Source organism: Pan troglodytes, chromosome 14 (genome assembly GCF_028858775.2).
Source record: "Pan troglodytes isolate AG18354 chromosome 14, NHGRI_mPanTro3-v2.0_pri, whole genome shotgun sequence".
NCBI lineage: Eukaryota > Metazoa > Chordata > Mammalia > Primates > Hominidae > Pan > Pan troglodytes.
This window is the reverse complement of record NC_072412.2, coordinates 4,188,391-4,260,479: the sequence shown is the minus strand read 5'-3', so window position 1 is coordinate 4,260,479 and position 72,089 is coordinate 4,188,391. Positions and strand designations below refer to the sequence as shown.

Here is a 72,089-nt window from a genome sequence, read left to right as displayed (position 1 = left end):
TGTGTGCCTGTGTGTGTGTGTGTGTGTGTATGTGTGTGTTTGTCTTGCTTCTCTGGACAGGCCTAGCTTCTCCACTCATGGGTGCACCCAGGTCCTCATCACTGTCACCTTAGAGCATTAGAGCCTCTATAGGTGCTCCCCAATCTCTGCCCACCCCACCCATGGTGGTCCTGGGGATGCAGACAGAGGAGGGGCACTGCATAATGCTGAGAGGGCTGGCACCCTCTCTAGGTGGAACACAGGTCATTTGTAAAGTTGTAGGTCTGCCAAGCAGTATTGGATTCAACACATCTTCTCACCTTCTCTTTCCAGCCACCCTCCAGGGTGCCCTGACTCACTTTCCCTGCAGATGGAGGCAAGGAGGCTCCACAGACAACCCCCCTGCCTGAGGTCACATAGTGGCCAGCAGGCTAGGTACTGACCAACTGCCCCTGACCAGGTTCCCAGTGATGAGTGATGAGGCCCCTAATGACCACTCCTCCATTGACCAGGTCCCACTGATCAAGTCCCCACTGACCATGTCTTCCTAACCAGGCCCACACTTAATAGGCCTCATGGGCCAGACCCCACTGACCAATTTTCCACTGACCTGGTCCCCATTGACAAGACCGGGTTCCCACTGACAAGACCACAATTTACCAGGTTGCTGCCCACCCGACCCCCCACTGAACAATTCTCCATGAACGAGTACCCAGCTGACCGAGCCCTCTCTGACCAGGCCCTCACTGACCAGGCTCCAAGCCACTAAGGCCCCACACTGACCAGGCCTGTGATATATTGTGTATGCCCCACCAACCAGTTTTTCATTGTTTATGTTCCAACAGATCCGACCCCACTAAAAAAGCCACCACTGACTAGGTCCCCCCACTGACTAGGCTTCCAATGACTAGGTCACCAGGTCCCCACTGATGAGGCCTTTACTGAGGAGGCCGCCACTAACCAGGCCCCTGCCGATCAGGTCCCAAATGACTAGGTCCTGATGACCAGGTCATCTCTGACCATGGTCCACTGACCAGGCCCCGGAGCAACGGGGTTCAAAGTCTCATTACAATGTCCCCCTCAGCTCATAGACCCTCCCTCCCTGCATGTGTGCCCAGAGGTCAGGCCCTGGGTTTTTTTTTTTTGGGACATGGCCTTTCCTCCAAGATACAGGGAGAGACAGTTGGTCTCAGGCTCCAGGTTCCCAGCTCCACACTCACCCCAAAGGCCCTCTGGGCCCGTCTCAAAGGAGAAAGTGAGGTGGCCTGACACTGCCTGGACACACCATCTACCCTCTTCCTGAGTGTCAGAGTGTGAAGAAGGGAGGGACATTTGGCAGATAAGACACGCTGTGCTGTTGGGTCTCTCAGGGCCCTTCCCACAGAGCCCCGATCTAAAGACACAACACAGAGGCTACAGGAAGACTAATCCAGAACCTCTGAGACAGCCAGGGTCCACATGAGGACTCTCCCCAGACAGCCAGAAGGCCCTTTGCTAGTTTCTTGGTACCTCAGTGGATGTGGCAGTGGTTCTTCTGTTGGGGACCAGTGAGTACACACTGGGGAGGGCTCACCTGTGCTTCCTCAGTGGCTCCACCTCTGCTTCTAAAAAAAATTACTCATTCCAGAGCTGGCGCAGAGAAAATACAAGCTGAGCTTAGAACATCTTCTGCCAGAAAGTAAAAAAGTACCGACAGAGTAATGGAGACAAATCAAAGAGACATAAAGTCAGCTTGGAATGTCTACTACTGGCCTAATCTTGGGGAATTGGAGCATCAGAATCATGAGCTTTCCTTCTCCCTTATTTATTGGTTTTATTTCTCCATGTAGAACAAAGAAGAGAATAAGAAAATAATCATCTGGTAACCATCATAGTAATAATTGTTCAAACACAAGTCATCCATGAAATGCTAAATCTAGTGGGTTCTCAGGAGTAACCAGATATTTACAGAGCCTCAAAGTATCTCCATACAAAATACAGTTGAACTACAGAAAGAAAATTGTAACATTAGCATGGACAAACCTGGCAGGTACTCCTTAACTCTCCTAAGTAATAAAAACTGTAAAATGCAAATAAGCCTTCGATGACCTTTACTAACCTTTACTAAAGTATCAATGATGACTCGGTTGTTTAAACAGCTGACATTTGGGCAATTTGAGTATGTCAAACTCAATAATACTGGTTTTCATTTGCAAGATCCACTTAAAACTTAAGGAGGCCAAAAAACATCATTTAAAATACCCTATAAATTATAATCATACATATGATACAAAAATATCCTACTTCAGTAAATATTGGAATGTTATATATTTTATGAGAAACAATTAAAATGTGTAAATAGCCCAGTAATAAAATTTTATAATCTTTTAAATCATCATACAATTTTTCCTTAAGACTTTATGGTTAAATATTCTCTTCATTAGATGTGGCTTACCCGTGGATTCTAGAGAAGAAAGTAGATGGGAGCAAGTGTCCAATACAGCAACAGCTGGAAAGAAAAATAAAGAATTTTGTTCTTTACCTAAAACACTTCAGTTAACTAAGTGTGAGTTTAAAAACTAAAGACTTGAGAACTTTATCAGAGTTAATAAGAATGAGAAATATGTATGTACATTTACAATACAAAATTACTATTTAATAATTTACACATGGCATTAATTCTAATTGTGTTTAAATATCAGAGCTTTTTCAGTCTTCATTCATGTAATCAACAGCCACATGCTAAGGTACTAGAACCAGCACTGGAATTACAAGATGAAGATGGCATGGTCCACCTCTCAACAGTCATAAGCTATAACCTAAAAAACAGACAGGCAGGCAATGTCCATATAGAGTCATAGATACCATGACAGGTATACAGCAGGGCACTAGTGGAACACAGAGAAGGGACATCTACCCACTTTTATGTCAATATCATGGGCTTTCTGGTGGAGGAGATAACATAGGTTGATACCTGAAGGACAAGGAAAAGCTTCCCAGATAGAGGAAAGAGGCAAAGGCAAAGAGCCTGAGGTGAGGAAGAGCCCTGCAGAGTTCCACTCCATCCAGTTTGGTGCTAGAGCAAAGGGCAGAGTGCAGTAAGTGGTGAGAAACAAGGCTGAGTAACTTGACAAGAATTACATTGACATGGGTGTTTTTATTTCATGGTGAAAAATTTGGAACTTTTCCTGAGAACAAGTGTAAGCCAATGACACAGTAAATTAGAGGAGATTTAAAATGTCACCTGTCAAGTGACTGCTTATGAAGGGTTATTGCTCAGCTAAGTATTTCTGAATGAGTCTTAGGTCTGTTGGCCTTCAATCTCTACCAAAACCCTGAGAACTTGATGATGCCTTTGTTTTCTGAGAATCGTTTCAGTGTGCTGGCTGACAGTTCCATGAGGATGGCAAAACTTAAGAAAGTGTAGAGCCAGTGAAAAAGAGATGCACAGACTTCTTGGGAACTGTTTAAGCTTTGGAACATGATGAATTTATGGTGCATAAGTACAGTCTTCTCTGTGAAAGTTTCTGTTTTCACATCTTTCATTAGATGTGTGTAAGAAAAAAAAATATTGATGTAGTATCTACTAACCCAAGAATGAAAAGGAATGCCATTTGCTATTTACACTTTATTTCTAAAATAAACCTAAATTTAATTAATAAATTTTGTCAACGTACTTCTCTTTGTTTCTCTAATTATTTATTCTACACAGTCCGGCCCCATCTAAAATAAGTAAAAATAATAATAATGTCTAAATTAAACAAGAAACATTATCATGAAAATCATGTATCACTTACAAAATGTGGCCTTTAGTATTTTTAGTGACTAGACATAATTTGCAGTTTGCTTAAATAGAAAAATAATCACATAAATAAAATAAAATTTCTACTCATTTTAAGTTTAGATAACAGAGGATGTATATATGTAATGCTGTTTAGAGTAATCTGAAAAAAATGCAGTTAATATTGATCTATTGCATATACATGATTTTAGAAAGGTAGTATTTTATTAGTACAAAGGTTAAACAATGGCCAGGCATGGTGGCTCATACCTGTAATCCCAGCACTTGGGGAGGCCAAAGCAAGCAGATCACAAGGTCAGGAGATCGTGACCATCCTGGCCAACATGGGGAAACCCCGTCTCTACTAAAAATACAAAAATTAGCTGGGCGTGGTGATGCGCACCTGTAGTCCCAGCTACTTGGGATACTAAGGCAGGAGAATTGCTTGAAGCCAGGAGGTGGAGGTTGCAGTGAGCCAAGACTGCACCACTGCACTCCAGCCTGGTGACAGAGTGAGACCCTGTCTCACACACACAAAAAAAGATTAAGTAATTAAAGCCATCTTTTGCAATGAATGCATTGCTTTGAAATTCTTAGAAAACTCTGCCCTTTATAAAAGTTTAATCCATTTTTTACTTCAATAAATTTTATCTTAAAAAGAAATTTCTGTTCTCTACTTATAGTAAACTTTTCTTTTTTTTTTTTCTAGTTTGTATTCTAAATTAACGTGGTACCTCTGTAAGTTTCTTCCAAAGGCATATTGAGGGATACCGAGGTTTGCAGTACAATTGAACTCATCACACAGGTTGTGAGCATAGGACCCATGAAGTAGTTTTTCAACCCTGGCCCACTCTGTCCCTCCCCGTTCTTATTTCCCAGTGTCTATTATTCCCATCTTTATGACAATGTGCACCCAATATGTAGCTCCCACATGAGTGAAAACATGAGATATTTGGTTTCTGTTTCTGCGTTGGTTTGCTTAGGAGAGTGGATTCCAGCTGTATTCATGTTGCTGCAAATGACATGATTTTGTTCTTTTCATGGCTGCATAGTATTCCATGGTATATATGGAATTTTCCAATCTACCTTGGATTTTCAATCTACCTTGGATGTACCTGGATTGACTCCACGTCTTTGCTATTGTAAATAGTGCTGCAATGAACATACATGTGTATACATCTTTTTGTTACAATGATTTATTGTCCTTTTGGTATACCCCTAGTATAGTAATGGGGTTGCTGCATCCAACAGTTATTCTTAATTCTTAATTTCCAAACTGCTGTCCATAGTAGCTGAATTAATTTACATTGCCACAAACGGTTTGTGTTCCCTTTTCTCCACAGCCTCCCCAACATCCTTTTTTAAGTTTCTATTTATTATTTGTTTTTAACAAAAGTCATTGTGACTGGTGTGAAATGGTATCTCATTGATGTTTTGTTTGGCATTTTTCTGATGATTAGCAATGGTAAGCATTTGTTAATGTTTGTTGGCCACTTACGTGTGTTATTTTGAGAACTGTCTGTTCATGTCCTTTGCCCATTTTTAATGGTCTTATTTATTTTTTGCTTGTTGATTTGTTTAGGTCTCTATGGATTCTGGATAATAGGCGTTTGCTATATCCATACTTTGTGAATATTTTCTTCCATTCTTTTAGGCTGTCTGTTTAATCCCGTGATAGTTTCTCATGCTGTGCAGAAGCTATTTAGCTAAATTAGATCACACTTGTCAATTTTTGTTATTCTTGCAATTGCTTTTGAGGACTTAGCCATAAATTAATTGACAAATATGATATCCAGAAGAGTGTTTCCTAGGTTTTCTTCCAGGATTTTTATAGTCAGATGATGTACTCTTATGTAAGGAAATCACAAACCTTTTTTTTTTGTTTTGTTTTCAGACAGAGTCTCCATCACCAGGGCTATAGTGCAGTGGTATGATCTTGGCTTACTGCAACCTCTGTCTCCTGGGTTCAAGTGATTCTCCTGCCTCAGCCTCCTTAGTATCTGAGATTACACATGCCTGCCAACATGCCTTGCTAATTTTTGTATTTTTACTAGAGACAGGTTTCATCATGTTGGCCAGGCTGGTCTCAAACTCCTGACCTCAGGTGATGCACATGCCTCGGCCTCCCCAAATTTTGGGGTTACAAGTGTGAGCCACCATGCCTGGCCAAGCACAAAGCTTTTAACATAAAAATGGAAATGAACATTTTAGTGTTTTGTTTAATTCATAAAATGCAATTATTTTGGATTCTACTAAATAATAAACATCCACATGTGGCAAAGTGTTTGGATGCCAATCATTCAGTTGTGATTATGGGTGGGAAGAATTGAGATGGTGCAAATAAACTTTTTTAATTTTTTTTTTATTTTCAAGATGGAGTCTTGCCCTGTCACCCAGGCTGGAGTGCAGTGGTGCAATCTCAGCTCCTGCAACCTCTGTCTCCCAGGTTCAAGCAATTCTCTGCCTCAGCCTTCCTAGTAGCTGGGATTACAGGTGCCCACCAAAACACCAGGCTAATTTTTTTTTCGTACTTTTAGTAGAGATGGGGTTTCACCATCTTGGCCGGGCTGGTCTTGAACTCCTGACCTCGTGATACACCTGCCTCAGCCTCCCAAAGTGCTGGGATTACAGGCATGAGCCACCACACCTGGCTGGTGCAAAGAAACTTTAAAAGTGGCATAGGCTGGGTGCGGTGGCTCATGCCTGTAATCCCAGCACTTTGAGAGGCTCAGGCAGGCAGATCACAAGGTCAGGAGTTCAAGAAGAGCCTGGCCAATATGGTGAAACCCTGTCTCTACTAAAAATGCAAACATTAGCTGGGTGTAATGGTGGGTGCTTGTAGTCTCAGCTACTCAGGAGGCTGAGGCAGGAGAATCACTTGAACCCGGGAGGTGGAGGTTGCAGTGAGTGGAGATTGCACCAAGACACTCCAGCCTGGGTGACAGAGTGAGACACTGCCTCAAAAAATAGAACAAAAAATGTGGTATGAACCACAGCTAAACTACAATCAATTAGAGAGTAAGCCAAAGCATCTCAAAGTATATCATCAGTTATCAGGCAATAACATGCAATTTCTAAAACCTAACTTAAATGCAGCTTTTAAAGACATTTCAAATGTGTCAGTTTAGTCACATTTATTGAATAAAGTTAGCAAATGGATATCTCTTGAAAATGAGAGCTCCAGGGAATTAAAAAATGTAAAGTTCCCATTTCCTTTCTGTGTTAACACAGCTAATTATGATCTTTACTTCACATGCAAAAGTCAACAGAACAACTCAGTATTTCACCAAATTATAAACAAGAATTACGCTAGAGAAATTAAACCCTAAAGAGAAACGGTCATATAACTAACCTCAGTCAAGTAGTTCTGGCAGTTATTTGAAGTCTGAGGTTTGAAGTAGGAATTCTTATGGGCATTTGGGGAATATATTTTCTGTTGAGTCCTATACTAGTAAGATTTTCAACAAAAGGTGACTCTCGACCTCGCCTTGTGGGAAGAGTGCTGAGAAAATATTTCACCTGCTCTTTCTCCATAAAGAGCTGATACTGATCATTGCTATTTTCTTATTCGATCTGTAAAGATAGCAAAGACAAATGCTTAATATTTCATTTTTCCTTAAATGATTCTTAATGACTTGCAGTTTTTAAAACCTTACCCTGAGAGTAAACCAAATTACCCACTAAATAGTGTTTTCACACAGAAGATGTGTAAGAGCATACCTGTTGTAAGGAATTATAATTTTAAAATCGTTCTAAAGAAGCACCATTGTTTCTAAGGTGATTTCTACTGAACAAGCAGTTCAAACAAAGTAGACAGGGAAGAGAAATGGCTATCAGTGATGTATGGCTCAACAGGTAAAACTTCCTGCCTTCTAAAATGGCTCTACTTGTAAGATTCTGAAGATTCCATTAGAAATACTTGTATTTAAAGGGTAATAATGTGGGAAAATGAATATGTTGATTTGCTTGATTATAAGAACCACTTCACTAGAAATAATTATATCAAAACATCATGTTGTACTCCTTAATGTAGGTTAAGAAAACTAAAATGAACGAAAAAAAATCTAGGAATACTTGTGTTTAGTAAACCAGTTTTAGATTTCACTCTTGTACATTTCACCCATTATCTAGGACCAATTAAACATTTGGCACTGAGGAATAATTCAGAGCAACAACTCCTAGGGGAGAACTAGATTGTCTGGTTGGTGATCAAAAAGAACAAAAGCATCTCTGAAGGCAATTAGCCCCCAACACTGTGACCAAGGCCCTGGAGGTGGGGCATGTTCTTTCTGCCTTCCACACACCGCTTCAGGCTGAACAAGGTGTTATTTTTTAACCGCTTTATGAATTACACTTCTTTAAATTCCTGTGATAATTATTCCCTATTTCACAAGGGTGCCTTTCTGTAACATATTGAATATGTTACACAAATAGTCTTTCTTGAGGCACCCTTTGGTGATAATACTAAAGATCACAATCAAAAACAATTGTGCCCAGAGTAGCAGTACCACTTTGCATTTAGGTTGTGATCCACTGAAAAGTAAATTAAACACATTAATATTTCTATTTAGGGAAATTCTGAGAAGTAATTTTATAACAAGATCACTTCATTAATTATAAAGCTTCAAAAATACTTAGTGAAAAAAACTAACAGATCAGGTTAATTACATGAGACTTTTCAGGAAAAAAAGCCATACAAAAGCAAAAAAAAAAAAAATGAGAGGAGAGACAAAAACTATCTTTGACTAACATTTTAAAGGTAAAATTATTTACTAACATTATTTTTCAAAATTACATTGTCAAATTAGCATTCACTTCCTTCTAATATCCTGAAGCCATCTCACTAAAAATTATGCTTTTGAAACAAATTAATGAGCTTAATTCATTTTCTATGAGTGTATGTTTTGACTTACTTAGTTAATTTTTTTGACATGGAACTGTTAGCTTTCAACGCTGCTGCAAAGGCTTCCTTATATTCTTCTAACTCAGTTGTAACCTCTTCATAAGCAGTTTTCATTTTGTAGAATTTACATTCCACATCTTTAAGTGTGAGTTCCTTCTTATTTAGTGAAGCTGTATTATATCCTTGTTTAACTGCTCGAATTGTTTTTTATATTGTGCTTGTTCCTAAAACAGAGGAAAAGAATACACTTTTAAAACAATTATAACCTAATTATTATGTTTGTTGGCTTTCATTTTGAGTCAGTGATTCAAAGAGTATTTTCGAATATGTTAAAAAAGAGGATGAAGTTTAAAATATTTCAGCAATATCAAAACTAATAACTGAATTCAGAATTAAGTCTGATTTGTAAAAATTTGAAATCATAATTATGCTAGTATTAATGTAATCTGGTCATATAAAAAGTAATAGAATCTATTCATAATTTTAAAAAGGAATCAATGAACACTGTAGCTTAAGACCAATTCATAATAATCACATAATTTCTAAATCACAATTTTTTCCTATGCCAACTGGTCTTAATCATCAAATGACTCCATAATGAGAATCATTACTCTGAAAGATTGATTTTGTTATAATAATAATGGAAATTTAAATATTTAAAAGAAAAAACAGATACCATTTTTTTCTAGAACTCTACAAAGCAGATTGCTACAAGAGAGGCAGAGGAAACAATATATATATATATATATATATATATAAAATCTCCAAAATATAATTTGCAGTGAAATAAATGAAAGCACATTAAAAGTAAACTTACCTGATTTAAACAACTCACCTGTAAATGGATTTCTTCTAATTTTTCTACTGCCTGCATTGCCCTTTCATCTAGCTCTGATTTATATTCTTGTAGTTTACTAAGTTCTACCATACTGTTTTCCATATGTGTCTTAGGATTTAATATTTCTTCTTCTAACATCTTTTGATCCTCCTCAAGTTTTTCACATTCCTGTTGTACTTTTTTCATAGATAATAACTCCTGTTGAAAAACTTGATTCTCTTTAGCCAAATTGACACATTTTGAAGATACAGCTTCCTTCTCCGCCATAAGATCATCAAGCTGCATGAATAAAATAGTATAGCTTGATAATGAAGTAGGCTGAGAATAATCTAATACAAAACCAATAGCAAATTTTGAAATGCATTTACTTGCAATAAAATGTTATCTGTAATGCAGCAGATTCTTCAAATGTGAACCCTTAAATTACTCAGAATTTTAAGAACAAAGTTAAAGCTACCATGAGTCATAAAAATATATTCTTTACTATCATCATCTTTGCCACAGAATTTTTGTACTTCATTTTACTTTTATTTTTCTGATAATTCATTTTTGTTCCCCCTTAAATGGCACAAAGTTATCTCCTAGTAAAAAGTGTCTAACCCCCTTCCTTCATTATCATTCCCCACAGTATGTCAAAAAAAGTTTCAGAGATATCATATTGAGTTATTTAGGCCAAAGTCAATAAATGGGTCTAGGAATAAGACTTTGAAAATGATATTACACTCTATATTAGGCATGGTGGCTCATGCCTGTAATCCTAGCACTTTAAAAAGCTGTGGCAGAAAGATCACTTGAGGCCAGGAATTTGAGATCAGCCAGAGCAACATAGTGAGACCCCCATCTCTACAAAAAAAATTTTTTCTAAATTACCCGGGCATGGTGGCTCATGCTTGTAGACCCAGCTAGTTGGGATACTGAGGCAAAAGGATGGCTTGTATCCAGAGTTCAGGGCTGCAGTGAATTATTATCACTGCACTTCTGCCTGGATGACAGACAAAGACCCTATCTCAAAAAAAAAAACAAAATAATGAAATCTATGATTAAGGATTCTGATGCTATAAGCCTTTCCTTAAACTGCAAATGTTTCATGCTAATTTGAATTGCATTTTAAGAAGTAATGATTCTTGGGGTAAAGACCATAGAATACAGCACCTAGAAATAAATCCACATATTTCCAGCCAACTGATTTTGGACGAACATGCCAAGAACATACGCTGGGGAAAGGACAGCCTCTTCAAATGAATGACACTGGGAAAACTAAATATCCATATGGAGAAGAATGATATTAGCTTCCTATGTAACACCATATAACAACATAAACTCAGAATCAATTGAAGACTGAAATATAAGGCCCAAAATTATCAAACTACTCTAAGTAAATATAGGGAAAATGCTTGAGGACATTAGTCTGCACAAAGATTTTTATGGGTAAGACATCAGAAGCATAGGCAAACAACAAATCGTAGACAAAAGACACTACATTAAGCTAAAGAGCTTCTGTCCAGCAAACAACTGAGCGAAGAGAAAACCTGTAGAATAGGAGAAAATATTGTCAAGCTATTCACCTAATAAGGGACTAATATACAAAATATACAAAAAAACTCAAACAACTTCACAGTAAAAAAAAATCTGAGTTTAAAATTGGGTAAAATATCTAACTATACTTTTTTTTAGAAAAAGAAATACAAATATCCAATAAATAAATTTTAAAATGCTCAGTATCACTAATCCTCAGGGAAATACAAATCAAATCTACAATGTGATGTAATCTTGCTTCAATTTGAATAAATTGCTGTCATTGAAAAGACAAAAAAAAAAAAAAACAAATGCTGGTGAGGCTCCAGAGAACAGTAAACTCTTACATGCTGTTGGTGGGAAGGTAAATTAGTGCAGCCACAATAGAGAACAACAGGAGGTTTTCTCAAAAAAACTAATAATGGGACTGCCGAGGGATCCAGCAACCCCACTACCGGATATTCAGGCAATAGAAAAGAAAAAAATAGATCAAAAGGATATCTGTCCTCATATGTTTACTGTAGCTCTATCCACAACAGCTTGTGTATGGAATCAACCAACATGTCCATCACCAAATGAATGGACGAAAAACTGTGGCACACAAACACAGTGGAATACTATTCACCGTATAAAGGAATTAAATCCTGTTATTCGTGGCCACATGGATCAGTCTGACGGATGTTATGTTAAGTGCAGACACAGAAAGATAAATACTGCACATTCTTACTCATGTAAGGGAGCTAAAGGAAAATTGAAGGCTGGGCAATATGGCTGATGCCTGTAATTTCCTAGCTCTTTGTAAGACCAAGGCAAGAGAATCATTTGAGGCCAAAAGTTCCAGAGCTCCCTGGGCAACATAGGGAGATATCTCTACAAAGTCAAAAATCAGACATGTGCAATGGTGCATGCCCATAATGCCAGCTGCTTAGGAGGCTGAGGTGTGAGGATCAGATGGGCCCAAGAGTTTGAAGCTGCAGTGAACTATGATCAAACCACTGTCTCCAGTCTGGGTGACTACAGTTGCCCAGAGCCCAGACTACACTAGCAAGACCCTGTCTCTTAACAAAAAAAAAAGCTCACAGAAGTAGGGGAGGGGAGGCTGGTTAATGGATACAGAATTACAGTTAGATAAGAGGAGTGAGTTCTGGTGTTCTGTGGCATTTTAGGGTGAATATGGTTAACTATGACTTATTGTATATTTTTAAAAAGCCAGAAAATTTTGAATGTTCACAATTCAAATAAATGAAAAATGGTTGAAGTAGTAAATGTGCTAGTTAGCTTGATCATTACACACTATAAACGTGTATAAAAATATCACTCTATAGCCCATAATTATGTATATATGTGTCAATTAAAACAAAAGAGAAGCTACATTCATCCCATTTAAAAAACAGAATATGGGCCAGCCTTACTGACTTCCTTCTAATGAGTAGAATGTAGTGAAAGGGATACCATGTGTCTTCCCTATCTCAGACTGTTTTCCCTTGGAACCCAGCCCCAATTGTGAGAGCCATCAGGCCACAAAGAGAGCCTGAAAGTGCCTGTGTCAGTGTTCATGCTGCCTGTCCCAACCAAGTTTACAGCCGATGGCCAGCGTCAACCATCAAACAAGTGGGTGACCAAAGCTTCAGAGGATTCCATTTCCCCAACTGATCAGCTGTTCCTAGGGAAGCTGAAGGGAGCAGAGACAAGCTGTCCTGGCCAAGTTTTTCCCAAACCACAGGTTCATGAGCAAAATAAATGTTTTTCTTTCAAGCCACAAGACTCTGGGTAATTGTTAGGAAAATAAGTTTTAAAAAGAGACAACAGGAAACATAACTTATGCAGCAGAAAAGAGTCTCCTTTAAAGCAGGATCTAATAAATGTTGATATTTATTTATTGATGTCAAACATTATTGAGAAGCAGTAGATAACCAGGAGAGAGACATAAGCTGCTGAGGAGGAATTTTCCTAAAACTCCTTCAATTATGAACTCTGATAACAAGGCAAGGGTGTCTTCTTACAATTTCCCCTCAAGTTAGGAAGTAAGACTAGGAAGCAAGAAGATGTATGATTTGAAAAACACCTAGAAATACTGGGTGACATAGGCAAAATCAGACATTTACCTGATTTCAATTAACTAAAATTCTAAAAGAAGAAGTTTTGAGTATTTATTAATCTACCTAGTATTCAATTTTCATTTTCTTTTCTAAATGAGGAAATAAGGAGAATATTATGGAATGATTTTTATTCTTCACAGAAGTAAAATAAGCATAGTGTGTTTTTGAGTGTTAAGACACAAATGCAATTTCTCCTTTACCTTACTCCAAGCTTGTTTGTATGGAGAAGTTAAGACCATCCCATCTCTATGCTATGCCACAATGCTTCTCTATAGCACACAATTTGGCTCTGAAATTTTGAAAGTCAAAATACTAATCTACTATGTGTCTCTGATAAATTGCCTGAACGTTATCTGATTTTGAAGTGCTGCACTCCTAAGACTTTTTCTTGGAATGAGTTAAACGTTTTATTCCAAGAATCCTCTACTGAGCTAGAAAGCAGAGCTGTGCATCTCTGTTTCAGTAAAGGGAGGTCAATACAGGGAACTGTGGTTTCTGAGAATGCAAGATCTGCACTAAGAAAAGGATTAGCCACAGTGCTACCCAAGAGAACCAGCTACCAGGAGGAAAGAGGGTCTGTAAACTGCAAGATGATGACTTCACTTGATTTCCACTGAGAAAAGCTGGTGGCTCAGACTTAAACTTCTCCTTCCTAGATGGTAAACATCTATGGAAGGTTCTATGAATTATAATGAGTTAGTAAAACATAATGCACTGAATATTAGACTATGTCAGCAGATCCTATAACCAAAACTTACTGAAAATATAACTATAGTGGGAGGCAATGGAAAAGAGACTAAAGGCTTGAATGGAGAAAAAAAGAAATTAAGTGTGTCTTGTAAGCCTGGCGTCTGATCATGTCTTAGAGGAAGTAAGGTATAAGCTGGCCAGAGACTCCTTTGTGACACAAAAGGTGAAGTTACAGACATTCCACTAAATTTAATTTTTATTATGACATAAGACAACTGGTAATATGCAACATGATTGAAAAAAACTTCTCATTCAATTCGATTGGGCCTTGACATAAGAATAGACATAAACAAGCTAAGAATTGACAATCTAAAAATAAGCCTGCACTTTTACAGTCAATTGATTTTATACAAGCTTAACAAAAGAACAAAATGGGAAAAGAATAGTCTTTTCAACAAATGGTGCTGGGACAACTGGGTATCCATAAGCAAAAAATAAATAAAGTTCGACCAAATATCTTATTTAATAATTAACTCAAAATAAAATATTTAACTGTAAAAGCTAAAACTATAAAACCCTCAGAAGAAAACACTGGCATAAATCTTCGTGACTGCATTTGCCAGTGTTTTCTTAGCTATGACTCCAAAGGAAAAATGGATTCAATGGACTTCAAAATTGAAAACTGCTGTGCCTCAGAAGACAGTATGAAGGAGTGAAAAGGTAAGACGCCAAGTAGAAGAAAGTATTTGAAAAGCGTGTATCTGATAAGGGACTTACATATATAGGAAATATAAATAACTCTTGCAATTAATAAATAACAAGATAAGCCAATTTTAAAAAATGGGAAAAGATTTTGAATAGATATATCTGCAAAGAAGATATAAAGATGGATAAGCACATTAATAGATGCTTAATGTAATTAGTCATTAGGAAAATGTAAATCAAAACCACATGTGGTATCACTTCACACCACAGGATAAAATCTTTGTTCAAGAAAAAAGAGTGTTAGGAAAAATGTAAAGAAATTAAAACCCTTATCTAATGCTGCTGGGAATGTAAAGTGATGCAGCCACTTTGGAAAACAAACTGGCAGCTCCTTAAAGGGTTAAACATGAAGTTACCATATGACACAGAAATTCCAGTCATAAGTATATGTTCCAGAAAAGTAAAAACATACGCATGCACAAAAACTCATACATAAATGTTTACAGCAGCATTATTAATAGGAGTCAAAAAGTGGAAAGAACCAGAACGTCTGTCACCTTTGGGTGGGAGAGAACCCAAAGGTCCATCACCTGGTGAATGGATAAATGAAATGTTTGATGTATACATACAGTGGAATATTACTCAGCAATAAGAAGAAATTAAGTACAGATACCGTATTAGGAGGAGACAGCAAAATGCCTAGGCAGATACGGAAGGGTCCCCGGAGAATCTCCAACCAGCCCCACAAGTGTTTACACCAGATATTATGTGCAGATAAGGGAACCTGGACTTGTCTTGCCTGGACATGCCCACAGCAGACCGGAGGCCCACATGCAGTGGGGGGATGGGGTGGAGTCACCAGGAATTCACGCCTTATGCAGAGGAGGAGCCTGGCCGCTTCAGCTCATGTGATCCTGGTATTCAATTGTGAGGTGGAAACCTCTTTGCAGGACCCCTCTCTTTGCTGAGAGCTGTCCTTTCACATAATAAATTCTGCCCTCCTCAATGTGTCTGCATGCTTAATTTTTCCTGGTCACGAGAGAAGAACCCAGATGTAGCTGAACTAAGGAGCAAAAACCCGGCATGAATACCTGCTACAGCACAGATGCGGCATGAAAAATTATGCTAAGTGAAATAAGCCAGTCCCAGCAGACCACTTGCTTTTTATTTCAGAGACTTATAGGCAAATGTATACAAAGAAGGTGGGTGGTTCCCTAGGGCTGACGGAGGATGAGAAAACTGGTGAAGATGGCTAAATGATGTGGGGTTTGTTTTTTGGGTGATGAAAATGTTCTAAAATTAATTGTAATGATGACGGCATAACTCTCTGAAAATACTAAAGTTAATGAATTCTATACTTTAAATGAGTGAATTGCATAGCGTGTTCATTATTTCTCAATAAAACTGTTACCACCCACCCCAAATTAATTTGGTACTAGAGATCTGGAGATAGGTACTGCTTGGTTTCAAATCACTGGCCAGGGTTCAAGGTCTAAGAGAATCAACAACATGTCCTTTTTATAGAAAAAGAGATTTATATTTTACAAGCTATCCTTTTCATTAGTATCAAGTCTGTAAAATTAAATGAAAAATCTTTCTTTCACTGCTTAAAGCACTGACAGATTTATATAGAGGAATAAGACCTTGTTTTCTTTGGCCCCAATTTCTATCTAAAGGGTCTGGGAAACACACCCTTCAAACTATCAAATCTCATCAGATGGGTTTTATTAACACTTATAATGTGGCTTCCTTTCTAATCTGATTCTGGTGCAGCATCACAGAGAGAAGAAGCTGAAGGAAATCAAAATATTTTACCCCCAAATATATTTTTTGACGTATTTTGAAATGGCTGCTGCAGGGCCAAGAGATTGAAATGGCCCTCATTAAGGTAGCCCAATCTCTCCCCTTCTAGGTCTTCCCAGATCTGGGGAAGATTAACTAAGAGCCTGAGGCATTTAAAGTTTGAAAAGATATATTTACCCTCTATTTTCTCAACATATTTTGGCAGAATTTGGATTTTTTCCATTATCAATATTTTCCAAAATGCATGATTTTTAATACCAAAACTGATTTAAAATTACCATACGTTGGAATATAAATTATTCTATTATAAAGATACATGCATTTGCATGTTCACTGCAGCACTATTCACAATAGTAAAGACATGGAATCAACACAGATAGACATTATCAGTGATAATGGGATAAAGCAAATGTGGTATATATACACCATGGAATACTATGGAGCCATAAAAATGAATGAGATCATGCTCTTTGCAGGGATATGGATGAACCCGAAGCTGATATCTTCAGCAAACTAATGCAGGAAGAAAAAACCAAACACTGCATCTTCTCACTTATAAGTGGGAGCTGAACGATAAGAACACATGGACTCGGGGAGGGGAACAACAAACACTGGGGCCTGTTGGGGTCAGGAGGGAGAGCATCAAGATCAATAACTAATGTGCACAGGGCTTAATATCTAGGTGATGGATTGATAGATGCAGCAAACCATCATGGAACACGTTTACCTATATAAGAAACTTGTTGGCCAGACTGGTCTTGAACTCCTGACCTCATGATCTTCCTGCCTTGGCCTCCCAAAGTGCTGGGAGTACAGGTGTGGCCACCATGCATGGCGGCTATTTCTCTTTTTAAATTCTCTCAGGACTCCTAAAATCTCAAAACTTTGACCTAGATTCCCTAATCTACATTTCCAGCTCTGACCATTTTCTTGAGGTCTCTTCCTTCTAGTACACATGTTATAGAAAATATTCTCAACCACATGCTCATACATTGCTAATTGGTGCAGATTACTTTTGTAGATAGTGAATGTTGTCTATTTTATGTTGGTTCTCATTAATGTTACTTTGAGTATACTGTTATTTTCTAATCTCAAAGGGGGACTATCTCACTGTTATGATACTAACCAGTATACTTTGTCCTTTTTTTCTTGCTTTCTTCTTTTTTGGACCAGTATACTTTGTCCCTTTTTTGCTTTTCTTTTTTTCTTTTTTTTTGAGATGGAGTCACACTGTGTCATCCAGGCTGGAGTGCAGTGGTACCATCTCGGCTTACTGCAACTTCCACCTCCTGGGTTCAAGTGATTCTCCTGCCTCGGCCTCCCAAGTAGCTGGGACTACAGGTGCACACCACCACACCTGGCTAATTTTTGTATTTTCAGTAGAGACAGGGTTTCACCATGTTGGCCAGGCTGTTTTTGAACTGCTGACCTCAGGTAATCCACGCACCTCAGCCTCCCAAAGTGTTGGGATTACAGACGTGAGCCACGGCACCCAGCCCTCTTTTTCTTTTATGATGAAAACTTTCCCATGAGAATCATATTATCAATTGTTTGCCTTTGTTTTCTTTTAAAGAAATTCCTTTTACATAGAGATATGGCATGATGAAAGTCTTGTTCTAAAGTTTCTTTTGGGGGACACTGAACTATGTCATTGGGAAGCTTCAGTAAGTAGAGATCTCCCTTCTTCTCACTCAAGATTCTTCATCTCAAAATGGTGTCCACCAAATGTCTTAATCCAGGTAGTCGCTTGTTTAGAAATTCATGAAATAAGAACCTTCTCGAGAAGTTGGAGGCTATTGATTGAGATGGTTTAACGCTGCCCCTTATTATATGTTTTACTCCCAAGGTAGACATCAAAGTGGCTAATAATTCTATGACTGATGTCTAACTCACTTCTATGGGAATCTATACAAAACGTTTTATTTATGAGACAGAGTCTCCCTCTGTTACCCAGCCTGGAGTGCAGTGGCTTGATCACTGTTCACTGCAGCCTCAATATGCCAAGCTCAAACGACCCTCCTACCACGGCCTCCCAATGTAGCTGGGACTGCAGGCGTGCACCACCATGCCTCAGATAAGTGTTTAATTTTTTTTTTTTTTTTTTTTGAGACAGGGTCTCACTATATTGCTCTGGCTGGTCTCAAACTCATGGGCTCAAACGATCCTCCTGCTTCAGCCTTCCAAAACCAGGTGTTTAACTGGGGACTAACATGAAACACTTAGAAGACTACGTGGAACATAGTGAGCTACATAAAATATTTGCTATTAGCATAATAATTTTATTGTATATCTTAACAAAATTGTGTATTTTAGGCAGGTGGCATGCCAATGGAAGTACTCTCCTATAGCTGCACTGAATCATTCTTACCACTGAGAGTTGCAGCAAATGGGGGACATAATTTATAACTTACTTTTCTCTCTGTATGACTCATTAGGCAATGACTATGTATGTACTACAATGTAAACAGCACCTCCTGGATTGAATAGTACATAACTGACATGACCAGCAGAGACAGGCTAAAGGCACTGAGCTGAAAACCCTGGACTCTATTGCTAAATCAAGGCTCCTGAATCCGTTCCCTCTGAGCAACTGTTGCTGTGGTGCTGCCTTCACAAGCACTCTGCTGAGCACTCAGATTGAGGTGCTCTGCTATCTGTCATCGGACAAGCTGCACCCAGAACTGTTCAGCTGACAAACTGGTAGCAGTCCAGAAATACAGTTCTGCTGCATAGTGAAAAAAGGCCAATTTAGATTCTTTTTCATAGAGAGAAAAACATAAATATGTGATTTAACAAGTCTCCTGTATTAAACTAATTGGTTTAGATTTGATATATAATTGCTAAAAACACACTTAGAATATAAACCTTACTGTGTCAAGGTCTCAAAGAAGAAATAATTGGTATGGTATAAAGTATTGAATTGTATGCTACAAACTTCTAAGCTAAAATATTTTCAATGTATGCAAGGATAGGTGGCATACATATTATATATTATTCCCCCATTAAGCAAATTTATAATGAGAGAAAATTATCTTCCATAAAAAAAGCCATGTAAAATTAAGAACTAAGTTTTTCTGCACAGACTAGACAATGATTGCTAACACATAAGGTCAATGAGAGAACAGTCAGAGAAAGCTTCATGAAAACAATAAATTGTCTGCCACGTCTGAGTGAATGAGGCTAGATGAACAGAAACTGAGAAGGTAGAAAGAATAGCATGAGCAAGACAAGTGCTGAAATCTGCCCAATTAACTCTGAGGATAAAGTCCAATGGCAGAGAAATAAAAACCCGTGTCCACATAATAACCTGTAAGTGAATGTTCACAGCAGCATTTTTCATAAAAGCTAAAAAGTGGAAACTAACCTAAAGGTCCATCAACTGATGAAAGAATGGAAAACCAGTGTAGCCATGGAATAGAATATCATTTAACTATAAGAAGAAATAAACTACCAATGTGTGCTAAAACATTATGCTAAGTGAATTCTGAAAACATTATGCTAAGTGAAAAAGCCAGTCACAAAAGACTACGTATTGTATAACTCTATGTATATGAAATAAGCAGAACAGGCAAACATATGGAGACAAAAGTAGATAGATGGTGGTCGCCTACAACAGAGGTAGGTGGAGGGACATGGAGGAAGGCTGCAGTCATGCCTAGGAGATGTAGGGTTGCTTTTCAGGGTGATGAAAATGCTGTGAATATACTAATAGATACTGAGTTGTACATTTTAAATGGTTGAACTCTCTGAAATGTGAATGATATCTCAGTGAAACTGTTTTTAAAATCCAAAGGCAGGATCAAGATAATTTTCTCAACTCTCAATTTTTGATGTACATGTTATCTCAAATTTAAATATTTCCACAGTTTTATAGTATATTTTAAATAAAAGATAAATAAAGAAAATGCCTAACTTTTCAAATAGTTTGTAAATTAACCTAAAACATGCACTTTTAAAAGAATAGTATAATGGCTTTTCTGTACAAGTTAACCTAGAATCTGTGAAATAAATAGACACAGATTCTGTGTCCACTCACAAAAGTGAAGAAATAAGACAATTTTCTGGAACATTCCATGAAACATTCTTCTCTGATTTAATCTGGCCTGCCTCATCAGAGCAATACAAAAATTACTTAAAAATACTGTTTTAACAGGACAAAAGTCAGTTTTCTATGAGGAATGATGTATAATTCTCAACTTTTCCAAGGGTACATATTGTAAGAGAAAAGGTATGCAATGGTTTTTCAAAATGGTAGAATGAAAGTCACTATATATAAAAAAAGTACATTATAGAGATAGTAAAATGGAAATAATTCATTGTAATGAAAATAAAAAATCAAGCTTCTGCCATAATTAGTATCCTAAAACATGTTATGTAATTCAACTAGCTACAGAATAACAGTTGACATGCTAAGTTCCATACATACTTGACTTTCCACTTGAAATAATTTCTTCTTTGGGACCTGTGTCTCATCCAAATTAATGTGATAATGTGATATACCTTCCAGTGGAGACTCTAACATAGTTAATTTTTTTAGGCTGTCAGCCGCTTCTTGTTGAAGTTGTCTCACAACCACCTGAGAAAATATTTTTGTTACTGATTTTATAAATTGCCTTATTATTAAATTATGTTAATAATATTTAACTCTAACATACCTACTTTGAAAATTATCACCACACATATCAATTCACCTTCTTTTAATCACATGTACACATTTGTATTTATTACTGAATTCAGTGAGGGATGCACAATATGTTCTCTTCCTGCCAAGTTGGTATTCTCTTACTTACATAACAGATTCATCCCACCATTCAATCATCTTAGAAGCTCAACTCAACCTCAAAGTTCCTGACATATTCAATCACCTGTTCAAATCCTTCCAACAGATTCCTATCTCAGAATAAAAGTAAAATTCCAAAGGCCTTTGAGGTCCTAGGTAAACAGGTCTCTTCCTCCCTCTCTGACTTCAAAGCTCCTACAACTCCCTCCTATAATTACTCCATTCCCACTGTACGTGAAGCCTGCCACCCCTCAGTCTGAAAATAGGGATCTAATGCCTTACTCATAAATCACAGGCAGCTACAAGTATCTTTGTACTGAACAAAATTATATTCCAATGATAGTCATTGAGCCTTGAAATAAAAATTAGGAGCTAATTATTAATATAAATATTCAAGGTAAACTATAAATACCAGTGGGAAGACTAAACCAAATATAGTTTTGCTAAATATTACCACATGTATCCTAAATTATGATTTTATAACAAGTAGGTGCCTTTAAAACATTACATAGTCAAAAAAATATGTAATTTGACATATTTTCAGATTTGTTAAATTAATATGATTAATAACAAAGATATACCAACTAAAATACATAAAAAGCTACTTAAAGCAAGGTATTACAAGACACAGCAATACACTTCAGTTCATCTGGGAAATCTAGAATTAAGTGTCAAAGAAAATCAATTAAATTTTAATTTGAAAATACACATTTCAGGTGTAAACATTTCCATTTATACTTACATTATGGTCTTAACATGTGGCAACATAAAGTCATTAAAATTATTATTTCAGCAGTACAGAACTATCTACCTTAAAATATGACTCTGTGCCTAATAAAATTTCATAGGTGACACAATGTCTTTTCTCAAAGTAAATCATCTCTCACCTCTACCTTTTATTTCCTAGAAATGAGGCACGTTTCTAAGCTGGTATAGTAAACACGGTTTTCCTTTTTTTTAAAATTAAAACAGCTTTGTTGAAATATAATTTACATACTATAGAATGTATCTGTTTTAACTTAAAGTTAAAAGATTTTTTAGTCCATTTACTGAGTTGTGCAGCCATCTCTACAATCCAACTTTACAGCATTTCCATCACTGCAAGATCCCTCACGCCCATTAGCAGTCACTACCAGCTTTCAGCCCCAGCCCTTTGCAAACATTAGTCTACTTTTTGTCCCTATACGTTTATCTTTTCTGGATGCTTCATGTAAATGGAATTATACAGTATGGTAAACACACTTTTTATCCATTGATTTTTATATTCAACTAAGTTCAACATGTATCCAGAACCAAATGTTTAAATTTTCTTTCTAAAAGTTTGAAAATATTTATCTTCCTTGATACTTACTACTCTTTCTGCTTTCTTTCTCTCATATTGAAAGAGACTTTCTTTTAAATGATCACATTCATTCATTACCTTCTTATTTTTCTCTTCTAGCATGAGGTCTTTCTTTCCACTCTCAATAAAGCCTCTTTGGATATTAGTTACTATCTCTTTATGATCCTCTTTCTGATGAACATCATCTAGTTGCTGTTCAATGCACGGATTTTCATGTTGGAGTTGACATATCCTCTCTTCTACACAGCTCCACTTTCCAGTGGAATTATTCACTTTAGCTTCTGCATTTTCATACATCTCTTTCATTTCCTTTATTTGCTGCTGTGTTTGGCTTAGGTCGTTTGGAGAGTTTCTAAAGCCAATGACTTTTTTCTGAGAGTATCTCTTTTCTTACGGAACTTATCTTTTAAGGTATTGAATTTAATTTGCGTTTTAGAAAGTTGTTCAGTAAGAAACTCATTCTTATCTTCTACTTCGGAAATATCAGAACTCATTTTTACTTGTACGGAAACATCTTGTGTTCACTCTAATGCAAGTTTTAGGTTTCTTTCTGTTTTCACATTTTCACTGTGTTTACTTATAGCAGCAGTCAGTCTAGACTGATGATTCAATTTCAGCTTCCAGTCTTTTGTTGCTTTCTTCTTCCTTCAACAGTTCGGAATTGAGCCTTGTATTCTCAGCTTTGAGATCATTAAGCTCTCGTTGATACCGGAATTCTGTTTTTGTTATCAATTCCTCATTGAGTTTTATATACTTTTCAAGGGCAGCATTTATTTTTTTCACAATTTTAACGTCCTTAAGATATTTATTTTCTTTTTCCAGGTTGTCATTTTTCATTGTGCATATTTCCTGTCTGAGTATAGCAATATCTGTCTTCAAAATGCAATTTTCATCCATCAGATCTTTCATTTCTTCGTGATTATGAAAATCCTAAATAAAACAAAAGAAAGTTTTAGCTAGTACTCAATAAAATAACATATCATGATTACCTATGAAGTTAAAGAATAACCTGCACTTCCATATACTAAAAAGGTTACTGTAAGTGGATATCCAACTGGAGAAAAAGTTGAAGCAAAACTTTGAACCTTATAGAGCATAAGTTCCAAAAAGTTCAGAAATTTATTTAAAGTCAATGAATTTATAAAAGTAAACACACACACACACACACGCACACCAGAGAATTTTTAAGAATTTCAGAATTGGAAAAGCCTTTCCCTGAATTACAACAAACTCAAAAGCATAAATTAAAGCATTAACAAATTTGACTAAATTAAAGTATATCAAAAAATTGCATTTACACTTTGATATCTAACCCATACACCACCCTATAGTAAGAACCTTACTTCACACGTATTTGGACAGATAAAATTTCCCAGAGTTACTACAGTTCTGTTTCGCTGATAACATTCTATTTCAATTTGACTCTTTTAACACTTTTATAGTCAGTTGCAAGAATTACATTTACTAAATAATAAATCTAGACATTATACTAGTCACTCCTATATACATTCATTGATGAACTCATCTAGTTACCACAATTTTGAAAAAGAAATGTTAAAAATATAAGCAAGCTACAGGATTTTCCCCAGGACTTCTGACTCTACTTCTAGTTCTCTGACAGATCACAGTTACTTCTGTGGTGTAAATGTATCAATACGAAAGAAAACTTTTATTTCAAAACACCAATGGTAAATAAGATAAAATTTATAGAGCTCTTCTTAGAATATCATGAGATTATTTGTGATTGCAATAATTTGTTTCCTCTTTATAGTATTAGGTACAGTAATCAATATGAAATAGCGGGAAGTACAAGGAAAATTTTACTGGGAAAAAATCTTTATCAATAGGTTATCACTAAGTATATATTATGGCATATTATTGTTTTCAAAAGCTCTTTGTAATAAAATAATATCCTATGTGGATGCCAAGGTTTATAATAAATATTAATAATTGTACCTGTAAGTGTCATCATTCATTTTTTGAAAATGAGATAACATTTCTGGTTTGTTTTAGATCAAAATATTATATATTAAATTAAGGGGATATTATAAGTAACATTGATAAAATAAAGTTTAAAATATAGAATTTTTACCAAAGATTGATTTATCTGATTTGGAGTATTTCTTGTAGTCTTCAGTTTCATCTCTAGTGATTGAACAGTTGGTTCAAGTGGTTTTGCTTCAACTTCTTTCTTATATTGTTTCTCTTTCCTTTCTAATTCTTCTCTATTTTTTTGTACAGCATATTAACATTTGTTTTTTCTTCACTTTCTTGTCTTAAGATGCATCTGCAGATAAAGACATTTATCTTAAAATTCATTTTGTTAAAAAACAAAGAGATCATCCTGTGATCTACCTCTGCAGATGCTCTTTATCATCCTAATAAAATTTCTATGTTCTGGATTATTTTTCCTTTGTAGTTCTCAGATATTTAATTTCTCACTTCAACATATTCAAACGAATGTATATACTTGAAAAGTAGTAAGGAAAGAATATTCTGCTAAAGTTTTTGTTACTAGTCACTCTAGTATGTATTATAAAAAAGGATACTGGAAATGATTCAGTATAGTTAGAAGTTCAAAATTACCTTTTCAATTCACACAGTCATAATTACTCCCCGATTAGAAAAGATCATTTACAATCAACTAAATTTTTAAAGTTACTATTTGTTGACAAGCGTATAAGTTCACTAGAAATAAATTTTCATCTCTATGAAATATTGTAGGTGTCTCTCCAAATGATTTACAGAGTAAGATGTCTCTTTCACAAACTATATCTGCAGATGATTGTCATCTAAAACTAGGCTAAAGAGTCTAACATCTGTTACCCCACACTTTTTATAATTCTTTCTTAATACTTCCAATTCAACTTCTTATTACATATATTTTATATATTTATTAAGCTATTGTTCATTATGTGTAATATATAATTAATGCCCTTAATAAGTGTGTGTATGTTTACACAAGTTATGTTTTCCTGTGAAATCTAGTCCCAGAAGTGGAGTTGTTGAGTTAAAAGGATGTCAGGTTATTTGAAATTTTGATACACAGCACTAAGTTACCCTTCAGAAATAATTTACCAATTTCATATACCAGCAGTGTATGAGAATGCCTTTTTCCTCACATTTTCAATGGTAGTAATTACTTTTTCAATATCAGCATGACTTTACAAAATATATCTTATTTTATGTTAATTTGCATTTTTCTGATTACCAGGCAGGGCTAAATATCCCTGGTAAAACTATAAAACTTGTTAATCATAAGGAACATTAGTCCAATTTTGAATTAGTTTATAGCACAATGACAATTATCTGCTGAGAAATACTGCTATAGGTGGCCAGGCACGGTGGCTCACTCCTGTACACCCAGCACTTTGGGAGGCCGAGGTGGGCAGAACACCGGAGGTCAGGAGTTCGAGACAAGCCTGGATAACATGGTGAAACCTCATTTCTACTAAAAATACAAAAAATTAGCTGGGCATGGTGGCACATGTCTGTAATCTCAGTACTAGGGAGGCTGAGTCAGGAGAATCACTTGAACCCAGTATGCATAGGTTGCAGTGAGGTGAGAACACACCATTGCACTCCAGCTTGGGCAACAAGAGAGAAACTCCATCTCAGACAAAAACAAAAAGAAAAACAAAAACAAAAACACACTGCTGTAGGCTTACTTACCTATCTTGCTCTTCCTTCAGTTTCTTGGGAAATTGCTGAGGATACGTTTTCCCAACCTTTCTTTGTTTGGTTAATCTGTCAGCAGCAGCAGAAGATGTACTATGACATACATTTTCTGATAGATGTATTTTTTTACTTTTGTTTGTATTATTTCCTTCTTTGACCTTTAATAAAAGTAATATGAATAATAATTATTATTTTATTCAATAAAAAAGCTTTTTCCCTGATTTTTTCACTTGATTCAGGTTAACTATCACCATTTTAATGATAAAAGTATTTTGTGCTTACTTTAATTTTATCATTATACATAATAATTATAAGATACTTATCATTTTATCATTGAAATTTTTGTCAAGTCTGCTCATTTCTGTTTGAGTGAATGGAATAATTTTCCAAAATTTCAAAAAGGACTCTTCTCCATTTTGTGCTTTTATTCGCATCCACTCTTTGCTATCTGATATAAATGTTTATGCTATCTGACTGGCAGAAACAGAGAAATAAAAAGACACAGGCATAACATATATCTTCTGTCATTGCCACCTGGATTTTACATGAAATAGCCAGATTAAGAGGATGTGACCTTGTAGGCCTTCAGGAAGAGTAAAGAAGTTTTCCCTTTTCTGCACTGAGCTATTCTTTTCCCCACTGCCTTTTATCTCTCTCTTTTTTTTTTTTTTTTTTGGATCCTGGGATATCAAAAAAGTGAAAGTTCTCCCTGAACTATGGGAACCAATGTTTGCCACAACACAAGAAGCAGAGTGAAACTGCTGAGTTTCTAGTGCAGAATTCTGGAAAACGAGATGCTTCCCAGATTTCACATTCAATTACCACAAACGTTTATAGGTGGAAAACATACGGTACAGTTATCTACTTTAGCCCCATTATCTACTGAAAATGGGAGTCAAACCAACCAAGACATATGAAATGTTTCATCCAGAGCTCTTGAGGTGGCATTCCCTAGCATTTCACGGCACCAAATAACATGATACAATTCCATATTGCTGAATTACATAAATTACCAGATAAATTTATCAAATTAGTCAGATATATTAAAAGTCTAACTTGAGCAAAGCAATTTAACACCTCAGAGGGTGGAAAAAGGCCTCATCTGCTTTTACTTTGAAAGAAGAAAATCTCTAGATTTTTGTCTATCTTTAGAACACAATGTACAGAACTCAACTTTCTACTAAAGAGTCAAAGGCTAAATTTTTAGCTAAGAAATTATGCTTCTTTCTTACATGATAAAAATCAGACATGTCAAAACTTTCCATACTTCATTAAACAACATAATGTAAGGTCTGATTCAACAGAAATATTGGAGTGCTGATTTTTAAAAATATGTGGAAGTATATATTTGTTTTCAAAATATTGGAAATAACCATGATGAAACTATAAATTCAAACAGTTTGAGCTAAGCAGATAAACTGGCGTGCATGAAAACACATTAAACAGACTCATTTGGCTGGGAATATTCATTGCAACTCTCAAGGCTAGACGTGTTTTTGTGGCTCATCTCAGTCATTTCTTCCCTCCCATTGTATTCCCATTCTATCATTAAATAAATGTAATTCATCCCTAAATGAATACAGAAAAAAGAATCTAGAATCTAAAGCTTATTTCTTTAGCAATTTCTTTATGTTGATCTCGTTCAGAAGGTCACATGGTATATGGCTGAATTAGTTTCCCAGCTCATATGCCACTTGGAAGACTGAGAGTGAGACTTAGGTTGATTAATGAAGAAACATTATGAGAACATTCTCCAGAGCCATTGTTTAGATAGCAGGACTAATCTACTTTGACACATAATTACACATTTAGAAAACCCCGCTGTAACTGTACACATGAGATTTTCTTGAATAGAAAATTTGACTAAATCAAATAATTGATAAAGAGAAAAAAGAAGCAGCAAGTGAACCTCTGTCTTTCTGAAGTTGGACTTTCTCTTTCTCCAAAGCCAGGAACTCTACTTGTAACATGCCTACCTCATTCTTTTTACTATTATTATACTTTAAGTTCTGGTACATGTGCACAATGTGCAGGTTTGTTACATATGTATACATGTGCTATGTTAGCGACCTTGGAATATCTTGCTGTAAGTCTTCTAGCTATATTTTTGATGTTCTCTCACTATGTGGCAAAGAATAACCCGCATTTTATAATTCAAGATTCATGGTTTTGTAGTTATTAACACTGGGATTGTCATACAGCAGCTTCTGGAATAAGCACTGTGTTGGTTTTCTGTTTTTATAAGTATCTGTAGCAGCAGAAATACTGTGACTTTCTATCTGAATCATGTGCTTCATTTCTTTCGGGTGGGTAAACCACAAATCAAAAAGACTTTCTGGATCTCTAGACTGAGACCAATGCCTAATGTCTAATTTCCAATTAGTGGTATTTGGGTTTATATATTTTTCCATTTGCATGTCAAACTCTTAATCATCTTTCATTTCAATCATAATTACTGGGTTCCTTACTTTTTCAGTTTCTATATCATAACAAAAATTTCCATCATCTGTGTTAGAAACAAGCTGTGTGTCTGGTTTGTTATCATTTTTATAGTCTGATTTATTTTAATTTAAATGAACCTTAGAAGATGACTGGTAAGTGTATTTCAGGGACCTGGAGTGTGAATGGAATAAAAAGACATTTGACATGGGCTTCCTCTGTTCAGGCGCTGCCTGGACTGCCACAGAGCTAGACACTCCAGATACATTTTTCTCCTCACAATCAGGGACACGATTCATCAGACTAGAGGGCACTCCTTTTTTGTTCATCCCTCTTTAGAGTTACCATGTAGGAGCTCTTCCTCAGGGCAAGCAGTAATTTTGGAGTTTTCAGAACTTTTACCAATATTCAGCTTGAACTTGTTTGTAATGAATATTAAAGAAAGTCATGAATATATAGATTGATTCCCTTTATCACTGTTCTTACCCAGTTCTGGTTCTTGAGACTTTTTTTTGGGGGGGGGGGCAGGTGCAAAATGGAAAACAAATTTGCTTGTTTTGTTTCTCAGATGTCTTTTCTGTCAGAGTGCATGTTTTAAACTTAGCTTTAATCAAGTATAAACAAAGAAATATTATAAAATAGTTAAAATTTAACTGTGAAACTTAATCTATGTGTTGCTACTCTTAAATTATGGGATTGTAACTAAAAAGTCAAAAATAATTTGCCTTGGCTTAACATAGAACAGAAACATGAAGCAGCAAGCTGAACTCTCAGTGTCTGTTTGGACTAAACTTAATGCATTTGTGTAAAATCTACCAGAAATGAATTCAAAGATGATAGGTAGTATTATAAAAGCTTCCTGTCTTACAAAGACTTTACCTCAGCATACCAGAAAGAGTGAGCCCCTACAGTGCATGTTTATTTCTGAAGATTAACTAGAGCACTAGGCAAACACTAAATTATTAAGAGCTAAACTGAACACCAATAAGAAAGAGAAGCAAAATTTTAAATTCTAATTCAAATGATATACTATGATAGTGTTATGTATCTAGATAGAATTTCTGCTTATATTCACTTCTAATATATTTTAAGTTCCAGTAGTGATAGGGTTTGGATTTTTTAAATTTTAGTAATGTTTACTATGTATTTATGTTGAAATAAAGTTATTGTTCACACCCTGACACCAAAGGTCCCATTCTGCAAGGTAGGATTCTCTTAATAGGCAACCGGGTTGACTTTTATGACCCCATTCACTCCCTGAACACAGACACAGAGGTCAACTGGTGACCACAAAACAGAATAAATCTTTAACCTCGGCACTGGTGACCAGCAATATAAAACTGCAACATCTGAGGCACTGGCAATGATGACTCCTTTAACACTAGTTCAACTCAGTGACCATTGTTGTTAAACTGTTCATAATTTCTATTCCTCAGTAATATGACCCAATACTTCATGTTACCTTGTGTATTATGAGTAAGGTTATATAAATAAAACAGCAAGATAATTCTGAAAATTTCTTGCCTCAATTCCAAGGGTAAAGACAGCTATGAGTTACTAGAGATACTAAGAATTACTAGAGTAACTAATAGTTACTAGAGATAGTAAGAATATCTTAAGTTTCATAACTGGTTAAGATGTTTTAAAAATTAAATATAAAATTATGATCTATTGGATTCTAAAGGTATACTCTGAAAGGTCATGTCATTAGGACTATGCTTTGTTAGTAAAGCAAAAAAAACCTAATATTAAACAAGAACTTAAATTTTCATATACCTGTGATTGCTTCTTTTCACTTCTTTCACACCTTTCTTGCTCTTCCTCTAAAGCCACTGGTAAGGTTTGTTCTGTTGATAAATTCATTGATTTAGTTCAAATGAACTAAGAAGAGTTAGATAAAGACTATAATCTTTATAAAAATAAATAGAGAATAACATTTCTTTGTATTTTATATTTTGAGAGTTTGAATGAAACAATGTTTACTGAAATATTTACTTCTGTAAGAAATACTTCTAATTATCCAAAACTTCAACAAACCACTTGGGGAGACACCAGATATCACCAGATTCAAGCCATGCAAAATCTCAGGGTCACTCACAAATTGTTCCACCCAACATAAGTCAACAAAACTGTTGGAAACAAAACAGAAATTTGAAATACAGTCAAAATATACAATGTAATGCTTTACTATACTTTGTAACACTATCTTTTTCACAAGACACTAATTGAGTTGGCAGTTACTAATAATTTGCAAAATTATTGTTCTTTATACCTCAATTAGTGTGCACCCCATTTTTTACATCACAAATGTTTTCCCCTGCTATTCTGAAAAATTTATTTTCATCTTTTAAGACTCAGAAAGTAGGCTGGGCATAATAGCTCACATCTGTAATCCCAGCACTTTGGAAGGCCAAAATGGGAGAATTGCTCAAGGCCAAGAGTTTAAGACCAGCCTGGGAACCATAGGTAACCTTGACTCTACAAAAAATTAGACAGGTATGGTGATATGTTCCTGTTGTCCCCGCTACTCAAGAAGCTTAGATGAGAAGATCCCTCGAGCCCAGGAGTCTGAGGTTTCAGTGAGTCTCAATCATGCCATTGCACTCCAATCCTGGGTGATAGAGTAAGAACTTGTCTCCAAAAAGAGGGAAAAAAAAGGCTCAGAATGCTATGTGAAATCTTCCTTGATTCTAGCTATCTTTCTCCACACACACAGGTGTCTGCTTCGTTGGGGTCCCTTAGTACCTTGTCAATTTTTCTAGTGTCACTTTACCACCTGACCTGCACATCATGTCTTTACATGTTGACCCCCTTTGCTGCTAGACTGTAGAGGACAATCTTTTGAATCATCTTTGTATAAACAGTCTTAATTTTGCTAAATAATTACTTATTGAGTTCCTGCTAAGTGTTAGGCACTGGGGAATAAGGAAGGAAAATAGAAGCTGTCAGGGATGGCTTTCCTAAAGATCATCCATGAGGTGAGACTTAGAGAGTGAGGTTAGCCAGATTAAGCGAGGCAGAGGGCAGGAAAGGGTGAGCACATGCCAGGCAGCAACAAGAGAGGAAGAGAAGCCTCCAAGAGAGTATGCATTTCTCTACAGAAGAGGAATGGTGAGGGGGCCATTACCAGCAGCTCAGTAATTCCAGAGAAAAAGGCAGATGGGGAAAGGGATACAGATGGAGATTTGGTCAGAAATCAGTTTCCTTTTCTTTTCTTTTTTGGGACAAGGTTATACTCTGTCTCCCAAACTGGAGGGCAGTGGCATGATCTCAGCTCACTGCAACCCGGCCTCCCAGGTTCAAGTAATTCTCCTGCCTCAGCCTCCTGAGTAGCTGAGATTACAGGCGCGTGCCACTACCACCTGCTAATTTTTGTATTTTATTAGAGATGGGGTTTCACCTTGTTGGCCAGGCTGGTCTTGAACTTCTGACCTCAAATGATCCACTTGCCTCAGCCTCCCAAAGTGCTGGGATCACAGACATGAGCCACCGTGCCCAACCCAGAAGTCAGTTTCTGAAATCCTTATATAAACCTTTAAGATGCTTGGACATTAGGTATTCAGGAGTGGTTCACGGATCTATTTGCATTAGGGTTAATTCACTCTAAATACTGCGAGGAGCATAAAATTCTGAGGCATATAAATCAATGAACAAAGATAAAATATAAGGCAATGTTGCAAAGATGATGCAGGCCTGAGGAGATGTTTTCAGAAATATTTAGGATATAGGTATCAGTGGCCATTATAAGAATGAATTTCTATTGAATAAATAAATGTATATATCTGGGTCCCTGGAGAAATACACTCTGCTCATTACTTTACAAATTTTATCAAATGAAAAGTAAAATAATATACATAAACTCTTTCAGTTACTTGTATTTACTTTACCCTTTTTCTGTTTCAGTTTTACTGTGCCAAGGAAATGCATTTGGGTTTTGTGGTGGTTGTTGTGGTTGTGGTTGTTTTTGTTTTTTGAGATGGAATTTCACTCTTCCTGCCCAGTCTGAAGTGCAGTGGTGTGATCTCAGCTCATGGCAACCTCTGCCTCCTGGGTTCAAGAGATTCTCCTGCCTCAGCCTCCCAAGTAGCTGGAATTACAGGCATGTGACACCATGAACAGCTAATTTTGTGTTTTTAGTAGAGATGGGTTTCTCCATGTTGGTCAGGCTGGTCTCAAACTCCCAACCTCAGGTTATCTGCCCACCTCAGCCTCCCAAAGTGCTGGGATTACAGGCACTAGCCACCGCACCCAGCAACATATGGGGATTTTGTTTTAAAAGTTCTGTTTCCTGGATCCACCAAGCTCATGAGAAAATAGAGCAAACAAGTCATTTGCATAGGTAAGAAACTTTGGATTTATAGCTTGTCCTCACTACTCTAGAAGATTATTATCATGTTTTGCAAAGGAAAATGTTAAACACAGACAAAAGGGGAAAAAGAAATTAAAACTATAGGGGTGGGTGAAAAAATATTGCATAATTTACTACTGTTGACCTCATCATATGACTGATTAAGGGCACTGAATTTAACTTGGATGTGAAGTAGACCTCATATTAGCTGCAGTTAATCAGTAGACCAGGCGTCCTAGCAGAATTAAATTTGATGCTCCTGTGTTATCTTTAAATGACACAGCTTTTCTGAAAACCCTTACTCATAGTGCATGATTATCCATTAAGAAAAGGTGATGGAATATGTGAATACAGCTGAGGAGACACCACAAGGCAAATGCTCAGTGGTTCCCATTAATATTGGGAAAATCAACACTATAAAACAGAAAGCCATAGACATTATTTAATATTTGGTTTTGGGAGGTATTTTTAGTGACACTGCATACAGTTGTACCTAATAATTGCTAAATCAGAGACGTAAAAGTAAAACAAAGGCACATTGTGTTTGAGTAGGAAATCTATAGACATCTAGCTGGTTTTCCCATCCAGCCACAAAATTCTAAATATAATCATGGTACCTGCACTCAAATTTATGTTAAATACCAACCTCAATGAACTCACTCTTTCTTCTCATTCTCTTTGTTATTTATATGTTGCTTTCCTTAAGGGAAGAATACAAATGCCTTGCTAAGAACCATTCTGTTTGGTTGTAGGCTGCATAAGGGGAGTAAACATAAAGTACATTTGACAACAAAATGACTTTTTAAAAGTCAGAACTATGGTAGCATGAAGCCAAACGAGGTAATCTAGAATAAAATGTTCTATGCTTCTTTCCCTTCTTTGCTCTCTTTCTACTCTAATAACTGCGATTCACACAGGTAATGAAGAGTGTAATTCCTTGATAGAAACACAGCTCCAAGATTAATCCTTTCTTTAACTATGAAGTTTGCGTGTCCAAAATCTGTGGTAGTTGCTGTCTGATTTTTGATCACTGATGGTGATACAGATATTTATCATCAACTCGCAACTTCCCAAATCTTTGAAAAGTCTTACTATTGATGGCTCAACTAGTAGAAACATGATGTAAAATATCTGAAAATAAAGTTTTTATTTATTAGAATGTAAATAATAATACAAATTGTAACAAGGTGTAAAAGTTCTTTCTTCACTGAAGCAGTACCATGTTGTCCTCTACCCCACAAATGCACTACTCCCCCATGGTCCAATGTATTTTAAAAGTCCTGTAATTGCTATTAACTCAGACAAGTTTACTTAACTTGTTCTAAGCTTCTGGTATTTACTACAGTTTACTTTCAATCACTCAACCATCTCTGTTATATATGTTGTTTTCCATGAGAAATTTGTTTATTAGTAATTAAGATTCTTCAGGGATAAGAAAATATTTGAATAACTAAGTTTGTGCATAAACACATTAAGGTCAAATACCCATGACATTATTGTGTGTTTTCGTGTACTAGAGACAAAAACTTCAAAAAAATTTTTAATGAATATACATTAAATTAAAACTGCTTTCATTAAACTGAGATAATCTTCCCTCAATGCATGAATACCTTCAGAATTCACATAGACCAAAGAATTGTATAAAATATAATAGCCTTAAAAATCTTATTTGTAGCTGGCACGGTGGTTCCCACCTGTAATCCCAGCACATTGGCAAGCCGAGGTGGGCAGATCACCTGAGGTCAGGAGTTCAAGAGCAGCCTGGCCAACCTGGTGAAACCCCATCTCTACTAAAAATAGAAAAATTAGCAGGGTATGTTAGCACGTGCATGTAGTATCAGCTACTCGAGGGGCTGAGGCAGGAGAATTGCTTGAACCCAAGAGGCAGAGGTGGTAATGAGCCAAGACTGAGCCACTGCACTCCAGCCTTGGTGACAGAGCAAGACTTTGTCTCAAAAACACAAACAAACAAACAAAAAACCTAATTGTTCCCATATAAGTCTATGTTCATACAAGATCTGACGAGTACACAACACCGTGAGACAGGACAGACATATATTTTAAAGGTTATATTCCTGGTTTCTGTAAAAATAAAATAGTTGAATTTAAGCTTTCAAGACAAGTCAACAAAAAGAGCAAAAAATGCAAAAGTGAAACTCAAAAGGTCATTTCCCCATCAAGGGCTCATGATCACTGGACATTCACAAACTATACTGTTCAAAACATTAGATCTGAAATTTGATCCGAGTATCCCTTTAGTAGCAGTTTCATTCAAGGATGTCCAAGAGGTAAAATAAGACAATATCATTTGCTATTTTCAGTTTTCTTTTCTGAGAACAGCCCAGCATTCTTCTTCAGAGAAATGAATTGTCCTAACTTCATAGGCTAAAGGCTCATGAGTCATAGTTCTAAGGGCATTAATAAAATATGGTGGTGCATGCTTGTATTCTGAACTTTTCAGGTTTAAACTCTCATATAGTAAATGCTAATAGGTACAAACCGATTAAAGAAAAGCCTTCTTAATCTGACATTATTTTTCTTTTTATTTCTTCATTTATCAGCAACAGGAGAGTCTAACTAAATGTGGTAAAGTGGTATGAGGGAATACAATGAACAGTGTAAAATGAATTAAACCAGAGATAATCAAACCAATGTGGGTACGAGTGGAAAATATAATACAAAACACACCAAAGAAAGTGGCAGAAAGGTATATAAAGTGTATAACCACTCACATAACATTTTAGGACACAAAAAATTCTGCATATTATTTCTGAGCATCACAATGTATTTAAAGATTTCAAAAGGGCATTGAAATGAAAAACAACCACCTTATGATGTTGGTAGCCTCTATGCAATCATGTTTTAAAAACTTTAACACCAAAAAGGCTCAAAATCACCATTTTAAAAGACTGTGTCTACCAGTCATAAATGAATCATTACTTTCGTCATTTGTAATAGTCAAAGATGCCACAAGCGCACGCATACACACATCTATATATACACCTACACACACAGTCTTGCTCATTAGAACATCTGATAGGCTTCAGATCATCAGTGTAATAACACTAGCAGCAAGCCTCTGAAGTTAAAACAGAAACTGACACTTTAATAAGTAAAGCTTTCCTCTAGGTAAAGATCAGAACTCCAACTAGCACTTAACTCACTGGAAATATCTTAAGAGTCTCAAAATTCACTGCTTTGAATCCCTGACAAGTATAAAAATTTTATACTGAAAACTTCATGCTATTCAAAACATTAAAACAGAAACATCTGACTTAAAGCTTACATTTTTAAAATCTTTTTTATGCTTCTAAATTTGTTTTTATTCAAATATGGATACCAGCAATAACATTTATGCCAATGCCTTCTGTTCAATATTGAACAAATAGAATTAGGAATAAGAATAATATGAGTACATCCAATCATTGAATGTACTTTATTTCCAGTATTCCATTAAATGTACCTGCTCTCAATGTCTGTACATTCTTTCTTTGTACTGCTCCTTTCACAGCAGGATCTTCCACTTCAGTGCTAGGCTGAATGGGTTTTAAAAGAAAACGATTCATAAATCATGTATATTTTATACAACATGGAGTTTGTGATTCAAAAATATACATAATTAATTACCTTCAAGGAAGGATGTTTTGCAGGAGGCCCTACAGAGCAAAGGGGATATGTCATCAATTATATGTAAGTATGACAGGGCCAACCAAACATTCATGCAGTGTTACTGTCGAGCTGAATTCTCAGGCCTGGCTATAAAAATAATTACTTAAGGTTTTGAGGGTTCTTCTTGGCTCTTCTTTTCATTGCCTAGGACAGCAACATGACAGAAACACAATGAGGAAAATAGGAATATAGGATTCCCAAAATGCACAGTTTACATTTCAGTAGTGAGATTATGTTTCAAATGCCTATACTTAAAATAGAAAAGCATTGATATAACCGTGAACACGTGGACTGATGAGGAGAAAAGGGACCATTAAACAGAGGGGCAAATTAAACCTGAGAGAATCAATGTCAAAGCTGATGGTGAATGTACAGAGAATTTTAACTCCACACACCAGAGGCATTGCTGCCAGCACAGCACAAATAAATTCCCCTTGTCTTGTCACTGAGGAAATACGCAGTTGGGATGACAGTTCAGGTGAATGTGTGATTCACCTCTCATCAAAGAAAGGGTTCTACATTGATCAGCTAGGATACACACTTATGAAATAACAGCTAATCAAACTACTCATTTTTCCCATGATCACATGGGCTACTGCAGCACCTACATTTCTCCTATCCCCTCATTTGGCCTTGAATTACAGCTCCTTGATCCACTCATGCAAGGTGGTCCATAAAACACATCAAATAAACCATGTCGAATAAGCTTCAGATATCAAAATATTTATCAAAAAAGAAAACATTGAATGACCACAGACTTGCTGGATATTAATACATATTTATATTTCAAAATCAGTGCAGTATTTATTGAAAATGAGAATTTTGGTTTTCATGGAATGAATTTTATGATTACTTCTAAAATTAACTAAGTTTGGTATATTATCTTACACTGTAAAGGACTTTTATAAAACAGCTATCATATCAAAGAACTGGCTGTCTCAAAAAAATTTCGCCAAAGCATCTATATGCAACTTAATCATATCTTATTCACTCATGTCAGTGAAACTTCTCTCCCTGAGGCCTGACAGTTATCAAGTGAAATGAGCTGCTGTGGTTTACCCCAACTCTAGCACTCCCTCCTGTCTCCAGTACTCTCCACAGCAATAACCTCTTTTGTGAGACTGGGCATATGCTGAAGCAACTGGAAGTGAGTTGTCTCAAGTTTACTTGGCTTTAACTCCCAAGACCCCAGAAAATGTCTTTCTTTCCTCCTTTTGTGCCCTTTCACCATCCCTCTTCCTTTGAAAAAATGATTATCAGAACTGTCATCCTGATGCTTCCCTTCCTAACTGCTTTTTATGGATGATTGTGACCACTTTTTTCATCTGTATTCAGCAGTAGTATACACCTGTCATCTCTCTTTTTTCATCTCATTTTCCTTCCCCTGTGGCTAGAATCATGCTCAGAAATAAAAGGAAATTAAAGCTTTCCCTGGATTCTGTTATTTTTTAAATTTCTCTCCAGTGGTTCTTTTTCCAGATTTCTCTAAAGGAAGGCTATTCCCTTGCTATTCAGAGCTGTGTCCAAGGACCAGCACAAACATCACCTGAGTGCTCATGAGAAATGCAGACTCCAATACCTGCTGAGTCAGAATGTGCACTTTCCAGAAGCTCCTCAACGAATTCATGACAATTTGAATGCCCTGTTCTACACTAGTGTGCTTCCACATTGGTTTACCCTAATTGGCCTTTTTGGCCTAGCCTCAACTTCTTTCCTATTATGTCCCTGAATTTAATACTACGTTATAAGCCATAATGTTTCTAATGAACTTTTAATCAGGCAAAGCTTCTCTAATTAATTTCTTCCCAATAAATCACCCAACACTATTCTTTTCAATTATGTTAATATGATACTATCCTGTGAAGTTACAACATTTTCTATAAAAACAAATTATAGCCATACATGGCTGACCATTTACGGTGATGTTCATCTATGGTAGATAAAACACAGGTCTGCATGGTAAAGTACCTCAATCCTTAATGCCTCCCCAGTAGCGAGAATGACAGCAAGAGAAGGAAAATGTTACTGTAATTATATGACACATTTTGGTACTGGAAGCTCACTTTATCTTCCTTCCTATTTCTAACACCCTGTTCTTCCTTCTTCTACAGCTCAATTTGACTTTACTACCCTCCATTACATACATCCACTTTTTTTTATTTATTCCATGTACACTCTGCCCTCCTCATTCTTTCTTTCTCTTTTATTCATTTCCTCTTCCCTCTCTCCTGACTTGCCTCAGGTCTTAGAGTACGTTAAAATGGAACTCATAACTCAGCTCCTTTAGTGGTACTTCCAATAGAATCAACTGCTGACCCTTGGTTAGAGACACCACTTATCACCATTTCATTTCTCTTTTACTTATGATACAGTTAATAGGACATTTTCTTTAGCTATTAAACTCTATTAGTGCTCATATTTTAAAAGAAACATTCCATCAATGCCTTTTTTTTTTTTTTGAGATGGAGTCTCACTCTGTCACCCAGGCTGGAGTGCAGTGGCACGATCTCCGCTCACTGCAAGCTCCACCTCCCAGGTTCACACCATCCTCCTGCCTCAGCCTCCTGAGTTGCTGGGACTACAGGCACCCGCCACCATGCCCGGCTAATTTTTTGTGTTTTTAGTAGAGATGGGGTTTCACCATGTTAGCCAGGATGGTCTTGATCTCCTGACCTCATTACCCGCCCACCTCGGGCTCCCAAAGTGCTGGAATTACAGGCGTGAGCCACCGCGCCTGGTCTCCATCAAATGACTTTTTAAATAAAATACGGTTCTCACCTTTTCCTTTTCCATTGACTATTCTGTTTCCTTTTTCATGAGAAGGTCCACGTAAAGGCTCTGACACTTTCTCGGGGACACATTGCTAAGGTAATATCAAGAATTAGTTTCCATTTAAAATTATAATGAGTTGCATCAAGACTTTCTTATCAATCTCTTTTTATGAAACTGGGTCTCACTCTGTCAACCCAGGGCTAGAATGTAGGGGCCTGATTATGGCTCACTGTGGTCTCAAACTCCTGACCTCAAGCAATCTTCCCACCTCAACTTCCTGAATAGCTGGAACTACAGGTGCATACCATCATGTCATGCTAATGTTTTTATTGTTATCTTTGTAGAGACAAGGCCTCATTATACCTCCCAGGCTGGTCTCAAGCTCCTGGGCTCAAGCAAATCTTCCACTTCTGCCTCCCAAAATGTTGAGATAAGCAGTGTGCACCACCACAACCAGCCCTAATCAATTTCTTTAAATCAATCTCAATGTTGCCCAGGCATGGTGGCTCACACCTGTAATCTCAGCCCTTTGCAAGGCCAAGGTGGGTGGATTGCTTGAGTTCAGGAGTTGGAGACCAGCCTGGGCAACATAATGAGAACACATCTCTACACAAAAAATACCAAAAGGAGTCAGGCATGATGGTGTGTGCCTGTAGTCCCAGCTGCTTGGGAAGCTGATGTGGGAGGATCACTTGAGCCTGAGAGGTGGATACAGCAGTGAGCCAAGATCATGCCACTACACTGCAGCATGGACAACAGAGCAAGACCCTGCCTCCCCAAAAATTTCAATTTAAAATGTGAGAACAAAGAGAGATACAAACAAAAAACAAGCCTAATTAGTCAATGAAATATGAGCTTAAGCCAAGAAAGAAAACGAAAAACATGAAGTACAATAAAGTACATGGGGAAATAGAGCTATAACAGAGCCTTCGGTCTTTCATAACTCTGATAATACTAATTAATATTTATGCTGCAATTAGTTTTTTGTAAGTACTTCTGTGATAGTGTTTCTTACTATAAGACATTCAATTAGCTAAATATGGTCATCTACCATTACCTGAAAGAACATTATTATAACAGAGAGAGAAAACTGGAACTTTCCATCAACTTTCCACCCAGAAAAAGAATTGGTCACCAGAATTCTAAAGAGTAATGTATGGCAGACACATGAAAAAATGCTCATCATCACTGGCCATCAGAGAAATGCAAATTGAAACCACTGTGAGATATCATTTCACACCAGTTAGAATGGCAATCATTAAAAAGTCAGGAAACAACAGGTGCTGGAGAGGATGTGGAGAAATAGGAACACTTTTACACTGTTGGTGGGACTGTAAACTAGTTCAAACATTGTGGAAGACAGTGTGGAGATTCCTCAAGGATCAAGAATTAGAAATACCATTTGATCCAGCCATCCCATTACTGGATATATATGCAAAGGATTATAAATCATGCTGCTATAAAGACACATGCACATGTATGTTTATTGTGGCACTATTCACAATAGCAAAGGCTTGGAACCAACCCATATGCCCATCAACGATAGACTGGATTAAGAAAATGTGGCACTTACACACCATGGAATACTATGCAGCATAAAAACTGATGAGTTCATGTCCTTTGTAGGGACACGGATGAAGCTGGAAACCATCATTCTGAGCAAACTGTTGCAAGGACAGAAAACCAAACACCACATGTTCTCACTTATAGGTGGGAACTGAACAATGAGAACACTTGGACACAGGATGGGGAACATCACACACCAGGGCCTGTCATGGGGTGGGGGGAGAGGGGAGGAATAGCATTAGGAGATATACCTAATATAAATGACGAGTTAATGGGTGCAACACACCAACATGGCACATGTATACATATTTAACAAACCTGCACGTTGTGCACATATACCCTAGAACTTAAAGTATAATAATAATAATAAAGAGTAATGTATGGCTTGAAACGGTATATTTAATGGAACATGAGTTGGGTCTAATAAAAAGCTTAAGAAATGTTAATCTAAAATCTCAATGTTAAGATTCCAGTTGAATGATACTACAAAATATATTGTAACCCTCTTTGCTACCGATGACCTATTTCTATTTTATTTCCTTTTTAATTATGGCATAATTTCTCAACATAACATGTCAAAACTTATACACCCTTAAATATTAAAAAATAATACAATGTAAGCAATATTTTAAATACAATATTTAATGATTAGATACATTAGGTTTATTATATTACTTATAACATTCCATTATATAAAAATTCATTTGTTTATTTATTCAGATTAAACAACTATTAAGGCTGAATGTCTCATGTCTGTAACCCCAGCACTTTGAGAGGCTGAGGTGAGCAGAACACTTGAGCCCAACAGTTAAAGACGAGCCTGGGCAACAAGGCAAAAAACCCTATCTCTACAAAACTCAGCCCAGCATGGTGACACAGGTCTATGGTGACATAGCTCTATTGTTTCAACTACTTGGATGGCTGAGGTGTGAGGATCACCTGAGCCTAGGAAATGGAGATCAGAGTGAGCCAAGATCTCACCAGTGCCCTCCAGCCTGGGTGACAGAGTGAAACCCCATCTCAAAAAACAACAAGTAAAATGCTTCTTACATGGAAGACTGTATTCTAGGTACTCCAGGATACACACAAATATGTTTACTGACCTCCAGTAGCTTATGGTATGCAGGAGCTTCCAATGATCATTTAAAAAACTAAATAGAAAACCTTCTAACATTCAAACTTTCAGAATATGATATAAGGACTTTGAGTGGTTATTTTATTTTATTTTATTTTTTAAGATGTAGTCTTGCTCTGTCACCCAGCCTACAGTGCAATGATGCGATCTTGGCTCACTGCAATCTTTGCCTCCTGGGTTCAAGCGATTCTCCTGCCTTGGCCTCCTGAGCAACTGGGATTACAGGCATGCACTATCATGCCTGGATAATTTTTGTGCTTTTTTTTTTTTTTTTTTTTTAGAGACAGGGTTTCACCATGTTGGCCAGGCTGATCTTGAACTCCTGACCTCAGGTGATCTACCCACCTCGGCCTCCAAAAGTGCTGGGATTACAGGTGTGAGCCACTACGCCTGGCCAAGTAAATATTTTAAATAAACTACAATGACAAAATTATGATGATAAAGACTTACCATATTGGTATTAAGAGTCTCTGCTTCTAGAACTGGTTATTTGCAGGAAAATACATGTTATTCAATTAGATGAAGTGTTTTATATAAACTCTTCATGGACAACTCATAAATCACATGAAAATCCCTTTGCAATACAAATCTTGAGAACATAAATTTAAATTTCTACATTTCCACAATTTATATTTTTAAATCAGATGTAATGTTGCCCAGGCTGTTTTCAAACTCCTGTGTTCAAGCAATCTTACTGTCTCAAACTCCCAAGTAGCAGGGACTACAGGTGTACACCACCAAACTCAGCTATTTTTCTACAATTTTAATACTTTTTTAGTCTCACTACAGAGCCAATAATATAAGTAGAGAAACAATCTCTCCTAAAAACTATATGACACCAAAATGATAAGTTTCCAAGAACAAAAGCTATATGCTATGTGCTGAACATTTCTGCCACTAAAAATTACCAGGAGGATTCCATGATTACTGCAAACAATTTGATCCACTGAAGATTTATACAGGAATAAATATTAAGAAAGTCACACTCATATGATTTAAGTCAAAGTATTAGTATTTATCCAAATAAACTTTAACCAAATTTCATATTTCCTCTATTGGAGAAAGCATTTCCTAATGTGATTTTCCTGTGACTACTTATTTTCCAGTTCATTTATTTTTCAGCTCCCACCCTGTCACAGTACTTACCAATCTTTATTAGTTACCAAAGTTAAACACATTTTTTGAATCAACTAGCCATGTGTATGTTTTTCTCTGACCAGCTTTCCATTACCACCATAAAACAATGATAGGTAAACCACGGCTAAATTTGAAAAGTAAATACTATGCAAAACTACACTCAGAGTGAGAAAATTAATTTTACAAGAGACCACTTTACCTTAGTAGCAACACTCAAGTCTTCATCATCCAATGTAGGCAATGAATCCACACACAGTTCATGCAAAATGCTTGAGAGCAAAAATACACAATGAAAATGAGCAAGTTGATTTCTTTACAATTTTTTAAACTGCCAGTTTATATCCAGCTTCCCCCTCAAAAAAAGGAAAACATAATCTGGGGAAAGGTCAGTGATCTATATATTAAATTATGATTCTTGATATAATTAAAATATGTCCCCTGTTCTAAAAATAGATTTTAGTTACCTATTTCTGCCTCCACCTGTCTAAATCTATAAAATATTCAATGAAAACTAACCTTGAGGTTTATAACAAATAGTGACAGTCAATATATTGGCAGAGCCTGACAATAATGTGCCCTCACAAATTATCTGTCCTGAAGCTGAACTTCAAATTCAATTAATGGATGACATAAATTTTGTTCCCTAAACTGGAATAAAACTGATGACCTAAAACAAGGTAGAAAGATCCACTGTCTCTTTTCCGTGATCTGTCTCTGGATAAAAGACTAATCTACATCACTTCAAAATGGTAGTCTTGATTCCTCAGCATGGATCCAACTTAGGAAGGTCCTATTGCTTTCCTTTACCCTAAATTGGTACAGGAAAGCCCCCACAATATTTGAAATGTATGAAAGCTAAATGTACAGAAGTCAAATAGCAAAGGTGTATGTTCTTATTGAGAATACTTTTCCCAGAAAGATTAAAATATTAACAATTATAAAATCCCATTATTTTCACTCTATAGGTCCCACCTTATTCAGGTCCACATAAACTAGCAAGCCCTTAAAAATTTTCATAGGCACTCAGACACCCAAGGAGAGAGACTGCCAGAAAAGAAACAGGGTCATGATAGTTGTACCTCTATTTCCCTAAGTACTATCTAAGTATATTTCTTCCTATGGACACCCACTTCCAGATTCTACTTCTGCAGGGTTCCACAGAAGTCTCCAATCTTCAAATCTTCAGTGTATGAAAGCACAGATTCCTGAAAGAATGGCCTCAAATGACCAGGAGTAGGAGCTCTCTATATCCCTGCTCCTGAAAAACAAGCTAACTGGAGTCTCCATCACCTGCCACCAGCTATACACACTATCAACTACCCAACTGAACTCCATGACTGATTTGCCAGCTAATCATGTCCCTGACCCAGCCCACATGGACATGGGAAGGACATCAGTGAACTGTGAAAAGAGGCAGAGGTGAGGAGACACCTGTCCTGTGCCACACATCTATGTAGTTCAACAATTTCCAGCCCCTTAGTACTCCAGGGGCTCTAAGCCACCCCTTTGTAAGTCAGGATGGAAGTAGATGACACCACATTTCTATCTGCTGTAGACATTCTTCCCAGTGTCTCAAAATGTTTTGGCATCTTTCAGTAAAAATCTTCAAGTTTGTCAGTCCTTGATTTAAAAAAAAAAAGCAGCAAAATTTTTAGAGCTCCCTTGAACCTTCTATTTTAATGTGCCTTTGTAGATAATTCCCAACATCTTGTGTCCTTCATTTTTATAATTTATCTTTATCAAACTTGTCATAAACCCCAATACTTTGATCTCTTGTAGAAGAGTCCATACTCCTATCCAATCCAGTGTTGTTTATCTTCAAACTTGGACTTCCCCTGCTCATTCCATTCTTATCTACTTCCATTGGGTTCACCAGCTAATTCCATTCTCATTCTATCCACAGACTCACTCCCCTTTGCATTATTAAAACACACGCCAATAGGACATAAAAAGAAGCAAGAGTACTGGGCTTTACCATGAGTTCAAATCTCATTTCTGCCAATTCCTATGTCTAAAAAAAAAAGCTTCCTAATCTCTTTGAGCCTCACATTCTCTATCTAGAGAATCACTTGACCAGAATGTTCAACGCAGATAAAAATACTAGAAGGTATTTTAATTCATTCCAAGATTCCTTAAAATTCTGTAATTCTATGTCCTCTTGATTCTGTCTATAGAAAAACTTGGAATGCATAGGCAGCAGAGTTTGAAAAAATAATAGAACAAAAGAAACACCAAGAAAAACAGAGAAGAAAGTTTTAAAAAATGAAGACAAGATTATATGAAAGTCATGGAAAAAGCAACAAGACTAAAAAAAGTATTATGGAAATAAGCAGAAATACTTGCCTAAATGGAAAACCAAACTGGGAAGTCAAATAATTTGTCTCTAAGACTTGCCTAAACTTGCTTTGGTAAAACTTACAGTCCTATGGCCAAAGCTAAGTCAGATCTGCCCTAGAGCCTTTGAAGGTAAAAATAAGATACTGGCTACCACCGAAATCGTCAAATTTATTAGGACTAACAACATTCTAACAATAAACTTAAATGAGAGTTCAAGGTATTTAAACTCTCATTAATTTAGAAGTTAATCAAATTAATGAATCCGATTGATCTGATTCAGACCTATACTTTGATCCAAGGGCTGCACAGATATCTATCAATCTATGTTGAGGAGCAAGAGAAAGGATTTGGAAGGCAGGCAGGCTGATGGTCAAACTGTAGGCCAGCTACTTTGTTAACTATGGGATCATGAGGCAATTAACCAGCTCTAATCCATAGTTGTTTATTTAACAGTAGGTTATAGGAACACAGATGTTATGATGGCTTTACGAGATGATAAATGCATAGAACATATTAGGATGTCTAGCCCAGAATACAACACTCAACAGATATTAGTTTCTTCCATCTATATTTTCTTAGTTAACATAATTTTTTAAATCTATGAAATCTTACCTGACTGCAGATTCATCAGAAATTCCAACATCTATTAAAGAAAAAGGTAAAATGCATTTTAAATCAATAATAAATATACAGAATATTAAAATCATAAGAATGCACAGTGATGCATGCCTCTAATCCAGACTACTTGGGAGGATGAGGCAGGAGGATCACTTGAGGAGCCCAGAAGTTTGAGACCAGCTTGGGAAACATAGTAAGACTCTACCTTCATAAAAAAATTGTGCACACTTGTGTGTATGCTTTAGATCCTGTTTTTTGTTGTTGTTGTTGTTTTGGTTTGGTTTGGTTTTTTAAAGCATAAGACTGACGCTTTGTTACAAAGCATTCCTTTGGGAGCATGCCTGGGACCTTATTAGAATTAACATTCATTATATGTATTGGTAGGTAATTAATGCAGTAAGAACTCTTCCCTCTGTATTTATTAGATGAAAAGAGGAATAAATTTATTAAAATTTGGTATCTACAAGTGAACTGCAGTATACAAGTCATCCTAGCCAAAGCCTATGAGATTGAGTAAAGATGGTATTGTTAGCAGAACAGGTGTGATGAGTCAACAGTGTCAAAGAGCATGATTTCTGGACTGAAATATGAGGGGCCATTACAACAGAGTATACACTAGTACCCCTTATCCACTATATGCGCAGAAAGACATACTTGACACGTTTTTCTCTGCTGTCACACCACAGCAACAATCATCAACAAAGAAGGCTTCTGTGACCAAATGTGTGGAGAGTTTTTCCCCCCAACAAACAAGCAATCATTCCTGCTGATGACACAATTCAATTCTCACACCCTATCTACAGATAACACCAGATTTAATTTAATTTATAAATTAAACTTTGTCATAGATATGTATGTATAGGGAAAAACAGCTTGTGATTCAGTACTATTCATGGTTTCATGCATGCACTGGGGGTCTTGGAATGTATCTCCCACAGTTAAGGTGTAGTTACTGCACTTATTTTGTTATAACACAACACAGCTTCTCTAGCTCTTCAGTTCAAACTGTTTAGTTTAGAATAAAACATGCTATCGCCAGAAACCAACAAAACACAGGAAGCAGACCAGAAACAGGAATCCTTGAAAAGACTTTCGAGCCACCAGTGGAGAAGATCTCAAGAGAGATCAGTGTGTTACTCTGGCTAATACTTTTCTGGGTAAGGTGCTGGGTGGTTTCCTTAGTTGTGGCTATTTGCTCTGGCCTACGTATAACAAGGCCCAAATTCACCTGCCATTTTACCTCCCACAGAAAGAACCACTGGAAAGATCACTCCTTTAAGAGCTTATCCACATTCAGAGAGAAGCTGAATAAACACTGGGGAGGTATGGCAGGCTGCCGGGCAATATTATCTGATGTGAAAAAATATATAGAAAGAAAACTATCAATGCCCTTTTACTACCAGAATGTTCTAATGCTTGCCCATCTCCCTAGTAGGAGAAAAAAATTTTTTCACCTCGCATAAAGCAAAACTCCCTTGTCATCTCTCATGACAGAATCTAGTTGTAGGTGAGTCGTGTCATCATAATACAGGCTGTTGTCAACCTCATCCCTCAAAGGAAGAGGATCAGTGAGGAACTTATGTATTTACCTAATAGCATTCACTGCCTGGTCTTATTTCCAAAAGAAGTTAAGTATGAAAGACTTTGTGATTCCAGTTTTATAAAGCACAACCCTTTGCACTTGTCCCCTTCCATTGCTAAAGAGTCTATCTGGACCCACCTCACAGAGCAAGATGCTCCAGGTTGTGCTGTGTAGTACGGTGTGGTGTCCTTTTCCTCAACCCTTTCTATTATGTGCCACATATCTATACAAATCATGTTTTCTAAGTATGTAAATCATATCTCATCAGAATACATCATTCTTTACAAAGATAAAGAAGCAAAAGAAAAACAAAAGGACAAAGAACATCTTAAATGACTACATTCAACTGCCATGGATCTTTAATTTTTTAACTACTCAAAAAGATATCCACTCTTCTTATTCCAACTATATGACTCTTCTGAAAAAAGTAAAACTATGAAGACAGAGTAAACATCAATGGTTGTCACGAGTTGCTAGGGAGAAAGGGAGAGATGAACAGGCATAGCACAGAGAATTTTTAGGGCAGTGAAACTGTTCTGTCGATAATATTACAGTAATAGATACATGTCATGTCATTATACATTTGTCCAAATTCACAGAATGTACAGCATCAAGAGTGAGGCCTTATGTAAACTATGAACTTCAAGTGATTATAATGTGTCAATGTAAGTTCATCAGTTGTAACAAATGGACCACTCTCTGGTGGAAAATACTAATAATGGGGGAGGCTATGCATGTGTGGGAGGCATGGGATATATGAGAAATCTCTGTACCTTCCTCTCAATTTTGCTGTGAACCTAAAACTACTCTAAGAAATAAGGTTATTGATTTAAAAAAAATATTCAGCTGGGCTCAGTGGCTCATGCCTGTAATCTCAGCACTTTGGGAGGCAAAGGTGGGTGGATCACCTGAGGTCAGGAGTTCAAGACCAGCCTGGCCAACATGGCAAAACCTCATCTCTAATAAAAATACAAAAATTAGCTGGGTATGGTAGCTGGCACCTGTAATTTCAGCTACCCGGGAGGCTGAGGCAGGAGAATCGCTTGAGCCTAGAAAGCAGAGGTTGCAGTTAACCAAGATCGCACCACTGCACTGCAGCCTGGGAGACAGAGTGAGATTCTGTCTCAAAAAACACAAAAGATATTCACTGTCTATGCATCCCAGGATCTCCAGAACAACAATTAAAATAAATAAATAAAAAAGATGGCTGGGGGCAGTGGCTCATGTCTGTAATCCCAGCACTTTGAGAGGCTGAGGTGGGTGGATCACCTGAGGTCAGGAGTTCGAGACCAGCCTGACTAACATGGTAAAACCTCATCTCTACTGAATATAAAAAATTAGCTGGGCATGATGGTGCATGCCTGTAGTTCCAGGTACCTGGGAGGCTGAGGCAGGAGAATCATTTGAATCTGGGAGGTGGAGGTTGCAATGATCCAAGATTGTGTCATTGCACTGCAGCCTGGTCAACAAGAGCAAAACTCTGTCTCAAAAAAAAATAAGTAAATAAAATTAAAAATAAAGATATTCACTGAACCTGTTACTATGATATATTTAAGCAAGACACGGCGACCCTAAAAATTAGAGATCATTGAAGACCAAAGTAACAACATGTGGTCATTATTTCTCAAATTGAAGTATATAAAATATATAAAATAAATAAATTTAATTGCATGCTTAGGTAAGAAAATATTGATAAAAATGATTGAATATTTTATCTTATTTCATAATTCTAAGCAGGGCTTTAGCACAATATGAAAACTAGATTATTCATGTAATCCAAATAAAAGACAATTTTTATTCTAATTTTAACTCAGAAATTATTTTGCTTATTTAACAATTTTACTGAAAGGTAAATGAGATAAATAGGACAGATTATAATTACCTAACATTGCTATGGTAACTTATGTACAAATAGCTGTTTGTCACCGAAAGTCAAAAAAGTAACCAGCGCTGCAACTTAAGATGGATCATACAACAGAAATTAGTACCAAGTTACCTTATCTTATAATATTATGTTATTAAAATGAAATTTTAAAACAACACCAAAAATTAAGTTGGGGCTATACAAAGTGTGCAGAAAAGATTTCATATAACAGGCAAGAGACTGCCATCCTTAGAAAGGCCTGCATGCAAGGCTGGCCCTTGGCTGGTGTTTAGGAAATTGGAATTGGGAGGGTTTCCACCATTCCCTGAGAAGAGTGGCTCACTGTGTCTAAAGTTTTTATAGAAACCGCCAATGGGTGAAATCCAAAGCAGCAGCTGGTGTATCCATTAACATTCTCAAAACAGGATGCATCTGGACCCCTGTGTACTATCTTCATAGCACACAGACACTAAACAGAAAGGCAGTCATTGCTGCCAAACAGGACCCAAGTGCCACACACAGTGCAATGAAGCTATAAGCTCCCTATGGAGAGAAAAGTAGGCAAATCAAAAATATTCAATATCCAATCCAAGTCCACATTAAATCTTGATTCCAGAAACGTGCATTAACCACTTCAAAGACTAAAATTTAAACCATCTTTTCTATAGCGATTTCCCATTTGGTTGGCAGGCATACAGGAGTAGAGAATGATTTAATTTACTTACAAGTATTCAGAAAAGATAGTGACCTCTACATTCAACCAGCTACAGCAGCTTAGCACCCAGCCAAAGCCTGCATCTCTCCCACCTTAAGATTTAGTGGTTGGCTAGAGTTAGCAGCATCCAGGCCACATCTATCTCTGCATTCTAAGTTTGCTTCCAAGATAAAGATACAAATGCAGGCTGGCTCCAACCTAGTCAGAGATCCCAGCCCCACTCTCTGCATCCCAAAATCCCTCAAAGACCCAAGAGACTTTCCAGATTTCTACAGTCTCCTCACAGGTTCCCTTGACAGTTAAATGCCCTCTCTTTACCTCAACTAGCTGCAGGTAGAATATAATGGGTATAACAGAAAATCACTGTAAGTGTAATATGAAGATACACAGCCCTTTTAAGCATTTCATTATATTACATCTAGCTTACTTCTAAGTGATTTATTCAGATGTGACTGAAGAAAGTCTAAAGGGAAAAAAAGCAATTTAATTTGATAAATTAAATTATCAATTATAGCCAAATTATTTGGCTATAACAAATTAAACATTTTAAGCAGACAGAAGATGTAAACATTTTAAGTTGACAGAAGATATAAAATGTTCACTATCAAAATGTCACAACTGATAAAAATGTTCTCAAATATTTCTGTCTCAAACTTGCACTGTTCATTAAGGAAGCAAAATAGGTGGGACATACACAGCAACAACATCCCTCAAAAAACAACTTGGCTCATTCCTATAAGCCAGGCAGCAAATACATCATCCTTACATATGTTAATTACCTTCCAATTTCAAATTCTCAACTGTGAAATAAAGGGCCATTTTATTTGGCTGCTTCCAGTTCAATATGACTGTTTTTATTAAAACATCTCTAACTTGAAAAATATTTGGTGTTTTCTAAAAAACTGCAAATTGCCACAAATGGCCAGATAATTTGGAATAAACACCCTACAGAAAAAAATATATATTCAAGTTGCATAAGTCACTTTGAGCAATCCTTTGAGGATATTTCATTTATATCTAAATGAACCACAGGTTTAGCTGGCTTTTCCGGAAAACCAGAAGCAAATAATGTATGATTATAATGAAAACCATCTCAAGCAATTTGGAAATGAAGTACCACATGTCTTATGCTGTCCCTTCCATACTTGACAAAACAACCTATAACAAATTGTTTACTTTGAGATTTAGCAGGAAAATTCCATGAGATTTAAATGAGATGACAACTAATAAGCCATCTACCTTTGACTCTACTCCTATTAAAAATGGGTTAGGAAAGTGCTTTGAAAATCAAGTGTGTTCATCAGGGAATCATTTACCTAAGTCTTCTTAACACTGCTTAGTGAATATTAAGCCTGATGTAGTAAATACATGCTAACCACTAAATTGAAGGGGAAAGAGGGAGAACAAAGAGGCATGTAAAGTACACTTACTTTTTCTAGTAGGAAAAAGCCAATTAAAACTATCACCTATTAGTTTTATTGGAATCAGTCTTACAGGAGGACAAACTTCCTACTGTCGCTACCTATTCTCAATATTTTTCTTATTTCTTCCTAAACTTCTAGAGCCGTGCTGTCCAATAAATATGTGAGCCACGTATGTAATTTTAAATGTACTGGTAAGCCCCATTAAAAGAAAAGGTGAAATTAATTTTAAATATACTTAACTCAGTATGTCCCAAATAGTAATCATAGTAATAATTTTAACATATAATCAATATAAAAAATTATCAAGCAGATATTCTACGCTGTTCTTCCCACTCCAATGACAAAATCCAGTATATTTAACACAACACATCTCAATTAGGACTAGCCAGGATTTCAAGTGCTCAACAGTTACAGGTGGCTAGCGCCTACTGAATTGGACACTGCAGTTTCAGTGCATTGAATTTCTATCCCACTTAGCGCTAATTAAAACTTCACCCTCTCACCTGATAATTATGCTAAAATCTCAGAAAGTAACCCACTACAGGCAGTTTCAAGCCCTAATTTACCTCTAATTACTCTTACAGCAATGCAATGAATCATGATTTAAAATTTAAAAAAAAATTGCTGTTAAATTATTAGTCAAGCGCCCAGGGCAATGGACAGTAAAGAAATAATGTAGGCCATGGGCCGAGATGACAAAACGGTCCTTTTATTTAAAGCTATAATAATAATCTGAAGCCAGCCCTGTAAAATAGACATCCATTGAAAAAGGCATGCTAGTTCTTTTGCTTTTTTGTGTACTTGGCCTCCTGTGTCCCTAAACAGATCTCTTCTCAGCTGGGTTTGCTCAGCAAGTCACTTGTTGAGTCTTGCGGTCAACAGAGGGGGTAGGGAATGGCAGGGGCTGCCATAGGAGTGAGGCGGAGGAGGCAAGGTGAGGGGGGCCAGGTGAGGAGGGGGGCACTTGAAGGGGAGTTCAAGACCAGCCTGGGCAACATGGTGAGACCACCGCCCCTCACCGCCGCCATCTCTGGTCTCACTCTGGTCTCACACACATGCACAAATTAAATTTAATTTAAAAATTAAAAAATTGTTTTAAAATAAGTGAAATATTTACATGGATTATGTATACATTCATTTTGTAGAACTATAGATCCCATGTAACTGGGAACTCTTTACTCTTCTAACACAACATTTATTTAGCCACAAATAAAAGACCAGTGATGTAGCCTGTACACAAAAAAGTAAGAAAACACTGGTTAGGCTGGGGCAGGGGTGGGGGGAAGAGATCTACAAAATTAAAATTTTATTGGGAAGGATCACTAATTAGAATCAGAACAATTACTGCTTTAAAGTAGTCAAGAACAGAGCACAAGGAACCCAGAGAAGAAGCAGATATGATTCAGAGCAGAGCTTACAGAGCAGATGGTATCTGAGCCGAGACTGATAGAATAACATTAATAAGGGCATTCACGGCCATTTATTATCACTTAACTGCAATGCATTTTGTATAAGTTATTTCTACTCTTCATATCAACCATGGAAAATAATACTTATTCTTCTCTTTTGAAGTTAAAGAAGTGGTAAGTGGTCTAAGAAGATAAATTAACATACCAACACCAAATAGCTCAAGTTCAGTGACTCAAGAGGGCCTGCGTCTCCCCAAGAGGTTGCTCAGCAGGCAGACGAGGTAGAGAGCCCTTCCAAGAAGTGACAGTGAGATGTGAAAGGTCTCAGTGTGTCTCTGAGAACAACAGAAACCAGTATGTAGACCAAGTGGGAAAAGCCACGGAAGAGGCAGGGATTTCCTCTTAAGATAGCAAGAATAAACAGAGCAGGGCTGAGGGAAGCCATGGAAAACGGGCAGAATACCATGGATTTAGTGAGAAAAAAACAACTTTTACTTTAGAAAGGGGGAAAGAATGGTGGTGGTCTAGGTAAGCCTAGAAGCAGAGGAAAGGGCAGTGGAGAAAAAATAAACAAAATGTATGAGTCAGGGTTCTCCAGAGGGACAGATCCAACAAGATACACGTATATGTATAAGGGAGTTTACGAGAGAGAATTGGTTCACACGGTTAGAAGGCAGTCCCACAATAGGCTGTCTGCCAGGTAGGGAAAGAGAGAAGCTAGTAGTGGCTCAGTCCAAGTCCAAAAGCCTCAAAACCAGGAAATCCCGCAGTGCAGTCTTCAGTCTGAGGCCGAGGGCCTGAGAGCCTCGGGGAAGCCACTGGTGCAAGTCCCAGAGTCCAAAGGCATAAGAACCTGGAGTCTCATGTCCGAGGGCAGGAAGAAGGGAAGCAAGTGTCCTGCACGGGAAGAAGAAAAAAAGAGAGCCAGAAGCTTCAGCTAGCAAGGTTATCCCATCTTCCTCCGCCTGCTTTATTCTATACAGGCAGCGTGTGTACACCACTTCTGTGATATTGTTCCTAATATCCATGGGAAGAAAGAGTGATGTTACTCCCAATAGCTTATGGGGGTGTACATCCCCTGTGATATTATTCCTAGTATGCAGGGGCAGGGAAAGGATGACATTACTCCCAATATCGCAGAGGGTGTACTCCCCGCCTTGTGATATTGTTCCTAATATTTAGGGGATAGTGGGTGATATTACTCCCAATATCACAGGGGGTGTGCACCCCCCGTGGTATTCTTCCTAATATCCGGGGTGGGGGGAGAGGTTGATATTACTGTCAATGTCACAGGGGGTGTACATCCTCCCGTTGTATTGTTCCTAATATCTGGGGGTGGTATTACTGTCACTATCACAGAGGGTGTAGACCCCTTCAGTGATATTGTTACTAATATCTGGGGGGGAGAGGATGATATTACTGTCAATATCGCAGGGGGTGTACACCCCCCGTGATATCGTTCCTAATATCCGGGGGGGAAGAGGAAATTACTGTCAATATCACAGTGGGTGTACACCTCTTCTGTGTTATTGTTCCTAATATCCGGGGGGGAGAGGATATTACTGTCAATATCGCAGGGAGTGTACAACCCTTCTGTGATATTGCTCCTAATATCCGGGGGTGGGAGAGGATATTACTGTCAATATCGCAGGGGGTGTACACCCTTTCTGTGATATTGTTCCTAATATCCAGGTGGGGAGAGGATCATATCACTTTCAATATCGCCAAGTGTGTACATCCCCATTGTGATATTGTTCCTATATTTAGGGGATAGTGGATTACATTACTGTCAATATCGCAGGGGGTGTGCACCCCCCCATGGTATTGTTCCTAATGTCCAGCAAGGGAGAAAACACTACTACTTCCAATATGGCAGGGGGTGTACACGTCCTATGCGATACTGTTCCTATATCCATGGGGGAAAAGGATATTGGGAACAATATTACAAACAATATCACAGGGGGGTGTACATGTCCTGAGATATGAGGAGTAATATAACCCTCTCCCCCTCTAGATATTACAAACTGTATCACAGAGAGGTGTAAACCCCCTGCGATGTGGAAAGTAATATCATCCTCTCCCCCACTGGATATTACAAATAATATCACAGGTGGTGTACATGTGAGGTGTTTACGATATTGGGAGTAATATCATATCCCCCAGTGGATATTATGAACAATATCACAGAGGGATGTATACACACTCTGCCTTATAGGGAGTAATATACTCCTCTCCCACCCTGGATATTACAAACAATATCACAGAGGGTGTACACACAGGGTGTTTATGGTATTGGAAGTAGTATTATCTCCCCCATGGATATTACTAATAATATCACAGGGGTGTGTACATCCCCTGTGATACAGGGAGTAATATCATCCTTTCCCAGCCTGGATATTACAAACAATATGGCAGGGGGAAGTACAACCTGGCAATATGGGTAGTAACATCATCTCCTCCCCGCGTGGATATTATGAACAATATTCTAGGGGGTTGTACACCCCCTGCAATATGGGGAGTAGCATCATCCTCTCCCCCACTAGATATTATAAACAATATCACAAGGGGGTGTACACTTCCTGCGATTAAAGGAGAAATATAATTCTTTCCCCCCAGAGATATTATGAACAATATCGCAGGGAATTGTTCTCCCATGCTATATGGGGAGTAACATCTTCATCTTTCCCCTGGATATTACGAAAAATAATGCAGGGGAATGTAAATCCCCTGCGATATGGGGAGTAAAATCATTCTCTCTGGCCAGGAGCGGTGGCTCACACCTGTAATCCCAGCACTTTGGGAAGCCGAGGCGGGCGGATCACGAGGTCAGGAGATCGAGACCATCCTGGCTAACATGGTGAAACCCTGTCTCTACTAAAAATACAAAAAATTAGCCGGGCGCGGTGGCGGGCGCCTGTAGTCCCAGCTACTAGGGAGTCTGAGGCAGGAGAATGGTGTGAACCTGGGAGGCGGTGCTTGCAGTGTGCCAAGATCAGGCCACTGCACTCCAACCCGGGCGACAGAGCAAGGCTCTGTCTCAAAAAAAAAAAAAATCAAATCATTCTCTCCCTCCCTGGATATTATGGACAATATCACAGGGGGGTGTACAATGAGTTTCTAGAATATATTTGAGGAGGGTGACGGGCGGTGTGTGCATGCTTCATGGCCTTTTTCAATTAAACACTCTGCTGTCAATTTATTGCTAAATCCTCCTTGAGCCCTTAGATTTCATAACGGTTGTCGCGGCATTTTTCTGGATGTAGAAAACATTCCCATTTCTTGCCACCTCATGGGCTACACCTTGACCTAAAGTTTTTATGTAGATACTTGTGCTTACTCTGCGGCCTTTCCAGGGTTTGCTGAAGATGGAGGTATTTAGGCTGGGCAAGAGGTGGTGAGGTAAATTGGGGTTTATCGATTATAGAACAGGCTCCTTTAGAGGGATATAAAGCACCGCCAAGTCCTTTGAGTTTTAAGCTGTTGCTTGTAGTGTTCTGGCGAACAGTTTTGTTGATCTAACTATTCGAGTTTAGAGTTAAGCATAGCGGGGTATCTACTCCCAGTTTGGATCTTAGCTATTTTGTCTTCAGAATATTAAAGGCACCTTCGTAGTTATTTCAGCTGGGGTTTTTTTTACAACATTTTTACAACTTATTTAGAAACTTTCAGGTTTCTAAATATATGAATGAACCATAATATAAGCCTCAGCCAATACAATGCCGGTTAGGCCTCCTACTGTAAAAAGGAAAATAAATCCCCGGGCTCACAGCATTGCGGGGGATCATTTGATATTACCGCCGTGAAGTGTAGCTAGCTAGTCAGCTAAAAACTTTGACGCTAGTAGGAATAGCAATAATTATAACAGCAGAGGTGAAGCAGGCTCATGTATCCACATCTAACCCTACCGTAAATATATGGTGGGCCCATACAATAAACCGTAAGGACCCAACTGATCCTATAGCTCACACTAGGCCCATATACCTGAATGGTTCTTTTTTTTCCAGAATAGTATGTTACGACGTGGGAAATTATCCCAAAGCCCAGTGGGATGAGGATGTAGACTTCAGGGTGACCAAATAATCTGAATAAATGCTGAAATAAGATAGGATCACCTCCACCAGGAAGGTAGAAAAAAGTAGTATTAAGATTGCAGTCAGTTAACAATATAGTGATGCCGGCGGCTAGGACTCGGAGACAAAGGAGTAGAAGAACTGCTGTAATTAGGACTAATCAGATGAAGAGGGGTGTGTGATATTGGGACATGGCTGGGGGTTTTATATTAACAATTGTGGTAATAAAGTTAATAGCCCCTGAAGTAGAAGAAACACCTGTCAAGTGGAGTGAAAAGATAGTGAAATCTACAGAGGCGCCTGCATGTGTTAGGTTTCCTGCTAAGGGAGGAGAGACTGTTCAGCCGGTTCCAGTGCCGGCTTCTACTATAGTGGATGCAAGTAATAAAAGGAAGGAGGGTAGGAGGAGTCAGAAGCTCATATTATTTATGCAGAGAAATGCTATATCGGGGGCGCCAATTATCGGGGGACTAATCAGTTGCCAAGACCTCCAATTATAGTATTACTATAAAGAAAATTATGACAAATGCATAGGCTATAACAATGACATAAATTTGATCATCTAGTAGAGTTCAGCTCGAATAAGGCTTAAAGCTGTACTGACTATCCCTGCTCATGTGCCAAATAATAAATATAATGTCCCGATATCTTTATGGTTGGTTGAGAATAGTCAACTGTCAGCCAACATAAATGAAGTGAGAAAAAAGGGTAAAATGACTGAGTAGGGCATTAGACTGTACATCTAAAAACAGAGGTCAACGCCTGTTTTTACCAGTCCCAAGGTGATTTTCATGTTGAATTGTAAATTCAAAGAAGCAGCTTCAATCCTGCTTCTCTCACCTATTTTCCCCCAGCGGCTGGAGAAGTAGATTCAAACCAGTTGACTAGGGAGTTTAGCTGTTAAGTTTTCATGGGTTTAAGTCTCATCAACTTAGTAAGGACTTAGCTTACTTAAAGTGATTGATCTGTATTCAATTGACCAAGGGTGTTCTGTATCTGAGAAAGTACATTTCAGGATCACCATACAACAACTGTTCAAAAAGGCCTCCAATATGGGACAGTCCTATTTATTATCTCAGAAATATTCCTCTTCGCTGGATTCTTTTGAGCATTCTACCATTCTAGCCTAGCCCCTACTCCAGAATTAGGAGGGCATTGACCCCCAACAGGTATTTCTCCCCTTGACCCCCTGGAAGTACCTCTCCTGAATCCATCTGTATTACTTGCATCAGGAGTTTCAATTACTTGAGCCCATCACAGCCTAACAAAAAATAATCAAAAACATACAATCCAAGCGCTACTTGTTACAATTATATTAGATATTTTCTTCACCCTCCTACAAGTCTCAGAATACTTCAAAGCTCCCTTTGCTATTTCTGATGGTATTTATGGCTAATCATTTTTTTATAGCTACAGGCTTTCACAGAATTCACGTCATTATTGGATCAACATTCCTCAGTCTGCCTTCTCCGCCAATTAAAATACCACTTTACATCTAGTCATCACTTTGCCTTTGAAGCCGCTGCCTGATATCGACACTTTGTAGATGTAGTATGACTATTCTTGTATGTTTCTATTTATTGATGAGGATCTTACTCTTTTAGTATAAATAGTACCATGATTTCCAAAGTTTTGATAGCATCCGAAAAACAGTAATTCACCTAACATTAACCCTAGTAATCAACACCCTATTAGCCCTGTTACTAATAATTATTACATTTTGGCTCCCACAACTTAATATATATATATGTAGAGAGGGAGAAAAAAAATATATATATATATGTATAAAATAAATATATATAGAAAAATCTAGCCCTTATGAATGCAGATTTGACCCTCTATCCTCTGCCCACATTCCCTTCTCCATAAAATTCTTTCTAGTAGCCATCACATTTCCCCTATTTGAGTTAGAACTCCCCCTACTACTACCCTTACTGTGAGCCCTTCAAACAATCTGATACTAATAATCCCTGCGATATGTGTAGTGACTTCATACTTCACCCCCACGGACATTACGGCCAATATCAGAGTGGAGTGTGCACCCCCTGCAATATGGGGAGTGATATCATCCTCTCCCCACTGGATGTTATGGACAATATCACAGGAGGTTTACTTTCTCTGGGTTATGGGGAAAAATATCCTCCTGTCCCCGCCTGGATGTCAGACATATTTAGAGGGGGGTGTCCACCCCCTGTGATATGGGGAGTAGTAATATCCTCTCCTGCCCTGGATGTTATGGACAATATATAGGGATATGTACAATCCCTTCGATATGGGGAGTAATATCATCCTCTTCCCCCTAAACGTTACGAACAGTATCACAGGGGGGTGTACACCCCCTGCAATATCTGGAGTAGTATCATCCCCTTCTTCCCTAAATGTTACAGAGACTATCACAGGGGTGTGTACACCTTCTGAAACATGGGAATAATATTCTCTTCCCCTCTGGATGTTATTATGGACAACATTACAGCCGTGTGCACCCTCTATGATATGCAGAGTAATATCATCCTCTCCCCCCCGCATGTAAGTGACAATACCACAAACGGGTTTACATCCCCCATGATATGGGGAGTAATATCATCCTCTTTCCCACTGGATATTAACAATATCACTTGGGGATGTACAACCCCTGTGATATTCGGAATAATATCTTCTAATCCACTGAAAATTATAAACAATATCACCACTGTACACTCCCTGTGATATTGGAAGTAATATCATCCTCTAATCCCCTAAAAATTATGAACAGTATCACAGGGGAGTGTATACTTCCTACTATATTGGGAGTAATATCATCCTGTCGTCTTCTAAATATTATGAACAATATTACAGGGGATGTAACACTCCCTGCGATATGTGGAGTAATATCATCCTCTCCTTCCCTAAATATTGTGAACAATATCACAGGAGGTTGTACACAATCTGCGATATTGTTTGTAGTATCCAGTGGGAAAGTGGATGCTATTACTCCCCATATCACAGGGGGTGTACACCCCCACTGTGATATATTCAATAACATCCAGAAGTAATATTACTGACAAAATTGCAGGGGGTGTAAACCCCACCTGTGATACCGTTCCTAATATCCCGGGGAAGGGAGGATGATATTATTCCCAATATTGCAGGGGGTGTACACCCACCCTATGATATTGTTATTAATACCCAGGAGGGGAGACAATGGTATTACTCACAGTATCAAAGAGGTTGTACTGCCCCCCTGTGATAGTTTCTAATATCCAGGGGTGTATATCACCCTTGTGATATTGTTTCTAATATGTAGGGGGAAGGACAATGATATTACTGTCCGTATCACAGGGGGTGTACAACAAGCCCCCCGGGATATCATTCCTAATATCCATGGGAAGAAAGAATATTATAATATCACAGAAGTTGTACACCCCCTCTGTGATATTGTTCCTAATATCAAAGACAGAAGGGTATGATGTTCTTCCCAAAATCACAGGAAGTGTATACACACCCTGTGCTATTTTTCCTAATATCGAGAGTGAGAGACAATGATACTTCCAATATCGTAAGGAGTGTACACTCTCCCCGTGATACCAGGTGGGGAAATGTTGATATTACTCCAAATGTCACAGTGGGTGTACACACGTTTTGCGATATTGTTCCTAATATCAAGTGGGGAGGAGGATTGTATTACTCCCACCATATTACTCCCCACACCCCATTATACTGTTCTTAATATCCAGATTTGGAGAGGATGATATTACTCCCAAAATCTCAGGATGTGTATACCCCTTCTGTGATACTGCTTCTTATATCCAGGGGAAGACTAGATGATAGTACTCCCAACAGTGCAGGGTGTTACACGCCACCCCCCATGATATTGTCTCTAATATCAAGTTGGGGAGAGGGTGATATTGCTCCAAATAGTGTAAAGGGTGCACACCAGCACTGTGATATTATTCGTAGTATCCAGAGAAGGAGAGAATGGTATTATTTTTAATATCACAGAGGGTGCACACCCCCCTTGTGATACTGCTCCTAACATCCAAGGGGTAGAGGATGAAATTACTCCCAATATCACAGTGGGTATACACCCCCCCGTGGTATTGTTCCTAATATCCAGGGGGTATAGGATGATAGTACTATAAATATCGCAAGGGGTATACACCCCTTCTGATATTGTTACTAATATCTGTGGGGGGAGTCGATGATATTACTTCCAATATCACAGGGCATGTACACCCCCCTTGTGATATTGTTCCTAATATCCTGGGAGGAGACTACGATATTACTGGCAATATCGCAGGGTGTGTGCATTCCCGTGATATTGTTCCTAATGTCCAGCAAGGGAGAAAATATTACTCCCAATATGGCGGGGGTGTACACTTCCCATGCGATATCGTTCCTAATATCCATGGGGGAAAAGGATGATATTACTCTAAATGTCGCAGGAGGTGTAAACTGCCCCTGTGATATTGTTCTCAATATCCATGGGGGGAGAGAATGATATTACTCCCAATATCACAGGTGGTGTACACCCCTCCTGTTATATTATTCCTAATATCCAGGTTGGGAGAGAATAATATTACAGGTAAAATAGCAGGGGGTGTACACTCCGCCTGTGATATTGTTCCTAATATCCAGGGTAAGAGTGGACAATATTACTCTCAATATCGCAGGATGTGTACACCCCCTTTGTGATATTGTTCCTAATATCCGTAGGGGGCGAGGGTGATACCACTCCCAATAGGGCAGAAAAGGTACAGCCCCGCTGTGATATCATTCCTAATATCCAGAGGGGACAGGATGGTATTACTCCCAATATCACAGAAGGCATACACCCCCTCCCCATGATATTGTTCATAACACCCAGGGGGTAGAGGATGATATTACTCCCAATATCACAGTGGGTGTACACCCACCCTGTGATATTGTTCCTAATATCCATGTGGAAAGGGTATAAAGTTACTCCCAATATCACAGGGGTTGTACAACCCCCTTGTGATATTGTTCCTTATATTCGGGGCAGAGACAATGATATAGCTGTCCATATTGCAGGTGGTGTACAACCCCCTGGGAATTTGTTCCTAATATTCAGTGGGGAAGATGATATTAATTAAAATGTCACGGGGGGTATACAACCCCTTTGTGATATTATTCCTAATATCCAGGGAAAGAAAGAATATTATTCCCAATATCGCAGGGGATGTACACCCCTCTCTGATACTCTTTCTAATATCCCTGGGGGGAGTCTATAATATTACTGGCAATATCATAAGGAGTGTATACCCCCCGTTATATTGTTCCTTATGTCCAGCAAGGGAGAAAATATTAATCCCAATATGGAACAGGGTGTACACACCCATGAGGTATTGTTCCTAATATCCAGGGAGGGAAAGGATGATATTACTCCCAATGTTGCAGTGGTGTATAACCCCCGTGATATTGTTCCTAATATCTAGGTGGGGAAAGTACAGTATTACTCTCAATATAGCAGGGGTTGTACACCACCTTTGTGATATTGTTCTACATATCCATGGGGAAAGAAAATGATAGTACTCCACAATATCACATGTGGTGTACAACCCCTTGTGATACTGTTTCTAATATCCATGTTGGGGGAGGATATTACTCCCAATATTGCACGTGTTGCACAGACCCCCTTTGATATTGCTTGTACTATGCAGGGTGTGGGGGAGAGGATGATATTGGGAGTAATATCATCCTCTCTCCCCGGATATTAAAAGCAATATTCAGGGTGGTCGACACTTCCTGCAATATTGAGTATAATATCCTCTCCCAACCTGGATATTAGGAACAATATCACAGGGGCATGTACACTCCCTTCCTTTCACCATATACAAAAATCAACTCAAGATGGATGAAGGACTTATGTAAGACCCAAAACTATATAAAACCTAGAAGAAAACTTAGGAAATATCATTCTGGACATAGACGCAGGCAAATATTTCATGATGAAGATTCCAAAAGCAATTGCAACAAGAAGAATTGACGAGTGGGACCTCATGAAACTAAAGAGCTTCAGCACAGCAAAAGAAACTATCAACAGAGAACACCCTACAGAACAGAAGAAAATATTTTCAAATTACATATCTGAAAAAGATCTAATACTTAGCATGTATAAAGAATCAATAAGCAAAAATCAAACCCACTACAAATAGGCAAAGAACATGAAACCCCACATTCACCATCCTCAAGTCCACGTGCAACTTCTTTCTGGATGCTGGACAAGGACTTGGGTACCAAGAGGGCACTGAACGGGTTAACACTTAAGCCGTCTGTGGATTCTTTTTTCAAAAGACAACGTATGTATGGCAAACAACCATATGAAAAAATACTCAACATCACTAATCATCAGAAAATCAGAACCATGAGATACCATATCCCACCGGTCAGAATGGCTATTATTAAAAAATCAAAACATAACAGACGGTGCCGAGTTTGTGGAAAAAAGGGAATGCTTATACACTGCTGGTGGTGATATAGAAAGGAGACAGGGAAATACTGGGTAGAAGAGAGTGGTTCCCTGGCAAAGCCCTGCCCACAAGCCTGGAAACCCATGGCCCTAAATGGGAACAGGCATTCCTGCTTTTGCACCCAAAAGTTGTCTTTCAGCTCACCATGCACCCCCTGTCCTGTACCCATATATGCCCCAGACCCCAGGCTCCAGAAGCAGACAAGCAGATGAGGAGATGAACAGAAGAGCAGAATTGCAGAATGATGTGGCAGAAAGAAGAGAAGGAGCATCTGAATGCCAAGAGGGGTATGGCTGGCAGTGGTTGGAGAGATCAGCCTCTGGATGGCAAAGCTCCCGGGGAAGATCATCTTCCCATTCCATCCCCTTTCCAGCTCCCCATCCATCCCATTGAGTGCCACCTCCACCACTCAATAAAACCCCAACATTCACCATCCTCAAGTCTGTGTGCAACTTAATTCTTTCTGGATGCTGGACAAGGAACTGGGTACCAAGAGGGCACTGAACAGGTTAACACTTAAGCCGTCTGTGGATGGCAAAGCTAAAAGAGTGCACTGTAACACATGCCCACTTGGGCTGTGGGAGTCGCAGGAACCCACCCCTAGACAGTACCATGGCCACTTGCCCTGCCTTTTGCACCTGGCTGTCTGCATGCTCCCCTGCCCAGTAAGGGGTTTGACAGCACACACGGTGGCCAGACAAGCCACACCCCTATTGCACATCCTGCCAAGGGGAGTCAGGGAAGTCTCCAGTTTCATCAAGAATGTAAATCTGTTCAGCCATTGTGGAAAGCAGTTTGGAGATTTCTGAAATAACTTAAAACAGAACTACCATTCAACCCAGCAATCCCATTATTGGGTATACACCCAAAGGAATATAAATCATTCTGTCATAGACATTTGCACGCATATTTTCATTATAACACTATTCACAATAGCAAAGACACGGAATCAACTTAGATGCCTGTTAAGAGAAGACTGGATTAAAAAAATGCAGCGTACATACACCATGGAATACTACACACCTATAAAATAGGATGAAATAATGTATTTTGCAGCAACATGAATGGAGCTGGATACCATTATTCTAAGTGAATTAATGCAGGAACAGAAAACCAAACAAACACTGCATGTTCTCACTCATAAGTGGGGGCTAAACATTGAGTCCACACGGACACAGAGAAGGGAACAATAGACACAAGGTCTACTGTGGGTGGAGGGTGGGGGGGAGAGTGAGGATCAAAAAACTCCCTATTAGATACTACGTTCACTACCTGGATGACTATGTAATCTGTACACCAAATCCCATTGACACACATTTTACCCATATAATAAACCTGCACATGTACCCGCTGAACCTAAAATAAATGTTGGAAGGAAATAAAGTTACAACCAACTCTTGTACTATTGTGAGGAAACAATCATATGTGTTGACAAAAAATCAGCTACTAATAGATTTATAATAGTATATATGTAGCAGAAAAATATCAGATAAAACTTATATAACGAAAAGTATGACTTAAAAACAGCATGACAATCTTTATGATGGGATATTGTGCAACTACTAGAAGCACATTTTCAGAAATTGTTTATTAACATATGATAATGACTACATTGAGTGGTTTTTAGAAGCATGAATTGAAACCATGTATAAGCATGAGTTTATTGAACTTATATATAACATTACACACACATTTACATAATTATAAAATAAGTATGCTCATGTTCATAATATGTATTTATTTATATTCATATATAAGGCCAATAGGAAGTAATCTCTGTATCTGAGTTATTATTTCATAAATAATTTATGCTTGTTCTGTGAAAATAAAAACACTGCTATGGATCTTCCAAGTATCCTGAAAGGATACAGTTTATAATTAAACAATAACAATTTGAGAAATAATTATTTTAAATAAGGCTATGATAAATCTGGTTTCATTGCACACTTTAACTTTGGAACATTTCATGAAGCATCCCTTGATCACGACTCTCGTATTCAGGAGTTTTTGAGATCAAAATGGGACAATAAGTATGAATCTATTTTTTAGACATGCAAATGATAACTTTAAATAGCAGTAGCGATATAATCAGAGTGCACAGTTGCTCTGGGACAAAACTTGGAAATGAGCATATTTTTAGATTCTTAAAGTTTTACACACTTTAGCATTCCACAGCACCATTACATACTCATTTTTCTACTAGAATACCTTGGTAAAAATTCACAGTAGAGATCAGGCTTGTCCTTCATACATTAACTAATCAAGTAGGAAAGTGCAAATGAGAACACAGTGCCAAACATAGGCACCACATGGAAACAAGCATGGAACTGCCAGGAAGCCATTTTTGTAGCTATGTAGCCCAATTATATTTTTCCCAATGTATTGCACACAAAACTTGGGGAAAAAAAAGAGGCAGAGAGAAAACAGGTTATATCAGCCCTATCTCACAATCCACGTGTTCATCCTATTAGAGGAGTGACTATGTAAAACAAATTTTATCTGTTGAATGTCCTATTTAGTTAATCGTAAAACTGTACAAGAACACACTTGTGACTTATTTAGCAGCTTGTTTGTTCGCTTTCCACTGGCTTCACAAATGTCCTTTGGAAATAGAATGTACATTTGGAACCTTGTACACCTTTTCTTTCTCCAGTACCCTCTTGTCACTTCCATCACTAAGGTGACAGAAGCAACTAGGGGCAATGCATTTGTAGCACACCTGGGTCAGAGGTATCCTCCAGGGGAAGGATCAGACCTGCTTGAAAGCATGTCGTTGGAATTGGGAGGCTTCTAGTAACTATAACATAAGCACTGATGTTTACTGTTCCCTGCCCTCCACTTTGATCACTCTGGGAAACGTTTTTTCTTAAAAAATCAGTTGTATTGAAACATAATTTACATAAAATAAATACTATTTTAAAGTGCACAGTTTGCTGAGTTTTGCCAGATGTAACCATCCAGGTGAATAAAATTGATTAAACTGACCTTTCAAATAATAAATTAACTTTGCAATCTTGCTAGAAATTTAATTTTTTCACAGTTTATTATCCATTCTATGTACTGCTACATTCAATTGGTTATCATGTTTTAAGGACTTTTGAGTCTATGTTTATGAGGGATAAACATCAAAGTTGTATAATGCCTTTGTCTCGATTTGGAATCGGCAATACTGGGTTCATAAAATAAGATAGGAAATGTCCCTTTAAATTTTTTTTTTTTTTTTTTTTTTTGAGACGGAGATTCACTCTTGTTGCCCAGGCTGGAGTGCAATGGCACAATTTCGGCTCTCCACAATCTCTGACTCCCAGATTCAAGCTATTCTCCTGCCTCTGTCTCCCGAGGAGCTGGGATTACAGGTAAGCGCCACCAAGCCCTGCTAATTATGTACTTTTAGTAGAGACGGGGGTTTCTCCATGCTGGTCAGGTTGGTCTCAAACTCCTGACCCCAGGTGATCTGCCCGTCTTGGCCTCCCAAAGTGCTGGGATTACAGGTGTGAGCCACTGTGCCCGGCCCTTAAATTCTATTTCTTAAAAAGAGTCCGTTCAAGATTGATATTATAGATACTCCTCAACTTACAATTGTCTTATGTCTTAATGAACTCATCCTAAATTGAAAATATTGTAAGTCTAAAACGCATTTAATATATTTAACCTACTGAATATCATGACTTAGCCTCGCCTACCTTAAACTTGCTCAGAACACTTACATTATCCTACAATTGGGCAAAATCATCTACCACAAAGCCCATTTTAAAATATTGAGTATCTCATGAAATTTATTGAAAACTATACTGATAGTGAAAAACTGGTCATATTGATGCTCATCATTAATGTACACAGATAAAAGCACCATTATCAAGTCAGAAGAGCACAAGTCAAACCACCGTAAGTTGAGGACTCTCTGTACTTTCTTAAATGTTTGATAGAATTCACCTAAGAAAGCATGTAGCCTGTAATTATAGAAATCTTTTTAAATTAAAAAAATTCTTCAATACATAGAGAAGCTATTACTTTTTCTATTTCATTTTGCATCAGTTTTAAGAATTAGTTTTACAAATAATTTCCCATGTTATTTTAATTGTCAAATGTATTGGCCTAAAGTTTTCATAATTATATTGATGCCTGTAGGTTCTCTAGTTACATCTTCTATTTAATTCCCATTATCTACATTATGTAGCTTCTCTAATTTTTTTCAAGATAAATCTTGCTAGCCATTGTTTATTAAAAAAATTTTTTTCAAAGAACCAATTTGTGGGTATATTAATTAGCTCCACCTTTTGTTATTTGCTATGTTGTTGGTTTACATTTTTATCTTTATCATCTTCCTTCTTCTTAATTTGGATATACTTTGCTCATTTTTTAGCCTCTTAAAAAAGAACCTAAAGGTCATTGATTGAAGCCTTTTATTTTCAATATATTACATCTATAAATGTACCTTTAAGAAATGATTTATCTGCATCCCACATTTTATTAAGTTTTTAAAAATTTTTCTTTCAGTTTAAACTATTTTTTCTGTGTGTGAAACTTTTCTTGGCCAATGGGTTTTTCTGAAGTATTTTGTTTAATGTTCAAATGTTGGGGTGTTATTGTATATATCCTACTGTTGTCCATCTCTGGTTCATGATACAATGCATGCTCTCCATTGCACTTAGATAACATGTCTCCATGTCTCTGGAGAATTCCTCAGTCTTTCTAAAATGCTTTTGATGAATACTGGCAGTTATTTTGTAGAATGTCCCTCCTCAATTTCAGTTAGTCTGATGCTTTCTCACGATTAGGACTAAAGTTACACATTTTGTCTAAGAATACCATAGAATTGACGTTTTGTCCTACTCAGTGCATCATATAAGAAGTTACATGAAGTTCATTTATCTTATTATTAGTAATGTTAACTTTGATCACTTGGCTAAGTTGACATCTCCACTTTGAAGTTACTATTCTATAATTATCTTGTGGGAAGATACTTTCATATTATGCAAATATGTTCTTTCCCAACATATATTCACCTCTAATCTTAGCATCCCTCCAAGGTTCTTTCTTGCAACAATTATTACTATGATATTTGCAAAGTGATGATTCTTATATTTTATGTCTCCTACACTTAATGAAATCTTACTGTAATAAAATATTACCCATTCTCAATCTTTGGTTTATTATTTATGTCAATATGGATTTTTTTTTTTGAGATGGAGTCTTGTTTTGTCATCCAGGCTGGTGTGCAATGGTGCAATTTCCACTCACTGCACTTCCACCTTCCGGGATTCAAGCCATTCTCCTGCCTCAGCCTCCGGAGTAGCTGGGACTACAGGCATGTGCCACCATGCCCGGCTAATTTTTGTATTTTTAGTAGAGGCAGGGATTCACCACATTGGTCAGGCTGGTCTCAAACTCCTGACCTCAAGTGATCTGCCCACCTCTGCCTCCCAAAGTGCTGGGAATACAGGCATGAGCAACCGCACCCGGCCTGGATTAATTGAAAGTTTTCTTCTGTAGATTGTAATATATTACTATTGTTATTTATTTTATTGCCCAAATTTTCTCAAATTTGGCTACGGAAGTTTATTCAAAGTGGATCTGTTTCCCTTTCACATTTTCCCCATTTTGTGAGCATTTCCTTACTTTCTAACATGACAAAATATTTCAAACTAATCTTGTATTTTCCCTGCCCAATCCTGATATCAAATATGTCCCCAAGGAGCCTTGGTTCCTTTAATTGGAGAATGGTGTTCTCATTGTTACTGGGATGATGTTGTTTCTAGGCCCTTTTGTTAGATGAGCTAGAAAATATATGTATGTATACTCACACATTTATACACATCTGTACTTATTTATACAATTATCCATCTGTATGTATACTAAAAACAATGATTTCATGAAACTTTTGATCCCAATCCAACACTAGATAAAGACTATATAGGCCCATTTATTTGCAAATCAGCACATAAACATAGAAGAATTATTAACAATATAAGCTGTAGCTTATGCTAAATGTTGGTTGAAACAGACAATAAGTTATGGAGAACTTCAGAGGACACTAAGGTTGGATGGGATTTTGGAAGTTGTACAGGTCAATGCCACTCCATCTATTGGCTGAGTTTCACTAGGTTAATACATGAACAACAACAAAAATAACCTAGATCAGAAGTTAAAGATCATTTTATTGACTATCTGCTGTGTCTGTGCCATTGCAGTGTACTAGGTGCACTTACAAGTCCTCTACTTACAAACTGCTTTTCACAAAATATGAAACTCCAGGCAAAGGTTCAGACATACAACGTTTGTTTTTAAAATCTTTCTACAGCCTTGTATCCTTTTTCCTTTCCTTCCTTTTACCCTTTTTAAAATGTGTTATGAGTTTTATCTTAGACTAACATCATCTGTAATGTTGCTATACACCAGTATTCAGTTGCTGTGTTTGATGAATCATAAAATGGTGTAAAACTTCAATTAGTGTACTTTTAAAATAAAGTATCTATGAATGCATCCAGCAAAATGTTTATGATTTGAGTATTCACAAAATATTACTTTTCTCTGGATCTAACAATAATGTGAAAACCCAAAATGAATATAAAATATTCGCTAATAATAGATTTCAAAGTATTCTACAAGTATGAAAAATATATGATATTGTTACTTTCATATATGTAAAACATTAATAATTTTTGTCAACGTAAACATCATCTTTACACCTAAACTTGTATTAATTCAATTAAGAGTTAATATAGTATCCTGAAGTCATCAAATATTCAAAAATAGGATGTATTCTGACTTGGAATATACATAAAATTAACTATTTTCAGCTGAGCACAGTGGCTCATGCCTGTAATTCCAGCACTTTGGGAGGCTGAGGTAGGCAGATTGCTTGAGATCAGGAGTTTCAGACCAGCCTGGCCAACATGGTGAAACCCTGTCTCTACCAAAAATACAAGTTAGCCAGGCATGGTGGAACCTGCCTGTAATCCCAACTACTCTGAAGGCTGAGGCAGGAGAATCACTTGAACCCAGGAGGCAGAGGTTGCAGTGAGCCAAGATTGCGCCACTGCACTCCAGCCTGGGTGACAGAGTGAGGCTCCATATCAAAATAATAATAATAATAGTAATAATAATAATAACTATTTTCTGTGAGTCCAAAGATAAAATAGCATTACAGAATACCTAATAATCCTGAGTTTGGTTTTCTTGGTTTTATTTTTTCATTTAGTTTTGTTCACTTTGACCAGTGGGCTGGTGGTTCTTAGGTGCACCAAGGTTTTCATTTTTCAGTTCAAGATTTTAAAACCTTAATGTGGTAATTTCTCTAATTTTTTTGACGTTTATGTCCCAGGTTGCAAGTTAAAATAAAATTCCCATTTTACTAAAGTCCTTGGTTTATTAATGATTTTATAATGACTTAATATATAATTTAATGAGTAATGAGGGGTACTACATTTCAGAAATCAACACTGAAGAACTTATTCATGGAACCAAACACCACCTGTTTCTCAAACACCTATTAAAATAAAAATACATATGAATAATTTTTAAAAATAAACACTAAAAATAAAGTGAAAATGAAAAAATATATATCCAGGTTTAAAAAAAAAACTACTTCAGTTAAACAATAAATCCTTTTTGGGGGGACTCAACTCTACTACAAAATTATTCGTTGTTCATTATAATCAATAATACAGGTAAAAGAATAAGTTTTTAAAAATGGAAAAATTGTAAAAAATAAAACGATATTAACAAATATTGGTATACTGGTGAAGGCCGGGCTCAGTGGCTGCTTTCCAAAGTGGTTACACCAGTCGGGCATGGTGGCACACACCTGTAATCTCAGCACTTCCGGAAGCTGAAGCAGGCAGATCACTTGAGCTCAGGAGTTTGACACAAACCTGGGCTACATGACAACACCCCATTTCTACCAAAAACTGTAAAAATCAGCTGCACATGATAGCATGCACCTGTAAGTCCCAGCTACTTAGGAGGCTGAGGTGAGAGGATCACTTGTGCCTGGAAGGTCACAGCTGCACTGTCCATGTTCATGTCACTGCACTCCAGCCTGGGCAACAGAGCAAGATTTTGTCTCAAAAAAAAAAAAAGTTGGTGACAATTGGAATAATTGGAACTCACATACATGACTGGTGGGAACGTAAAATGGTGTAATCAATTTGGGTGTTTTCTTGGCATTTGATTTTTTTAAAAAATCAAGACATTGTTTCCCTATGTTGCCCAGGGTTGTCCTGAACTCCCGAGCTAAGAAAATTCTCCAAACTCAGCGTCTCAAATATCTGAGATTAAAGGTGTGATCCACTGTGCCTGACCAGTGTAACCACTTTGAAAAGCAACGTGGCAGTTTCTCAAAGACTAAATGTATAGTAATCACATAATGCAACAATTTCACTCCTGAGTGTAAATCCAAGAGAAATAAAAATATATGTTCACACTAAAACTTACGTACGAGTG

At 37.4% G+C, this 72,089-nt stretch overlaps 1 protein-coding gene across 1 annotated transcript; it reads right to left on the bottom strand.

The window, feature by feature from the left end:
- Nucleotides 1-22,372: 22,372 nt before the first annotated feature.
- On the bottom strand, nt 22,373-53,487 carry LOC101058522 (putative ankyrin repeat domain-containing protein 20A2). Its single transcript, XM_063791901.1, is given in 14 exon segments — nt 22,373-22,758; nt 22,761-23,017; nt 23,019-23,344; nt 24,507-24,649; nt 24,652-24,701; nt 26,087-26,250; nt 30,308-30,378; nt 36,343-36,415; nt 36,507-36,535; nt 39,327-39,411; nt 40,898-41,089; nt 43,358-43,427; nt 46,108-46,138; nt 53,313-53,487. Coding segments are annotated over 11 exon segments (1,587 nt in total). The 5' UTR covers nt 40,901-41,089; nt 43,358-43,427; nt 46,108-46,138; nt 53,313-53,487.
- Nucleotides 53,488-72,089: the final 18,602 nt, after the last annotated feature.